The sequence below is a fragment of the Denticeps clupeoides genome, chromosome 17, assembly GCF_900700375.1.
Source record: "Denticeps clupeoides chromosome 17, fDenClu1.1, whole genome shotgun sequence".
NCBI classification, from domain to species: domain Eukaryota; kingdom Metazoa; phylum Chordata; class Actinopteri; order Clupeiformes; family Denticipitidae; genus Denticeps; species Denticeps clupeoides.
In genome coordinates, this window is record NC_041723.1 from 17,713,395 (window position 1) to 17,774,342 (window position 60,948).

General features: G+C 42.8%; 1 protein-coding gene across 2 annotated transcripts; it reads left to right on the plus strand.

Moving 5' to 3' along the window:
* Positions 1-20,745: 20,745 nt before the first annotated feature.
* cspg4 (chondroitin sulfate proteoglycan 4) lies at positions 20,746-60,679 on the plus strand. Of its 2 annotated transcripts, XM_028959396.1 has the most exons (10): positions 20,746-20,877; positions 42,309-42,472; positions 44,906-48,433; positions 49,225-49,695; positions 52,693-52,869; positions 54,234-54,432; positions 54,639-54,770; positions 55,101-55,261; positions 56,843-57,026; positions 57,379-60,679. In XM_028959396.1, the coding sequence occupies exons 1-10, from the start codon at positions 20,808-20,810 to the stop codon at positions 59,106-59,108; spliced, it is 6,816 nt and encodes a 2,271-aa protein (XP_028815229.1). In that variant the 5' UTR covers positions 20,746-20,807; the 3' UTR covers positions 59,109-60,679. The 2 variants fall into 2 exon arrangements, with proteins under 2 accessions (XP_028815229.1, XP_028815230.1); XM_028959397.1 differs by lacking the exons at positions 20,746-20,877; positions 42,309-42,472 and having other exon boundaries at positions 44,908-45,110; positions 45,332-48,433.
* Positions 60,680-60,948: the final 269 nt, after the last annotated feature.

The following is a 60,948-nucleotide window of genomic DNA, read 5'->3' on the forward strand; positions in this document are numbered from 1 at the left end:
CTATGGACATGCTATTGAGCTGAAATCTGCCATTTCAGAGCAGGTAGAGGTTGCTAATATTTGTTAAGTTCTGCCAGGTCTAGAGTTGGCTGTCAACAGTTTCCGACAGGCAGCCTTGCTGGGGGAAAAACATGCTCAGACAAACACTCTGCCCTTAATTAAACGGGTGCACTCCCATCCGTTTCACAACAATCACAAGCCTTTTAATTGGCTCTCCTCCTCTTGTGCTTAATTACAGATGCGCCGCTCCAGCCTCCGCTCATTTTAAACACACACCAAGCGTAGGGCATCATCTGAAAAGCCACCTCATTTAAAATGCATCCCGTGCGTGTGAAGCTGCAGTTAGATATTTTGCACTTGAAATGTCAGCTGCATTTGTCACCATAAGGTTCACACTTCAACACGTTTTCAGCAACCAGCCTCTTCATAGGCACACTTATTGCAACACTTTAAGAAGGGGAAGTGTGTTGTGTAAGTATGACTCCTTGTAGCATTGAGGCTTTTGTTTTAAATGCATGAGCAATGCTGGTAAGGGAGTAGCCAACGGGAATCTTGCAAGTGGAAATTGTTACTTTTCCACGACATGGTGAAACTCAATGCTCCTCAACAGCACTCGTTTTGGTACAGTTTTTGGACATTTGTGTTTCACTGCAGATGTACACCCTCAGTAGCAATTATTGCCACATTAAGCTGCCCTCCAACAGATGATATACACTCACTGGATCTCTTTATACCTCCTTAACCAACCACAGAATTGTTCTGCTGCAATATGGTGCAAATCGGATAAACTGAATACTATATTATAGTATACACTATATTCTAGTTTATACTATATTATGAAGTTATCCTTCATAGATTTCTTAAATCATGTTCAGACTACATTAATATAAGCGAGATTTTGAAGTGGTCGATGGCTGTTAAGGCAAATAGTTTGTTGGTTGGTGACTGGCAATTGAATATGGCTAAAGGATAATGGAAAGGGGCAGGAAGCATGTATGTCATTCCAGTTCTTTTGTAGTTCTCTAAAAAAAATTTTAACCTTCTGTTTTTTTCAAGAGGGTCAATTCTTGCATATTTGTATAGAACATTTTTTGGAGGCGAACCAGTGGGGATGAACGTGAAAAAAAAATTGTGAAATGTGAACTGTACAGTGATCTGACAACTCTTGAAAGTCACGTAGTCTGAACTTTGCCTTGTGAAGGTCTAGAAAATTGCCAAGATGCTGTTGCTGAACACAACCTGTGCATGATGACATGATAGGTGTCTCTAATAAAGAAGCTGTGCGTCTGAGCTCCAGGTCAGTTGTGATTATCAGGGGCGCCAGGTAGCATTCACATTAATCAGAGCTCCCTGTTCCTCTCCTTCCCAGAAAGGCATTAGCTTCGCCATTACAAGGGCATATTTTACTCTGACGCCTGGGCTTAATCATGCCGAGTCGATGTTCTGATAGAGCTCTGTCCAATCGATTGCAGTAAAACCACCTGGCTAATGCTCACACAGATCTTCACATTGTTTAAATACCAGCCAGCATAAAGAGAGAAATCATTTTTAAAAGAAATTAGGTGGCATTTCCATTGACTGCTAAATAGTCCAAGGTAGCTGGCATTAAACCCCACACCAACAGGTGTGTTCCAGAGATGCTCACAGACAAAAAGGTTTTTTTTTTTATGTCTCAAACAGGAACATGCAGCTGAGAAGGCAAAGAACTCAATTATTTATGGCTCTGATCTGAAAATGAGCCATCATGAATGGCTGATTATGTGCTTACACAACGACCATTAATCTGCAGTAAATGACTCAAATGAATCTATTAATGTATAAATAAACGCATGCACATTTATTACCTAAAATGTCAAATAAATTCATGAATCTCTTCACCCCAACCAAAATGTACACAAAGCGATATCCCTGAAATTGCCAACCTTGGAGCCGGGCCTGCTTGGATTGATGTGGAGCCCTCCTGGTCCCTTTTATGTGTGGTTCCCGAAGTGCCATGAAATGGCCATGTTGTGGAATTTAAAAAGGCATGACATACAAGGGCTATATCTGTTTGATAATGTTGTAAATTCCCAAAAAGAAATGACAAAATGAAGGGGAAACAGCGATTATAACACAGCTCCTTGGCGGCCATTTGTGTCATGTGTTAAAATGTATTTACGCCGCTGACTGCCCGCTTAAGCTCAGCATCTCATTAGAGACTTCCAAACACCCGTCACTCAGCTGTCACACGGGGTTGCACCGAAGCTGAGGACCGGGGCACGTAACCCAGCTTCCTTCCCCTCATCTCATTTTCCCTCTTTTCATGTGTCAGAGTGTCATCTGAAAATCTTGTTGGGTCTTTTTGATCATCAGAGATTTAGATCCCTGTTCTTTTGCTATTGACATGCCTTAATATTTAATATTACAATAATGTTGCTGCAGCTGTTGCTAAATTTGGCTAAATTATAGATAATGGCAGTCCTCCTCCAACTAACTCCCCTTCTCCATTTCCCCCAGCTTCAATTTCCTCTCAGACTAGTACCATCTCACGGGTGGTCCCCTGAATTGGTTTATCTCCTGTCATGTCCAAGTGCAAGGGAGCGCTGTCCCTTTTCTGAAAATAATTACATACCGTGAGTCACCAGACACGTACAGTAATTCAGCTTGTTGTCATTTCTTTGCTCCTTTCAATCATTTAGACAAAAATGCAATTAGCTCTGAAGAGTGGCCACTAGATCTCCAAAATAACCCTTCTTATAGGAGATTATTCCAGTGCTCAGGATTTGCAGGGTGTAATTGGACATTTTCAGCCATTTTTCAATGTCACTGCTAAGTCCAACTGGTTCATAGTGTCCTGTTTAAGTTAAGTTAAGCTTTAATTGTAGCATATATGTTAATTCACAACAATGATTAAACCCCTCACATTTTTGTAAATGTTATTATATCTTTTCTTGGGACAACACTAAAGATAAAACACTTTTACATTGTAAATACAATGTAAAGTAGTCTTGTGTAAAGCTTGTGTAAATTTGCTGTTTGTCAGGATTGCCTGCAGCTGGGCTCCACACCTGACTCCAATCCTGACGCCCCATAAATGCCGGAAGTTTCCGCCCCTTCTAGGTCTCCGGCATTTTCGTGAACTCAGACATTTTTCGTGAACTTCAGTTGGTAAGTGTATGTGTTTTGAGTTCTGGCAATCGCCACATGCCTACGGGTTAGTTTGTGTTTTTTATTGTAGTTAAATGGTTTTCGGCCACCGCGCCGCTGTTTATTTGTATTTATTGTTTATTTGTTAATAAAACCCCCTTCCCAGCATGTCAGACCTCTGCGCTTCCTTCCCCCGTAAGTCCGTAGTCGTGACACTGTTCCCTTAAAATAACTAAACACACAGCCAGTTGTGTTTTAAACTGGTCTAAACTGCTGGAAAACAAAAGGAAGTACACCATTACAAAAGGAAGTACACCATTAATAAAATATTTAATAAATTTGAGGGGTGTATTCACTTTTGTGAGATACTGTATACTATTTATTATGTGAAAGCACTATATGTACGCTATTTACTTGATGTCTAATATTAGCTTTCATTATTACCTCAGTCAGCTCCAGATGTGTCAATTCAAAGCAAAAACCACCGAAAGATTATTAGTGACATGCTGGATGCCACAAAATTTCAGAGCTACATTTCCCCTTTCATTTTGAGTGATGCTCTCCTCCTGTGCATGTGTTTCATAATTTACTACTATTAAATATAACAAAATTGATAATGATAATGTACTTCTTTTTAATCAGAGCCCTTTTTTGCTATTTTGTGTCAAATACACTCATGCATTGAAAATCAAAGACATTTTGACTATAAGGGATCTGATATAATTTGAGACATTTGACTGTAAGGATTTATTGTCCCTCCTATATTAGGAATGTTAATGAATCTTGCTTCATAGGCATCGCACCAATGCCCTGGGGTCCTCTCACCACTAGGACTCACCACCTGCAACCCTGGAGCTTTTGTTGGGCTTCATCTCTTCATTTTGATTGCTTTTGTTCATGATTTCTTTCAACCTTGTTTGTGTCCTTTAAATCTTATAAAACCTTTTGTTAATTTGCACTTGTAGTGACAAGAAAGGAATCAACCAGTCATTTGCAGTGACTTTATGAAGTCAGGTGAATCCAAACCATGCCTGATATGCCCATTCTGTATCTATTCTCATATTTTCTCACTTCTCCTTTTATTTAAGATGCAGGATGTAATCAATCAATAGTTTTCTTTCTTCAGTCCAACACACAAGGCTTTTTTCATCTGTGGAAACTAGCTTTGTGCAGGTTCCATCTTTTATCCCTTTTATTCTCTATCTTTGCCTCCACAGGCAACAAGATATGAATGTGTGAGGGTTTTAGGGCTCCTGCTGGAAATTGGTATTAGCTTTCGGGTCGATGAATTCAACTATTTTAAGCAAAGATACACTTGGATACACAGTTTTATGCAGACTTTGTGGCTGGATCTTCAGGTCCGCTATCAAACATGTTAAGTGAACATATTTTCTGTTCATCTCCATTTATTTTTCTGTAGATGTTGTGCTACATTGTCCTGCTTAGATTAAACTACAAACCTAACGACTGATTTTGTCAAGTAATGTTATTTTAATATTGTGTTTTAAGTTTAGCAATTTTTTTGAGTGAAATACCATAACTTACAGATATCGCATTTGCATCCTTGTATTTCAACTGCTTGTGTATCAACTTTGTATCAAATCATATTCCATTTAAATATTGTGCCGTATCAATAACATCCATTATCTGAGATGACAATTTTGACTGAACGGGTGAAAATTGCAGATCTTTCTCAAAAGTCTGCAGATCATATTTTTTCCAGTTTTAACAGTACAATTTATTATTAATGATAATTAATGATGGCATAATGACATTATAATACAAGTCGATGTCAGGATTGACTGCAGCTGGGCTCATCACCTGTGGCCAATCCTGACGGCGCATAAAAGCCGGAGATTTCCGGCCCTTCGGAAGCTCCGGCATTTTTGTGAACTGTGCGTGAACGTGAGTTTTCTGTTTGCGTTTTGAGTTCTGGCAATCGGCACACGCCTGCAGGTTTGTTTAAGTTGTCCCCCTTTTATTTCCCTTTTCGGCCACCACACCATTGTTTATTTGTATTTATTTATTGTTTATTTGTAATAAAACGCTTCCTCTGCGCTTCCTTCCCCTGTCAGTCCGTAGTCGTGACAGTCGATTTTATGTAATCTAAGGCATCTTCTTCTTTTCCATTACAAAGAGTACTTTTGTCACGACTACGGACTTACGGGGGAAGGAAGCGCAGAGGTCTGACATGTTGGGAAGGGGTTTTATTCATAAACAAACAAATACAAATAAACAATGGCGCGGTGGCCAAAAACGGGAAATAAAAGGGAAAAACACAAACTAACCCGTAGGCGTGTGGCGATTGCCAGAACTCAAAACACATAGGAAACAAAACCAGGTCAAGTTCGTGCAGAGTCCACGAAAATGCCAGAGACCCAGAAGGGGCGGAAACTTCCGGCATTTATGGGGCGTCAGGATTTGAGTCAGGTGTGGAGCCCAGCTGCAGGCAATCCTGACAACTTTTGTCTTTCTTTTTGATGTATTCAAGATTAATGTTTTGACATTCAGTCAATGTCCTCCTCAACTTAGTATCATTTTATTTGCATAAACTCCTTTTTGATGTGAACCTCCACCTAATTCAATCTACTTTATCCAATTAATGTATTAATTTCCCTTTCATGTGTTTTGTACTGATGTTAAACCTTTGCATGACTGCTCACCACATCCTCTAGTATTTCACTTCAAGCAGCCTTCTGGGGCAGTGGTGGTAAAGCAGGTTGCTAAGCGGACTCCTAACTGAACCGCCAAGGTGCCACTGAGATCCCCTTGATCAAGGTATCTTCCCCACGGTAGGTGCTCCCCAGGCGTCTGTCATGGCTCTCCACTGCTCACAAAGGGTGATGGTTAAATGCAGAAGACACATTTTGTTGTGTCACCATGTGTTGTGCTGCAGTGTCTCACAATGACAATCACGGCACTTTTACTTTTCTTATACATAATACATAATGGAAAGCAGTTACAGAATTCAAATGAGGACCTTTATGGTTGTCCAGCTCAGCTATTAACATGTACAGTTGTTTTTGTGACCTGCCTTAATTTTAGTCTAGTCTTTGCATCAAGCTGTAATTTTAGTCTGTATTAGTCTTAGTCACGTCCAGACTCACTTTAGTCAAGTTTGAGTTGCCTAAACATCTGAGCATTTTAGTCGAGTTTTATTCAACAAAAAACTGTGACCTTTTAGTCTAGTGAATGAAATTTGTATTTGAATCTCTTTTTTTTAATAATGCAATTTTATTTATCCCAGTAAATTTAGTAGATAAGACCAAAAAAATATAGATTTTTGATGAACCCATTTCATAATTAAACCAAGGTTATCTTGTTAGTATGTTATTGTTATAGACTCAAAATACTCTACATCCATTCCAGTGGCAGTCCCGTGTTTTTTGACCACACACTCTGTTGTAAGTGGAAAAGAAAGCCATAAATCTTTCATTTATTTAATGAACAAGGATTGAGGAAGTGACATCACATATGCAATCAAATGATAAATGCTGTAAATGTAAATGAGAGACACACGAAATAGTAACAATGCATTATAATAACACTATTAAAAGAAGAAATAGCATCTCATTTTCATCAACGAAAATAAAGAGACATTGTGGTATAGTTTTTATTTTATGAACCACATTTAATCTAGATTTTATTCATCAACAAAATTACATGGTATATTTTGTTATTGTCACATGACTAGCATTTATGTTGCCACATTTCAGTGGCTGTGTTGATGAAATTTTGTTGACAAAATTGTTGTGTACTTATGCAAGATACTTTCAGGTGGCTGTTCAGTTATATTGTCCTGTGCTAGCAATATGAAGCAGTGATTGTGTAGAATGTTGAAACATCTTACAGAATTAAAATTTAAGTGAAATGGAAATTTTAGATATTTAATTGAACAAAATCTGTATTTTAGTGTAATGAGTTTCTTTTGTTGTGCCTCATGCCTCATCCCTGGCATGATAAGATCAAATGCCACATAGGAAGGTTTCACCGAAATCCATACATTATTTGAGAGTGAATCTATAGCTAAATTACTGATGATGTATATGTTACTACACCAGATTGCTTAACATTTTATGTTGAAGACCTTTGTTCTATTAGACAGATTTAGTCATATAGTAGGACGAAATTAAGTGTCTTGATAGGGACCCAGGGGTATTAATTGAAAATTGAACCTGTGCCATTATGATCAGCTAATTTCAATGGGTTTGGAGTCTAGGATGATCACTGAAGCCAGCAATTTGCATGACATGAATCTTAAACTAAAGCAATGTTTTCTGTACAGTAAATGCTGCATAATGCATTTAATGCATATGTCCAAATATATTAAGTCATTACTCTTTACATGTTTAACAGTAATTTGTCACTAGAGGAAATGATTAGCATATACATTTTTTATATTGTTGTGTCACAAACTTGATGGCATGACGAAGTAGGTGAACGGAGACGATGAGCCTAGATGAAGAGGAAGAAGGATGCATTTGCATGACATCACGAAACAGGGTTTTAATGGGTGAAGCACAGGACAGGGGAGACATCCGGCAACAGGTGAATGTGTAACACAACAAAGACCTGACGGCGAACAGAAACGAACAGGGCAGCTTTATACATTCGACACGGGTGAAAAAGATTAGGGAGCATTACACAGGACAACAGTGAAACTCCCGTCCGGAGTAACCCCTTTCGGACCAGTTCATGACATGTTGGTTACTGAACCAGAAGATTGTGTTCATTTTTGACAGTAAATATTCCCAGTCGCCAGTCACAGATGTACAGTAATGAAGCTGTGGTTATTTTTGTGCAACAGCATCATAACATTATTGCCCCGACCTTTTCACGAGAGAAAATAATTTAACACCAATCAAACCAGCTCTTTTCATCATGCCCTGCATTATCATGCAAATGATGATAACCCGGTTAAGTGATGGCTGTGTCTGGAGATTAGAACAATTATCACCACTGCGCACATTTCAAAATGAAGCTGGTTGGAGTACCGCTGATGGCAGTGGCAGGGAAGGTAAGAGTGGTGACAGTGGTAAATGCATTGTGCTATCTCCATCAGGTAGGTGCTTAAACCCGCTACAATCTGATTGCAAATGAGGTATGTGCTTTCCATCTGCCGGCCAGTGACTGGCAGGCTCGTTCGAGCTCAGGGACGCCAGCTGATGGAAGCCAGCTCAATTTGATGCCGTCCAGAGTTGAGCAACAGCTCCCCCTCAAGGGCTGCCGTGATGGCAAGACTACACCTCCACAGAGCCCCCCGGAGGCAGGAGGGTAGGGCCGTGGCTGCCACATCCGTCCGGCTTTAGATTCCCCTGTCGAGGACGATTGTTGATTTGAAATTGGAAGCAGTGGGGAGGAGGAGACTGCCAGAGCGGTACCCGGTGTTCTTGGCTGGGCGGCCCCTTCCATTCTGTGGCCCATTTGCCGCTGCTGCCCTGCGTTTGGACTGCTACTAAAATTGGCTGTTGTGCCAGGCTCCCAGCGGAGCCCCACAGCAGGTTGTGGAAATCTAGGCATGAACAAATGAATCAGGAAGAGAAGAAAAATCATTTCCTCACTGATGAGGGCAAATTTGTTTCAGGTTCTCTTTGCCCCTGTGCATGAAAGTGAATTTATATATAGACCGTGGACTGATATAAGGCTGCATCTGGAAACACTATATGTTTGTCTAGTGTTTTTGACACAAAATAGGTGTCAAACAGTCTGAGGCAATTCCAAATGTTAATATTTTATCTGTTGAAATCCACCATGAATTTTCCACATGGGAAAAAATGTTTTTGCAAATTAAATTAATGGCATCCCGTTCTTGTTGGTTTATGTGTTATTTTTTTGTCATATTTGTTCAATATTTTTGACCATGGTATTCTTTAATACACACTTCCTGGACTATACTAGAATATTTTATCTTTTCTTTGTTTCTGAGACCATATCTTTTGTCCTAAGATTTGAATAAAATTGGGCATATCTCTGTATTCCAAGACAGTTGCAACAATTTGGCCTTCAGTCATTGAGTGAAGTGACCCTATATTTTAATTGTCAGGATTGCCTGCAGCTGGGCTCCACACCGGAATCTAATCCTGACGCCCCATAAATGCCGGAAGTTTCCGCCCGTTCGGGGTCGGTGGCATTTTCGTGAACTCTCTGCACGAACTTGACCTGGTTTAGTTTTATGTGTTTTGAGTTCTGGCAATCGCTACACGCCTACGGGTTAGTTTACGTTCTTTGTTTAAGTTAAATAGTTTTCGGCCACCGCGCCCGTCTTTATTTGTGTTTAGTGTTTGTTTATTAATAAAAACCCCTTCCCAGAATGTCAGACCTCTGCGCTTCCTTCCCCGTAAGTCCGTAGTCGTGACAGAATGCCAGCGACCCCCCCAAAAGCGCAGAGGTAAAAAGCAGAGGAGAAGAAACGCCGCGAAGGACGCAGCCCGGCGCGGCGAACGCGGACGCCAGGGGAGAGACGCGCCGCCCGTTCTGGTGGAGCCTTTTCTCCCCGAGAAGCCGTGGTACGCGGCGCCGCGTGATGACGTCACCCCCGGGAAACTCCGCGAAACCCGGAAGCGACAACGTCGGCGGGTGAGTGGGCGGAGCGAGGACGTTGGCGTCGGCAGCAGCGAGGAAGTGACGTGGGCAGCGAGCGCAGAAGATGCGACCCCCACGATCTTCGGCATGTCGAGCCAAGAACTCTGCGCTCTGCTGGCAAGGCTCCCCGTGGACTGGGACGACACGGACGACGACGAGAGCACGGGAGACGAGAGTTGGGCTCCGGCCATCGCGCCAGTCTGCGATCGTCGCAAGGTCCGTGGGGACCCACGTCACTTCCAGGGGGGTGAGAAGCGACAACGGCGGCGTTCCTCCAGCGAGGAGGTGGGCAGCCTCCAGCCCGAATGGCCAGAGTACTGCCCATGGGAGCTTATCGCGCCATGGGTCCAGGATGTCCGCAGGGTGGACGACCCTTGGAGTCACCGGTGGGAGGACACGGATGACGAAAGCGATGATGACGTGGATTTTCGGTGGGCGGTCGTTGCCGGGATGGCTCCGCCCAGCGTGCGCGTCCGAGATCATCGCGGCATCCGTGATGACCCATGTGACTTCCGGGGGTACGAGGTGGACACGGACGACGACCAGGATGACGCCGTTTGGGCAGTCGGTGCCGGGATGGCTCCGCCCATCGCGCCCATCCAGGATCGTCACGAGGTCCGTGGAGACCCACGTCCCTCCCAGCAGTGTGAGGAAAGCTGGTGGAAGAGGGCGACGGGAGGTCGCCAGCCAGCAACTGCGCTGCCGGGACTGCCTCGCAGGGAATCCTCCATTCCTGCTCCAGTCGCCGACCCGCCTTCCCTCTGCCCGGACGTTCCCCAGCGAAATGGCAGCGCAGCACCAGCGCCCACACCTGCTGGAGAAGACGTCCACCCCCCTCCACACCACACACCTACCACCATCTCCAGCGATGTGCCCAGCCCCGTGTGGGACAGCCCAATTGTCCCGGGACCCTTCAGTGGGGCAGCAGACACTGATAAGACCACCACCATCCTCTCGTGTCTACTTGGGTCAGCATGGGGCTGGAGCGCAGCCCTCTGGCAGCAGGGAGAGACAGACAGCAGTTTTCGGGACTTCCAGCAGAGACTGAGGGCGGAGTTTGATCGGCCAGAGCCTGAGCCAGGGATCGAACTCTGCCCCTCCACCACGTCCAGCGCCAGTCAGGATCCGGAGCAAGAACACCAAGCACTGGCGGGCGACGAGAAGGTCGCGCCTCCCGAGATCCTGGCTGTGCCCCCTGAGGAGGTCCCGGAGTGCTCAGAGAGGGAACTAGACAACCCTCTCTTCTGTCTGTCTCTGTCTGTGTGTGTGTGCGTGGCATATGTGTCCGTATGTCGCCCCCACTTCCCCTCTTTGTGTCCACCAGATGGCGACCCAGCCGCGGAGCCGAACCCCAGGGAGGAGGTTCCTGACCCGAATGTGCTGGTCCAAGGCGAGGTGGACAAGCCCCAAGGTACCCCTAAGTCCAGCCGGGGGGGGTGCTCCCCCAAAGAATTTTTTGGGGGGGTGCAGTTCGGGTTGGGGACTCCTCCTGAGGGGAGGGGAGGTGGGGAAGCGATGGAGCTGGGTCCTCCGGTAGCCAGTGAGGAGGGCGGGCCAGGCATGGGCCTGCGTCTGCCTCCAGAGGGGTGGAGCGCCATAGAGCCCCCGGGTAGGCATGAGGACCCAGCTGGGACAGACAGGAAGAGGGCCTGCTTGTCCCAACGGACGCAGAAGGGGCTAGCCGGATGGTCTGGCAATGCCCCCCCCTTGGCACCAGGGCCGTGCAGCGAGAGGGGCTGCATAGTCCCAGAAGGCACCAGCCTGGGGTGCCTGGAACAGTCGCCAGAGGCTCTGGGACAATCTCCCTGCGCGGTGCAGGGGGTGACACAAGACGTGTCAGAGGGGATGTGTGGAGACAGGGCCCACACGTACCCAGATGGATCGGCCCTGATTATTGTGTGCAGGTACGAGAGTCCGGGGCCGCCACGCGGGACCACGCCGGGGAGCCAGGCCGAGGGTCCGGGGCCGCCACGCGGGACCACGCCGGGGAGCCAGGCCGAGGGTCCGGGGCCGCCACGCCTGACCACGCCGGGGAGCCAGGCCGAGGGTCCGGGGCCGCCAAGCGGGACCACGCCGGGGAGCCAGGCCGAGGGTCCGGGGCCGCCAAGCGGGACCACGCCGGGGAGCCAGGCCGAGGGTCCGGGGCCGCCAAGCGGGACCACGCCGGGGAGCCAGGCCGAGGGACCGGGGCCGCCACGCCTGACCACGCCGGGGGGCCAGGCCGAGGGACCGGGGCCGCCACGCCTGACCACGCCGGGGGGCCAGCCCGAGGGACCGGGGCCGCCACGCCTGACCACGCCGGGGGGCCAGCCCGAGGGACCGGGGCCGCCACGCCTGACCACGCCGGGGAGCCAGCCCGAGGGACCGGGGCCGCCACGCCTGACCACGCCGGGGAGCCAGCCCGAGGGACCGGGGCCGCCACGCCTGACCACGCCGGGGGGCCAGCCCGAGGGACCGGGGCCGCCACGCCTGACCACGCCGGGGGGCCAGCCCGAGGGACCGGGGCCGCCACGCCTGACCACGCCGGGGAGCCAGCCCGAGGGACCGGGGCCGCCACGCCTGACCACGCCGGGGAGCCAGCCCGAGGGACCGGGGCCGCCACGCCTGACCACGCCGGGGAGCCAGCCCGAGGGACCGGGGCCGCCACGCCTGACCACGCCGGGGAGCCAGCCCGAGGGACCGGGGCCGCCACGCCTGACCACGCCGGGGAGCCAGCCCGAGGGACCGGGGCCGCCACGCCTGACCACGCCGGGGAGCCGTCCGCCCCGCCGCCTCCACTGATGGTACTGTTGGGGCTCCGAGGACGTAGCCCTTGGAGGGGGGGCTCTGTCAGGATTGCCTGCAGCTGGGCTCCACACCGGAATCTAATCCTGACGCCCCATAAATGCCGGAAGTTTCCGCCCGTTCGGGGTCGGTGGCATTTTCGTGAACTCTCTGCACGAACTTGACCTGGTTTAGTTTTATGTGTTTTGAGTTCTGGCAATCGCTACACGCCTACGGGTTAGTTTACGTTCTTTGTTTAAGTTAAATAGTTTTCGGCCACCGCGCCCGTCTTTATTTGTGTTTAGTGTTTGTTTATTAATAAAAACCCCTTCCCAGAATGTCAGACCTCTGCGCTTCCTTCCCCCGTAAGTCCGTAGTCGTGACATTAATAATCACTCAAAAACACCCATGCTGCCGCCAAGAATGTATATTAGCCACTTAGCCCTCAGCTGGGTGATAGCAGAGTAGGAAAAAAAGACCTTATCTCAGAGCCCATGGTGAGAGTGGATGAGCTGTCAGAGAAGGAGACCACCTCACCTGGGTCCTGTTCATGAAAATAATATATAGAAATGGGAGTTCTACCAACCTGAGACTAGAAAAAGTATCATGTAGTTTGGAACACCTAGTGGTCTATGTTACCATTATGGGTTAATTTACATGGTTTATTGTGGTGGCCTAGTGGTTAAGGAAGCGGCCCCTGTAATCAGAAGCTTGCCGGTTTGAATTCCAGTGGCAAGGTGCCACTGAGGTACCACAGAGCAAAGCACCGTTCCCACAAACTGCTCCCCAGGCACCTGTCATGGCTGCCCACTGTTCACCAAGGGTTATGGGTGAAAAGCAGAAGACACATTTCGTTGTCTGCACTGTATGCTGTGCTGTGTATCACAATGACAATCTCTTCACTTTCACTTTTCAGTAGCATACTTACTGCCTTTTATCAGGAATTGGAAGCCCAGGCCTAATATTTTCTGAAAGCAGATAGTGGATGTCTCCCTGGTTACTTCAGCAGAGTGGTCAAAATGGCTATAATTGACTCAGATGTCCGTTTCTAATCTTGTATTTAGTGATATGATGCTTAATGGTCATTACCTGTGCCTCACCACTATGTATACCTGTTTTAGTCTCATCATCCACACCTATGTATCTGTTGCATTATCAGTTTATCTGCAGTGATCCAGATGTACATGAATGAAAATGTGTCTAATGAAAAAAAAGTGGACAACTGAATAATGACACTATCACATGGCTTCAAAAAGAAGACGGACTGTTGCAATGGATGTTTACTTACTCCTGGGCACCTGGGCATGTATCCTGATTTCAGCCCAGGAGATGTAACAATCTATCTTCCTTCCTCCTTTCAAGTGGTTTCTTTAGAGACTTCCAGAATCCAGGGGGTAATTATTGACTGAAGGCAAGAAGCGAATGAAACATTGAGAGAGTGATTGTGTCTATTTGTCTCTACCTTATTTTCTGAAACTGGGCAGTGACTGCTTTATAGAGTTCCCAAATTTAATGGGAGAAACTGTTCTACATTACAGTACTTTACATTGTAATTAACATTGGTGTCAAACCAGAGACGTGGCACAAGGCACAACTGCACGGCGTAATTCTATTTATTAAAAAAATGCAAAAATGAATGCCGATGAACAAACTCTGATATCGCTTTCTGGTTATGCCTGAACTGAAAGCGGACAGTTCATACAGGGATATGCGTACACGCACATAAGAATGTGCAGACAAGAAGTGACAAAGACTTTGAGGGGTTTAAATAATACTACTCATCTGCCATCTTGCCTTCTTCAGGCTCCAGAATGGCTAAACTCTCCTCCATGGTCTGCCCCTTCATCCATCAGGCCTCGGGACTGGGACCCCTAGCCCAGCATTTCTTAAAGCCTTGCCTCTGCTGCACCAATCAAAAATCAGATCAGGTCACTGTGTGCCCCTACTCCCTTCTTTGAGCTCACTATTTTTTGGGGGGTTATTCATGAAAGGCATGTGTTCTTTATTTTGGGTATTTCTGTTTTTTGTACATAATTGTTCATTTAAATGTTAGATCTAGAGATTAGCACTTTAGTTGCCATGCCCAGTTTCTCTTTGACCTTGCGAAAGTGAGTGAATGCAGCAGGGGAGTTCATTGGGTTATTTGTGACAGAAAAATAAAAAGCCAACAGTCCTGGTGAGCCAAGTTGAAGGGGTTAAACCCACATGGCTGCTGCCAGACCACGATGACATGATGTAACACAGGACGTCGTGCTGAAGAGCAGCACTGCAAGTGAAAGCAGCTTTAGCTTCGTCATCACTGTACAAAACACATTGTTTGATTTTTTTCCCTCTTTTGATCATTGCAGTTCTCATTGTTGCAGATACTCATGGGAGCGTAATACAATGGAGGAAAAAATAAGGGGCAGCATTCTGAAACTGAAATATACTCTATTGTGGCCTTGTGCCTCTCCTCTTTAGTGTGATTTGTATCAATGGATTTTTTATTTTATGTAAATCAATCTATACAAGGGCACCTCTAGTGAGCTGGTGTGAAAAGACTGCTCCCACCACCTTTCATGGCCCTTAGTCTCTCGGCAACCACAAAAAATTGAGCTGATGAAAAATGATCTCTCCCTCTCTCTCTCGCACTCTCTGGATTGTCTGACATGACAGACTGATGATTAGTCTACAGTAGCCAAAGCACTCCAGAATAATATGATCATGCTGCTAATGGCATCTGACTCCCCGTAATGAGAGATCATCAGCGAGGTCCGGCCTTTGATGGTTATGAGACAACACACAGACGCCAGTCTGAAACTGGCAACGGGAAAGCGAGGGACCAGCGCCACACTTCCACTCGTCAACACCGAAAGGGACACACTCCCTCCACAAAAGGAGCCCACAGGCAAGCCTGGCAATTAAAACGAGGTCCCCTGTCTCCCGCCTGTCAGAACAGAGCCTGGGGTGGCGTGACGGTGCCCAGGACTGGCGCCATTACTGAAGGGTCAGTCTTCGGATGGGATGATTGGCGGCCACGCGGGGAGGCACTCGAGGAGTAAGTCATTATGCCGGCTGATTGAGTCATGGGGGGTGGGGAGGATTCCAAAGAAAATACCACTCCATGGCCTTCAGAGCTTTTAAAGCCTAGAGTGTTTCAGAGTGTTTGATTGTTCTACAGCCTGCACATTGTCTGGTCAGAAACATCTAGGCCAAATCCATAATCAATCCATTTATCAATCCATGTATCAGTTCATGTATCATTCAGTCAAAGGCAGGATTTTTTACCAATAAAGACCACATTGTTTCTTAGTGGACGAATCTCAGGATCTTCTCTTAACCCCTCAGCCTACTTTCTCAGAGGGAAGTCCCTGTGTGCTCCTCTTGGGTGCATCCAGCTCTCCTTTTCCCATGAAACCAGGGAGTCACATTGCATTTTCCATAGCACGAGCGAACAGGAAACGTCAGTGGAAAATCTTGTTTTTCAGTTTATTTTTATTATTATTATTATGCATTATCACATAGCCTCATAGCCTCTGCGACATTAAGAATGTGTCTGGCAAGATCTCATCAACACTGCAGTGGATTCAAGGAAGAAGAGTTGCCAGGGAGAAAGTCAAGCTCTCTTTTTCTCTGTAAATACGATGTAAGTAGCCACAGGTATTCTGTAGGGTTCACTGCCCACACTAGAGGGCAGTAATTCATCAATTTACCCTACAGTGATTTATCATTATGCTTCATATTATCCTGATATTTTCAGCAGACAATCATTTTCTATGAGGTTTACTAAATTTTGTAAAAGCATCTAGTAGCATGTGTATCATATACACACAAACACACACACAGACACACACAGTACAGGCCAAAAGTTTGGACACACCTTCTCATTGAATGTGTTTTCTTTATTTTCATGACCATTTACATTGGTAGATTCTTACTGAAGGCAACTATGAATGAACACATGTGGAGTTATGTGTTCATTGTGTTCATATGTGTTCAATGAAATATGTCCTACTGCTTTTAACCTTGGTATAATAACCTTTGGTATAATAATTTTGAACCCACAACCCATTTATATGCTATTATATATAGCATATATGTGGTTGTGGGTCCGAAATCCCGAACCACCAAGGTGCCACTAAGCAAAGCACCGTCCTCACACACTGCTCCCAGGTGACTTTCATGGCTGCCCACTGCTCACCAAGGGTGATAGGTTAAAAGCAGAGGACACATTTCATTGTGTGCAGCGTGTGTTGTGCTGTAGTGTTTCACAATAAGAAAAATGTACTTTTGACTATAAAAACTGTATTGGTCACTTTACTCACCAATTTATTTTCTAATCTTAATTTTCTATTTGTGAGGAAGTTAAGTGATTGTCATTGTGACGCACGACACACAGTGATACAACGAAATGTGTCCTCTGTATGTAACCATGACCCTTATTGAGCAGTGGGCAGCCATGAAATGAGCCTGGGGAGCAGTGTGTGGTGACGATACTATACTCAGTGGCACCTCAGTTTCAAACTCGCAACCTTCCAATTACGGGTCCACTTCCTTACCCACAAGGCCACCACTGCCCCATTGGAAGGACAAGCTGGAGCCATTCTTTGGTGTCAGGTGTCAGTCTATCACAACACACCACCTGATTGACATATCTTTGGCCTGTGGGAGGAACACAGGGCACATCTAGGAAACACGAACATCAACAATGACAACCACTGAGTGCCTTTGTTTTATTTTTATGTATGAATACTGTTTGATTACTGCCAATATGCGGGTTGGCTCATGGTTTTTGGGGTTGATTGTTCCAGCATCTCACCTTGTCTGTCAGGGTTTTTCCAGGTGCTCCAGGGTCCCCCACGTGTCCAAGAAATCAAATTTGCTTAGATCTGTGGTCTGACAGACTGAGGTAAGTGCTTACAGATATTCGGAGAAGACGTTATCGTGTTTTGGCACTAAAGCATTTTAGGAAAGAATATTAGTAGAAAAGATGATTTTTCTTCCTCCTTAACTTTTCTTATTATGTCTGCTGACTGCTGTTTGTCACTGTTATTTTTAAAAATAAAAATCACATCAACACATCTGTTGTTTTAAGCCACAGATATTGTTTTCTCGCTCTTTCTGTCTCCCCACTCGTCGCTATTTCTCATTCTGCCGGTGAAAAATTTCATACCTGAACGAGTGATTGTGATCTTTCCTCAGACAACAACGCCAGCAGCCACGTATTAGAGATGGGGTTTCAGAGCCACAAAGCTGTCAGAGGAGAGATAAACAAAAGTGCGTATAATGAGGATTATAATTTAGTTGGGGCATTCTGCACCATCATGGGAAACAAAAGCGAGGAAATACAGATTAGGGGTCGGCCAAGTTCTTGCTCTGATCGCATTACAGCAGAACTGTAATGGGTTGTTCCGTTGGAGCTGCATGTACATATCCATACCGATTCACACTCTGAGTCTTATCAGAAATATGTCAGGCATTTTGTACCGGCGTGGGTTAAGAGACCTGATTGGTGCAGCATTTATTGTCAGCGTTCACAGGCAATCCAGGCTGCAGTTTGTCTTCGCAGCCCGACACTCCCGGTTGAAGTGTCACCTCTCCCTGACAGGGTGACGAAGCACCGACCCATTTACGTTATGTGGGGAAACAGAGGTGCTATCGGGCTGACCCACACCTCAAACATGCGATTTAGGCCAGCGGCATCTGAAAGACCGGACCAGAGCAGTCAATGGTACTAAGTGTTTTGGCGGGCAGCATTAATAATGCTGATAGATCATAAAACCAAGTGCTTTGTTAACTCTCTAAAATATTACTGAGCTTCTTTTAAATTTGATGATTCCCATTTTGACTCTTTAGACTCCAAAAAATTAAAAAAGTTTTTTTTAAACCCCCGTCCAGCACCCATCTGGGATGACAGCAGCGAACCAGAAAAGAAATTCTCCACCTTAAGCACCTTGAGCAGAAACACTGTAAAAGTTGTTACTATTACTTTTACTTGTAACTATTTTAAAGAGTAAAAAAACTTTTTCCTCAGTTATGTAGTATGGAGTCAGTCACTTGTCCAGATGAGGGTCGTGGAAGCAGCAGGCTGAGTTAGTCAGAGCAGACATCCTCTACACCAGCAGTCCTTGGAAAGATTTAATCTCGCCAATGGGTCCTGGGGCTTTCCCAGATGCAGCGGCAACCTCTCGGGGACATCCTTCTGGCACGCCCAAACCACCTCAGCTGGCTCCTCTCGATGTGGAGCAGCAACTATATAGCATAGAACCTAACTAACTGCTTCTGTTTCTCTTGATGACTCATTTGCCCAATGTTCAAAACCATCAACTGTTGACTGTAATTTCAAATGGGCTACATAAATTAAAAAATTCATATGTTACTTCCTTCTGAAGTCTTTTTAAGTAAAAGTAACTTAACTGTGTGCTGTGTGCACATATTCAGCCCAAAGGCCAACTGCTTGCTTAATAGAGTTTCAGACCAATTGAATTGTTGCACTGATCCAAACACAGTTATAAAAGTGTAAACTCCAAGGAAAAGTGCATTTTAAACTTTATTTTGGTACAATGTCTTTTTAAATAATGTGGTTACAGAGACCAGCCTTTAGTCATGGGGCATGAATGTTGTTTTGTGTTGTGGACTTCTGTCGGTGTTCATGGTTTTTCTTTTAAGGTGGCTTTTTCAGATTTGGTGATGCTCTAAATGTAGTTTTTATGTTCTGGTTGTGCATTTGTGACTCTCTGCTCATTCATTTAGATAGGAGTAAAAATAACTGCCCAGGATGGCTGGCGAGTGGAGAGACATGCCTATAAAGACACTTCATAGACATGAAACCAGAGGCTGATATGAAACCAGAGGTAATATGGAATTGCATTAACAGAATTGAACTCAGGTTTTGTGAAAAAAATTGAATAATATTAGCAATTTTAGCAATAATAATAATAATATAGTAAAGATTTAATGTGCTTTAAATATAGAAAACAATAAATACAATACTGCTTATTAATAAAATATTTTTCTATTTAAAAAACTACCTTTCACAACATTCCATGAAGGACTACTGAAATATTATTGACTTCCATAACAACATTTTGGTCCTGAATGAGATGTAATTTGCACCCTCAGGGAGTGTTCATTTGGTCCTCCACGTAAAAATAATAATAATGTGATATCAGATGCCAGTCTTTCAGCATATAGGGCTCCAAGGCAAGATGACCAGTTATGTTTCAACCAACTCCCAGTAACAATAATGTTATTGTATCAGCTCACAATGATCATCATATAATCAATTAAAAGTCAGCAAAACCCCATCTAGCATTATTACTATTAATATTAGTAGTAGTAGTAAGGAATGTCTACTCTATCCTTACGTAGTAGCACGTTTTTTAGACACTTTGGAAAGTTCTTGAAAATGTTCTCATTTCAATAAAATTACATGCAAGGTGTTATGTATAAAGAAAAAATGTTGTATTGGTGCCCTTAATCTGATTTGTCAGAAGTCTGTAGCAATTGAAAAGTATAAAGCATATATCACAGCTTTTTTTTATATTTTTCTTTTAATTTCAAGATAGCAGGAAAGCTGCAAAGGAAGCATTTTTGCTTTGTTTCAAGAATGCTGCCATTCAGCATGGAATATTCCATGCAGTATAAACAGAGCAATGATAATAGTGCCTTTGTAATCACCAGTCACTCGATTTTTTTCCCCAGTCACAGGAAAATAGATCAAAACTTTGACACATGCTCTGCAGCTAATCAGAGCTCTTTAACTGTTCCTGTGAAAGCCACAGTGTGGTGAGACATGAGGCGACAGCGCAAAAAGAAACCATTTCAGCTAACTTTGGGGTTGAAAACTGAGCCGAACGTTTGAACTGGAATTCTTAGTTTTTTGCTTCCTTTAGTCCTTAAAAAGACATTTCTGACTGGAGAAAACACGTTAGCTCAGAAAGAAACATAAAGAAACTCATTTAAAGTAGATTTCCACAGTACAGCAGTATTAACTTATCTGTATTGTATTGTATTGTATTGATACTAACCAAGTGGCCTTTTCCTGTGGTTCATCTAGATGGACCATTGAAATTGTAACTTTACAGAAAAAGGTTGGAGGGGCTGGGGGAGCAGGAAAGAAGGAGAGAAGTTTCAGGGCTGTTCCTTCTCCTGCTGTGGCGTCATGTTGCTTGGAGCGCAGAAGGGGCGGGACGTGAAGGGGATCGCTCCCCACGATTTGGGGGGTTGTAGGGCGTCACTCCGGTGCCTCCCAACGTCCAGCCCCTTTCCAAGAGAATGAGTTGCAGGGCTGCTGAAGTCCCAAACTGGAAAGCAGTGCTTCGTATGGACAGTGAGCGCCGGTCTGCTCCGCTGACATGAGAATGCTGCACTTGGTCGCGTGCGCCCTGCTGGCCCTGCTCTGTCTGCCCGACTTCAGCCGTGGAGGTAAGGACTCTAAATCAGGCCCTCCACCTAATAATACTTTTTCACTGCCTGGTGCTCCCCATCCAAGACTTAATTCAGTCAGACACTTTGGCCAGTGAATTGTATTAGTAATGCTGTGTTAGAAGCGTTATGTTTGTGGGGGCTGAGAACGGGTATGAATGGCGGCGTGTTGGGTGGACTGGGATGTGTGTGTGTGTGTGTGTGAAGGCGGCCTGGCAGTTAGGTGAGGGAAGGTGAAGAGTCGCCCCCCTGTTGCACACAGTGAAAGAGCCATTCAGAGAGAGTGAGTGGGAGAAAGAGAGAGGGAAAGCGGGTGAGCGGAGCTTTTGATGCAGTCAGCAGAGTGGCTCGATTGTGTACATAGAGGCTGCATGTGCAGAAGCAACTCAGGGGTTTTAATGCATTTCCTTCCTTTTACATACTAAGGTGGTTGGGGAGCAGAGGGGACCTGGAGCGGGAGGAGGGGGTGGCACAGGATGGGTTTGGGGTGGGTGGGAGTCAGACATCTGGTGCTCCTGAGAGGGAAGTCAGCTCGGGCCAAACAGCTTTGCCCTAAATGATACGCAGGGGAATGAAGAGAAGCCTTTCAGCGTTCATTGGATGGCGCACAAAACTGTACACATGGCAACTTGGCAGCAGTGGGCATTGCATTTTTGCAGATGTGTTTGGGCGTCTTTCATCTGCCTTTCTCTCTCGTTCTTTGGTGAACCTCAGATCTTTAAAAATGATGTAGGATGCTGCTCCCTTAATTAAAATTCGCAGGCACTGATGAGCGCACTCTCAGTTGGCACATTAGAGAGAGGAAGTCATTCTGTGCCGTTACGGGTCCCTCAGATCTTTTTCAGTGGCACCGGATCAAAGCGGTGAGATTCACATTTCCGCGCAGGGACCAGGCCAGGCTTCACTTCACTGTCAACACGCCGCATTTTCATTCATTCATAAACAGATTCCACCGTTATCTTTTTACTGCATGTAATGGTTACTGGTTCCAAACTGGTCATGATAGCAGATGGTTTTCCAAGCTGGCCCCTTAGTTTCCAAAATGAACTGTTATTAAAATGAAGGTTGTATGGAAACATGTGCTTCTGTGACTATTAAACACGCTGAGTGGCAACTGCCTTTTGCATTTGCTGCTGACCCCTTGACCTGCAGCTTTTTCCCTCTGATGGGAACCACATGCGACCCTCAGACTGGCCGCAGACTGGCCCCCCAGCCCGGAGCTGCCGGTGGTGTCCAGCACTACTCAATTAACCGCCTGGGTTGTTTGAAAGACAGATCTCACTTCCTGCACGGTGTTTACATCTCCCACATCTTCCACAGGAAGCCACATGACCACCATCTGCGGCCCAGCCTCTAAATCACCCGTCACTGCGGGTCCCCGTCACTATCAGAACTATGATCAAATGGCCAACAAAGGCTTAATGAGATGGCCACACCTTTGTCCTGCGGGGAGCATGCAGCACATGGTGTTTATAGGCTGAGGTGGGGGAGTGTGCGCAAAAACAAGTCATAATATTGAGATCACCATCAGAGGATGGACCGTACCAACTGAACAAATGGCCCAAGCTCATGTTTTGTCACCCATGTATTAGCTTCTCCACTAAACACTAATTCCTGCTAAGACATTCCCACTGTATATCCACAGCCCCCACAAGGATTTGCATCTTAAGATTGAGCTCCTATCTCCCTACGTGTATTATGTTGCCATGGTAGCATTCTAAATAAATAGGGAGTTCTGCCAGTCTGCTTTCTGATGCTGTACAAGGAAATTGGTGTGTTGTGTGGCAGTTGGCTGCATGCAAGATTATCAAACACAATATTTGCATTAGGAAATTGACAGGATTACCCTCTTAGGAACAGAGTTAATGTCTCAGAGTTCATTGTAATGTGTTGACTAAAGGCATTTTACACTTTACACTGGAAAAAAAGAAGTCTTGATTTGAACATAACGTTTTTTTTGCCCTTAATGGTCAAAAGGATTCAGGTGGCAATTGTGTCACTCCATCACAATGGGAACATGTCTAGCCACAGTTGTTCAGCTCTGGTGTAAAGGTGTATCATCACCTTTAGGGGGACGTTTGTTAACCCAGACTTTATTTAGGGGAACCTACTGGAACACATGCACACTCTTTAAAGGACAAGTATGTGTATTCAGATGTGCCCACACTCTTTTCATCTACCCGGCTACACCCACTTAATCATTGTACCGCATTTAGCTGAGTGCAGCCTTACATAATTGAAGAGCAGGCCGAGCCATGAGTCAGGCTGAGGTAGTTTGACCATGGTTGGCCCTCTACTGGTTTGCCACGGTACTGAAGCTGTTAGTCAGTCCTTCCTATTGGATTAGGATATTTTTTTTTCTCCCTGAAACAATGTGGAGGTTGTTTCTTCATTTAAAAAATGCAGATTTTAGCTTTAATGAACTGCAAGATCCCTCTGCATTTCATCTTTCAGGGTTTTAGCTTTAGCAAGTTCCAGCTGTGGCCAAAGTTTTGTTATATCACTGGCACATCAGGCCCAGGGCACACACACCATCATAAGGACACAGATCTTACATTTTGGGCAGGCCAGATTTACTTGGGAACAGACTGTGGGGTGATTTGGAAGGAGACTTGGCCCCTGTGCTCATTCTGGCACCCAAGGAGGAATCCTATTTACAGCTGTGATCTTCTGGCCACACACAGTCCAACGCCTTGCGAGAGATACACATGCACATGCAGAGAAACATATGTAAACATAAACAAAAAGAAGCCACACACACTCTCTCTCTCTGTCCTGCCTTGGAGTCATCTGTCTTGAAGAATTGGCCAAAACCACCCCAGAGCAGCATGGAAAGCTGTTGCATATGTGAGCCAAAAGACATTTTCCCCCCAGCAAAATGTGCCTCTAACAATTATGAATAAGCATGTGGTGAAATTTGCAAATACACATATGAAAGATGTCACCTTCAAACAGCTGTGTGAGATGAGCAGTGAAATGTCCCCTGGTACAATTTGCCTTGATTTTTTTGGTTCAGACTTCATTAGATGATGACATTTCTGTTTGCAGTGAGCCACTGTGCACCGCAGCATGACTCCATGGCTGCAGAGCCACTGATGGAGTGCTGAAAGAATGCTACGGCTTTGATTCAAGCATGTGGCGTCTGGCCTGGCACTGGCAGCCGAGTTATAATCAAAAGGACCCTGTGCTGCATTTCCTTATATAGACAAAGAGGGTTTTTTTTTTGTTGACATTGAGAAAATATTTAGATGTTATCTCCACAGCTATTGAGATTTGTTATTTGAAGTATGGCCAGTGTGATTCAGATATAGAAACCCTCAACGGAAAAAGGTCTACAACTTTTCTGAATGAAGAGCTGCCAGTGCAGGCTCAGTTGAACCTAAATCGTGGAAGAACTATTGGTCTGGCCAGTGATACAAATGTGTAACATAATTAAACAATACGTTTGAAAATTTTATTTTGTGCGGATGTTTGACCGTAAATTCTGAGGCAACTTCATCAGACGTTCTGGTGCGACCATGGGGTGTAATTAGTTTATATAAAGAGTCGTTTTGTGGTGCCTCACATGCCTTGGTGACCAGCGCTGGCTAATTTGGAGGTGCCACTGATCAGCTGCCCTTGCGCTATGAGAAAAAAGCCTCTGGAGGAGAAGTGAGTCATATGATCATGAGACAGAAGTGGAGAAAAATGGAACATTTGAGGAAATAGAGTAGCTACAACCACCAAACCCAGAAGACCTTGTCTTTTCTAAAAAGGTGTATAGAGGCTTTCGGTACCTAGAAGGTTTTATCCATGAACCTTTGGGGGATCGTTGTGAACTATAATGCTTAATTTCAACGTCTGCTGTTTTATGCAATGACATAGCAAAAACTGTTGCCAATAACTAATCTATGCACACTGGGCATTTTTTAATATGGTATTAGAAGTCAGGCCATATCAAACGAGTGTGTCCCAGCGGAATATAAACAGCAGGTATATGAGGAATGTTGGTTGTTCTTGTGAGGTAGATGTGTGCCTGTAGTCATAATCGGTTGGTGGTGCCGCAGTTTAAGCCCAGAACTGTGCATGCTTCACTGCTGGCGCACACCAGTTTCATTTTTATAGCACCCACATTTAGCCACAATAAATTATTGAGTCATGTTACATGGGGAAACAAAACCTCTATTGTTTTGTCCTGGTTTAGTTGAGCATTAAACATCGCTTCTTAAGTCGCTTGGGGAGTGACGTGAGTCAACTGGTAAATCTGCGGGTGAGTGGTTAACATGGCCACCAGTTGATCAGTAACACTGGCCTCTTCATCACCAGAGACAAGGAAATGAGTACTACTGACAGCTATAATTAGTGCATCTCATGCGGGATGATGGTTATTGATCAAATTTGGAACCATATAGATTTCATGGGCCTGAATTTGCATAAATGTTGTGACTGCAATGTCACAACGTGCTGGAGGAACTGGGCACCAAAAATCTTAGGCTAGCCTGGCTCTCATTTGGTCTGTGCTTGTAGAGCGTCTCAGTACAATTGCTGTCCCCTGCAGACACAAGATGAAGACATGAGGTTGAATCTACAGCTCATTTAAACGGACATGTTTCCTGCGTGCGCGGCTGTGGAGATCCCACCACAGTCCCATGACTCAGATGAATGCTGGTTTGGCAGTGTTTTTTTCTCCAGGCGGTAGGGGAATTTGGGAAATCTTTTCTCAAGTGGGAGCGAGCCTGTCGAGGGCGCTTTGCCAGTTTTAACTTCTGTCCCATGGAAATCTCCAAACTAGCCTGCAGTGTTGTGTTTAATTTGCGACCGGCTCCATTTCAACGCCGGCTCCCTAGAGGCAGAACCAAGGGCTGGGAAAGGCTCGACTTCTGGCAGCTGACAAACTTATAAAAGAGAATACTGGATATATATAGGCACGGGTGACAGAGGAAGCGTTGCTAGATGCATATTTTGTTGAAAAGGACAGGGCTTGTGTAGAAGCCTGGGATCACTGTGAATCGCGGGGGAGGGGTCCGGCCAGACACCAGCGTCTGTGGGCCAAGGCTGTATCGTCATCCCACAGTCTCAGAGGCTGGAAATAGCCTGAGGATGAGCATCATCCTGATGGGGTGTAACAGGCTCCCCTCGCAGCTGCACAAAGTGAAATCCGTCTGGCTTCTGCCGAGGTCAAGAGCGTATGACACCAATCTTGGGCGGTGACAGGCGTACGGTCTGACAGCCATCCAAACACGCTGTACTCAATTCATTCCCCATATTAGGCCCAAACCCCATTGTCAATTGCTGTTATTCTTAATCAATTACCTGCCTAGAGAAGATGCATCAAGCCTTGTGTCAGTGAAATTGGGGAATATTTAGGCGCTAGATTATCCACCAAACGGTCCCGCTGCTGCTTGAGTCTTGATGATTCAATGAATATTCATTTTTCATTGTAAAGTGTAAATTTTTTGTCCAGTTTTTACCTTGACTGCTAACCTAAAAAAGCAACAATGTTGCCAAACATTGTTAATCTGAGTTTAGTTTAAGTAATTAAATTATTAGATTACACAATTAGAACTATATTACAATGTTCAGTAAATAAACCGGTCCAGTTAATTAAGCCGGCAAACTTGCACCTTTATCATCAATCTACATAAAAATCTCATATAAAAATGTGATTTGCTCTGCCCTCCCAGTAAACAGTTAAGGAGATCTCAGGAGGGCACTAATATTCTATATGTGAACACTTCGCCGCCCATAAAGGGAAACATTAAGAAGGCAATTAGCTGTGTGCCAGCCTAAGGAAACGAATGTTTATGGGTCCCTGACACCATGCATATGAATTTAGCAAGATAATAGAGTAGAAGCGTTCACACGTCTAAATGCAGTATTTTAGTGTTAAAACAGGCATACTAATTTGAGTTAGGAACAGAAGGGTGGAAAATACAGCATGACTGAAACAAATGCATTCATTATATTCATTTTTCTGATGTCGTCATTGTTGTTATGCGGCAAAAAATTTCCATGCAGTCTTGGACAAGCTATAATTTGAATCCATGGACAAGTAACATAGTGGTCAGTATGCAATCTTTGGAATAAGCCTTCAAATTCCAGCAGGGCTAGGAAGAAATTCCATGAATCCATCTGAAATGTTCAGTCAGCCCAAATATTCTATCAATCCACATATGTTCCTTTATAGGGCAGCATGATGTAGCCTCAGACTTGGAAAGCACTTGCGGGAATGGAACATAATTCATCCTCTGGTTTCACACTGTTGGGATGGAAAGTTCAGGCCTTACCTGACATCTGCCTTTGTGTAAACTGGTGCACATTCCAAGCACATTCTGTGGTTAACAGCAAGATGAGTTTGTGACACTGTGAGTTTTCCCATGCAAAATGGGACTTTGTTTAGCTCCCTGGGACCCAACCATCAATACATTACAATACGGTTAAACCTCAGACAACAAATTTCATAGACAGCACCATAAGCAGTACTTTTATGTCTCATGCACTGTGCTATAAAGACTCAGAAAGGACCTGAAAAGGCTGAAAAAAACACATATTAGGATGTTATTCATGTATTACACAACCATGTCTTTTTACTTTTATATTTTTTACCTTATAATTTTATGTGTTTTATAGGTGATTATCTGTAAAAAAAAAAAAAAACTATGTAAATGACAGGTAAATGTTTTGCTTTGGCACAAACAAATATGTCTTACAATTTAGAGTTCATCTTAAAATCATTAAATTTATGGGAATAATAGGTTTTAAAAACAAGTCTGTATCCCCAGCACGCTAGGTTTTTGGCACAATTGTTTACTGGGTCTGGGGAAAATGAAGATGTGAATCATTTCTTACATTTAAAACATATGGTGAAAGCTGTTTACTGGTATGGGATGCAGAGTCCCTCTCTGCTGTGTCCGCTGGAGGAATGTACATTAGAGTTAATCTAGATACAGTAAAGAGCCCCCTTTGTATATGGGCCTGGTGTAGGATCTTACAAACACTGGAAATTCCCATATCGAAGGTGAACATGACCGATAAATAAAACTATTTTTCCCTCTTTCACTCAGTAGGGATATTAAAGGTGGAATAGCTCATGATTATTCAACAACTCAAGATAAATAATTCGGCTTAACTTAATACATTTCTTGGTATGCCAAAGCTGTCTTCTGACTTTATGTATATGACTTTTTGAAACAAATTATTGAGGATGACAACTGCTAATTGCTTTGTCATTTTATGTGCCACGGGCAGATTGAAAAGGGGGAATATTGAACATCTCATGGAGCTGTGCTTAGACAGCTCCATGGGGTAAAAGTAAAACTAGTACCCTTGACTTAGAAGCAAAATCCACTGAAGAAACTTAACTACTGCAATCTGTTTCCCAAATGTACCCTAATTTTCTTTTTTTGGCAATCATTTTCTGTTGTGGCAATCAGTGAAGAGCCGTGTTCCACCGAATAAGGGCATTTCTGCTTCTGTGAAGCACAAAAGGGCCTTTTTCATACAGTAGCCATGTGGAGAGAAACGTTAGAGCCGTTTGTTTGCTTTTGCGGAACAGTTTCACCCCTCACACCCAGACTGTCTAGCCTCTCCCGTCTGGGGTGCATTTCACCCTCTCCCTCCCTAAAAATGAAAAAAAGGACCCTCCCCTTCCAATCGCTGCGCAACCACCTCCAAGTTTGGCATGTAGTCTGGAGGGAAGCATTGCACCTAAAACCCAAGCATGACGGTTACAGGGAACAGTGAGTGCCTCCTGAGTCACACAAGCTGTACCCTGGTAATGACTTAATAGACTCCAACACTCACTTAATCACTCCAGATGAGCATTCACATGGGCTCTGGTGCTTTCAGCACCACAGATCGACCCTGGAGGGAAAGAATGGCGGCGAGGCATGATGACTGCATGCAAGAGCGGCGTAGTTTACTGCTTTATTTTGACTGGGTGGAGTCATGGGACACACACACAGATCTAAGAATTTGATGTTTGGAGTGGACAGTTACCCTGTTGCCTTATAAGCATTGCTGGTGTCTTCCTCATGTAAGTCGCTTTGGATAAAAGTGTCTGTTAAGTAAAGCAAAGTAAAGTAAAGCATATGTATGCTAAACAGTTACATTAAAACAGATAGTATGAAAAGAGTTACAGTACAGTAATTTTTGAGGTACTGAATAAATGAAGGCATATATTTTTGCATTTTTCAGACAATTCAATCAACAACCAGGTCAGTTTTTCCATGGAACGTTTGCCTTTTTTTTTTTTTTTGCAGATGTGGATGTAGGGAGCTCTGGCACACTCACGTCTCCATCTGCAAATGAGCGTGTGGTCGGGCTGAGAGTGTGGCTGTGGCTTGTTCATCTGATACTGTCAGCAGAGCAGAATTCCCAGATTAGGACAGGGCGGTGCTGCACGTTCCGCGGTCACAGACACCCACTCCAACTCCCCTTGTCATTAATGCTGATTGATGGCTCTCAAAAAATACTCTGGCCTGGATGACTCTTCCAGAGGAATTTTCAGTAGCGTTGATATATTGGCACACGCAGGCGCTGTATTTTTACATCAGACTCGAAAGATAAATGGCAAGACACAAAGGGTATTTGTCTAAAATAGCAGTCTAGACTTTGGTTCACAGTATTTATGAATCTGTTTAGTATCAGGTATGCCCTGTCACACCCCCCAAAAGTCCAGAAAAATGGACCACAATGACCACAAACCCGACTTACTACCTTTGCCTGAATTGCTCCATTTGTTCAATTGAATGTAATATTGATTGTATTGGATAAGCGTGTGCAGCAAGGTTTTATAAGAACTATTTTGAAATATTGTTTCAACCAGTTCAAGCTCTTTTAAATTGACATCTTAGTGCACAGGCTTATTTGCATAGAAGATGCCCAGTTGCAACTTTGCACAAAGCATATTATTCTTGCATTGTAATTAGAGGCATTTAATAGTTATTGCAATGGAAATGGAACCTAATGGCTTAGATATTGTCTCCAAATTTTCAATGGGACATTAAACATTGTTATTAAAATGGGTTTTTAGGTGCCTATACATAAAACAGCAGTTCTATTGGGGGAAGTCATTATACTGTTGGGAATTTGATGGCGTTTTAGACTTTTTGAGCCATGCTCATTGTTCTGGATCTTTTCACATTGTTTAATAGATTCAGAGCTTACACTGAGGCTATTGCAGTTTAAACAGTTTCATTACAAAGAAATTACCTGGAGATGGGACACTGCATGTACTGACATGATTGAATTTTGTGTAATGTGATGCTGGTTAAATGAAAACCTAGACAGACAGTGTAAAACTGTGACACATCTGCTATGAATACAGATCACAGATTCCAGACTATAAAAGTGAATGCATATATAGATCTTTTTAAAATTGTAATAGAACACTTATATTAACAGGCAACATTTAACATTTTTGAATATTCATAAATGCAAAGTGCTGGGCTTTAATAACTGAGGAAATATGAATAATGTCACAAATGAAGTGTATTTTTTATTTGTTTGTTGTTAATGAAAAAGCATTGCATCGTTTTTGGTCCGCATCATGTTTAGCAGTCTACTTTTAGCTGTTCTGCCTTCTGGATGTAATTATGTGTGAGGGTATCCAGCAGCTCTTGCACATGTGTGACTCTCCTTCCTGCTCGGCGATCAATATAACATATAAAACTGTAATCCTGCATGTGCAGGATTCCACTGCCATGGCCAAGAAGTCAGGGATGCAGTTCATCCTGAGCATCCCTAAACAGAATTTCCCTTTCCCACAAGCTGCTTTGAAATGGCTCCACAAAGAGTTGAAGGCTCCAACACTGCGACTCCTTTCTTGAAACTCTAGTAAACCATTTTGAATGAGCAGTTTTGCAGAGTGATAAATAATAGCCTTTCCCTAGAGTTTCTTCCTTTCCAAAGAGTTTCTTTTTGCAGGTTCAGTAAACTAGAAAAACCCACAATTAATTAAAATATTATTCTTCAAAGATATGGGTATTAATAATAAAACATTTTACCATTATGAAATTGCAATTAAGCTGACTCGTGAATAATTCAGCCTCCATGACTAAACAGCACCAGCACAACTGATGCTGAGCACATTCATCCAATTAGGGCCAATGAATGTTAATGGGATTCAAAGAATCCATGCAACATGCAGCCTTCTAAAAGAGCCCTGAAATGAGACACACTGGACAATGAAGGTGTCTGTAGGTAACTTGTAAATTGGTTCCTTATGTTGTTTGCTGGGGTAATATGTTATTCTCACTTGAGGCAATTTGGTCTGCTTGCGCTCTTATCTCAACCCTGCACCCTCGATTTCAGACGGATCAGGTCATGCGTGTGGTGCACCAGTAGCGGGTGTCCACCAACACTATATTTGTCCTTGCAGACAGTTGGGAGGATGTAATCAGTAAAAAAATAACACAAAGACACATCCTCAAACCCTAGTTTCAACTAGCTGTGATCCACTGACTGGTACGAGGAAACTTCTTTGACACCATATTGAATACAGCTGCAAATGTGATACAACATCTGCATCAAACGACCCTTTGTTGGCAACATTCTTGTTCGTCATTAGATTCTTTGGAGTTGAATCCAACATTGATGTCAGCTCCAGTACCAACCCGGATCAATGAGGATTAAAATCTTCTCTCATGCAGTATAAATCAAATGCAACAAGATCATTTGCATACACATTAATCAAACACAACCAGGTTCCAGTGCTCCAGGGGTGTTGAGCCAGCACTGAATATCAGCTTTCGTGCAAAGAAAACATTTCTCAAGGTGCGACAAGGTTCCCTTCCACCACCCCCTTCATAACAAACCAGAAAACAGAACATTGAATGTTCATGAATAAATCACATTGCCATTGGCATTTGATCAGTGCACCAAGACCAAATAACCCAAAGAATCTGCACCAGCCACATCTGCAGATAGTTTTCTTTGGCACATAGCATTCTGCTTTTGGCCGGAGCTCACGTTCCCCCGTTTGTTTTTAAGGACACACTATAATACCCTCATACTAATGAGGAGAGTAACAGCAGAGGAGGGTTTCAACTCTCTTCCCCTTGGTACTCTCTAATAAATAGCAACATGTCAGAGAATTTCATTTTTGCAAAAGGATAAACAATTCAAAAAGGTCAAGCATCTCGCAAACATGGTGGCAAAGCAAACACTAGACAATTTTCATGTAAATCGCACCCGCTCTCAGTAACACAGCAGTGGCTATTTGCATAGCTTATGTCCCAGTGGTCTCTCAGCCAGAGCTGAAGGACCCTTTCGACATCGGATCACCAACCCAACAGGATCATTTTAGGGCAGAGCCGTGGGAGATGGAACAATGATTGAAGTGTGACTCACCTTCGCTATTATATGTAGCCCACGATTTGTTCAAGGTAATCGGACTTAATTCGTACCATGTGACCACACTACACCATGCTGAATGCCTGGAAGGAATAGTGCATGCCTGATAAGCGGGAAATGTTATAGATTACCCTACACTATGATGAAAAAGAGGTACGCAGAAAATCAATACCTGCTGAAGGGAACATATCTGTCACTTCAGCGTCCCTGTGACTTGCTATTACTTAGAAAGTGAAAACAAATGATGCTAAGGAGAACAAGTAATGGCGGGCGGGAGTAGTCATTCATCCAAGCCATTCAAGTGTTGAGGGTTCGCAGTTGTTTTGTTCACTGAAGTGTCTTAAAGCTAGGATGAGACGCTGATAACGAACAAGAGGAAAATTGGGCTTAATTAATTACTACAGAAAACTGATAAATACCTGAAATGCTGAAAAATATACAACACCTGGTTGACTGGATTGTCAATACTGTTTGTCTGAAGAGGGAAACCCTAAAATACAGGATCCTACAAGAAGCCAAAGTGTGATAGATGTGGGTATACATCTAAATAATGGTAAAAATATGGAATATGCAAAAAAAACTGCATTGTTCTTGCTTCATGCTTGATGTGTGTATGTGCAATCAGTGTGTTTTCATCTGTTCAGTAATTCACACAGACCCACACATTCTGTCAACATTATTTCACTCTGACATGATCCAAATTTTATTCCACCGTGTGATTGATAACTTGTCAAAAAGTTTTTTTTTCATTTCTCTGCATTTTATCCCTTCTCTGACATGATGTGATTGATTGTGGTACAGCGGTATTTAATATTTTAATATTGTGACTGTACATCCTAGACAGGCCCGATCCATAATTCAGAAATGTAGGCTTGGTAGGAGGCTGGTGTACATGCTTCGCTGCAATGTTGTTCTAATTTACCCCCAGAGATGGAGGCATAAGCAATACAATGGGGTATTATTGGAGAGTAATTGATTTAAATGCAGTGAAACAATTAACACAAGCTCAGGGAAAAAATGAAGCTCATTTGCCTTTAATTACATCTGTTTAACATTGTTAGAATTACAGTGAATAGAAAATGCTGAGAGATAGTTAATATAATTTTTATATAATATTTTGTCCTTGTAATGGTTGCTTTTATTTTATTATTATAATTTTTAAGAGGGACACGGGAAGACAGCAGCTTGCTACGATCATAGAGGCAACACAGATGTGGGATGGAACTGGTGTGAGTAACGTTGCTGACTCGCCCAGAGTGACTGATGGCAGATAGGCTAAATGCCTTTCCCTGGGGTGGCTCTCAGCTGGAGCCACACATGTTTTAGTCATTAGCCTGAGAGGTCCTGTTGTAACTTGATCCTCAGTCTTGCCTATCGTCCCACACATGGTCAGGTCAGCAATTTCAGATTCATCACATATCGTTGTAGCCATCGTTTGGTTTGAGGAGTGCTGTACTCGATCAGATCATTGCGGATGTTAGAATTAATTGACTTGAACAATAGAACCAGACACGTTTCAGCACTGGATTCACTATGTTCTAAATTCAGGCATCATGGGAACACATTTTCCAACTCTGCCAGAGTTTGAAGCGCTCAGCCCAGTAAAAAGTGGATGTGGAACGTTTGGGGTGGAGTTTAGTCCAGGGTTTTTCTTTCTGGAACATGTTTATTTTGGGAAGAGCGTGGCAAGGGAAGGCTGAATAGTAGCTTTGAGCAAACACGACAACTCCCAAGAAAGAGCAGGGCGGGGCTGCAGAAAGAACAGTAGCGCCACGAACCAAAGAAGTAAAAATTGGCGGGAACACGGGGTGGGGGAAAAGATGTTGGGTGGCAGCCATGATTGAAGGATTGGGGGAGAGTTCGTCTTGGAAAGAGGGACAGAGGTCTGCTGGAAAAGCAATCATCAAAAGCCCAAATGGTAGAAGGTTTCCATTCACCAGCGTCTGCTTTCAGCTGCTAAGCATTATGGTCCCTGTGTCATGACAGAACCGAGACACTGGCCTTGGCATTTCCGCTGCTCCGTTCCAGCCCAGCCAGCACCACTGGTCTTCGCTCCCGACACGCGACTGGAAATGCATGCCTTGCTGTGAATTGAGTCCCATAGTAGTGTACAAAGAGCCACCCAGTACGAATATGTAGGGTAGGTGTATCTATGTTCACATTCATGGGAACGTTCTACCACTCACTGAAGTGTCTTCCACTCCAGCGAGTCAAGATGTAGCTAATGATGGCAGCACAGAAACCCACAAAGATACTCTCCCCCGCCACAACAAAGAGTTTTTGCTGGTTTTCAAACACACACAACACAGAAATGAATCTTATTTACAGTATACACTGTCTCCACATTGGAATCTCAGCAGGCACTTGTCTATGACTTCACATATTTCTGCATGGAAAGAAATAAATCTGTGCTCAGTTGTGTAAGAAATAGATCACATCTGGACACACTTTGTTTAGACTAAGTGTTTCTTAAAATTGCAGAAACCAGGAAAGTAGGGGTAATGGGAGGGTAGGGGTTGCTCCTCTGATGTCAATGGAAGGCGTGGTATTTAAGCACAACCACCTCACTGGGGCCTTGGAGGTTGACAGCTTCCGTAGCTGGACGTGGTGGACAGAACCGTCCTTTGTACTGCCTCACCATAAACCAGGTCCGCCTCCCGCCCTGTACAATGCTGCTGTTGAGGGTTCTGTTTTGGTAAAATGTGCAGTTGGGGGTACTGAGATCTTGTAAACAGCACATTTACAGCGAGGGCTGTTAATCTTGCTCTTAGATGTGATGAACCTGAACCAAAATGCACATTTGTCATTTTGTGTGCTATCGTGGAACAAGCTATGTTCTCTTAACGTCACAGTGTTCCTCAGTCGTCATCCTTCAAACAAAGGACAGAGTGTTATAGCAGTGCCTGGAGTTGTTTCTGCATCATAACTCATAACAACATAAAAAGGGTCCCTTATACAATAACAATTTGTAAAAATGGTCTCTCTAGATGTGTATCAGGAGACTCAGTACTGTAGTTATTATAGCTAATATTGTCAGTGCCATACAGTAAATACCATCACTTGCTCTGTATTTGACTGCAGTATTGAAAGTGGATGATGGGCAATAATTAATAATGTTCTCATAAAATTGTGTAAACTTGTCAAAAAGATTGCAATGATTTTTTGTAATGGCAGTACTTGTAGATGGCAGATCTTATACTGTGTTAAATAGCACTATAACACACTTTGATGATTAAGTAATAGTGATTTAACTCATATTTAAAGATTAATGAATCTTAAAATGCTGCCAGTTTTATCATTAGAGAAAACCTCTGTTAAAAAAAAACTTATGTTTCTGTTTCCTTTAGCAGGAAAGGGTAAAATAAATTGACACAGGGTTTGTCTATGTTTCTAATGTGAAATGCAGTTATTGTTCTTCCATGTTCCTGGGCCTGTTCCACGGATTGAACTTCAGTCCTGCTCGCTCACGTCCCCAGGATTCCTTGTTTCCTGCTAAAGGCCAAAGGCTTGAATTCAGTTTTCTAATGGAAAACACAAGAGCCGCAGTCAAGGCAGTTCTAGCTGCTGGAATGTGTTGCGAATGCCTTCTGTCTCTCATACGGCTGTAAACAGGAGCTCGCTTCCAATGGTCAATGTTCGCCCAGAATGTCAGTGAGAATCTTACAAGACGAAGTGAGTCCTGACATTTTCACTCTCACTTTCACAGCTGCACAAATGCACACAAGTATTGTCCCAAAGATGAAAAGCACAGTGTGCCAAGATATTCCTTAACACTGTGCAACAGGAGATTTTATATGAAGGACATGAAACAATTTAATTACTAGCAGACCTCAGCTGACTTGCTGTTTTTATCAAATTTATGTATTATTCCTCTTTATGGGAACTGGTCTCAGAGGGAAAGGGCCCGTGTGACTTTCAAAGGAAGGCAGAACAATGTTTTGTTTGCAGTCCAGTATGAGGAAAAGCTCCAGGATCGCAATAAATGTGAGACCCTAGTGAGTTCACAAGAGGCCGGGGCTCCATAAAATACCAGTGCCATGGTACGCTGAGTTTTACCATGTCCTCGCGAAGGTGAAAGACACTAAATATTGGGGTTGCAGCCATCACTGGCTTATGTACTTCAGCTGCTGTGAATATGCTCTGTCATCGCTTTCTTTATGTGCCTGCCACTGTGTGTGCTACTATCATAATTGGTGCAATAAGTCACGGAGTCAGCATCCTTCTCCTCTAAGTTCCGCGTGGCCCTAATGAGTCACATTATTGCCAGTTCTTTCAATGTGGTAATACCTAACACTACTGGACAAAGACAGTGATAAGAACTATACATACATTTACATGTGTGGCATTTAGCAGAGACCTTCCCCCAGGAGACACTCACGTTAAAGTGTCTTGCTCAAGGCTTCTGGTTCAAAGGTGAGTGTGTTACACACTAGGCTACTATTACCCCCCCCTGTACTGCACATACAACTTAGTTTATGGTTAATGATAAAATCGGGATATAGTGTTCTTTTGCCTTATTACAAGATGTTTGGATTTATTTGCAACCTTCATTTGCCATCTTTGCGCTGTGTGCTGTTTATGACGGCTGGTAGTGGTCTAGTGGGTTAGACACTCACCTATGACCCAGAAAAGCACAAAGTCCCCACTCATGTCCAACAAACGTCCCTCTGCCATGCGGTAGCACATAATTATATCCTGTCATCGTGTTACACTGGTACTAGCAAAGTCCCTCAAAGGAAAACAAATGACCAGCATATTAACTGTATATATAGAACAGAGTTTTATGGTGAGACCGTCACTGCAGTTGTCATGGAAACAAAGAAGAAACAAACAATCCATCACTGTTGATAAGGAAGTGGAAAACTGTGTTGTGTTTGTTTTAGAGATTCATCATAACTGGCTGCAGAAGTTGATAATAATTTAAGTCAATGGCTGCTTGTAATTAATAAGTTTCACCACATAAATAAATAAATAAATACAGTACCAGTCAAACGTTTGGACACCTACAGTCATGGCCAAATGTTTTGAGAATTACATAAATACTGGTTTCACAAATTTTGCTGCTTGAGAGTTTTTAGATCTTGTTGTTTCTGTTGTGTATTGAAACATAATTACAAGCATTTTATAAGCTTCAAAGCTTTTTATTGACAATTACATCAAGTTTATGCAAAGAGTCGGTATGTGCAGTGTTGCCCTTTTTTTTCAAGACCTCTGCAAATCGCCCTGGCATGCTGTCAATCATCTTCTGAGCCAAAGTCAGACTGATGGAAACCTATTCCTTTAGTTCTTCAAGTTTATCAGAAATTGTGGGTTTTTGTTTGTCCACCTGCCTCTTGAGGATTGACCACAAATTCTCAATTGGATTATGGTGCGTTTGGTGAGTATGGGTATGGTGAGTTTTCTGGCCATGGACCCAAAATGTCAATGTTTTGTTCACTTTGGCCTTTTGACACGGTGCTCTATCATGCTGGAAAAGGCATCTTTCTTCACCAAGCTGTTCTTGGATGGATGGGAGAAGTTGTTGTCAGAAGATGTTTTGGTACCATTCTTTATTCATGGCTGTGTTCTTAGGCAAAATTGTGAGTGAGCCCACTCCCTTGAATGGGAAGCAGCCCCACACATGAATGGTCTCAGAATGCTTTACTGTTATCACAAGACAGTACTGCTCGCCTTATCTTCTTTCCAGATGCCCCAAACAATTGGAAAGGGGCTTCATCAATAAAAATGACTCTACCCCAGACCTCAGCAGTCCAAACCCTCTGCCCTTGATGTTTTTATTGGAGAGAAGTGGCTTCATTGCTGCCCTTCTTGAAACCAGGCCATCCTCCAAAATGTCTTGCTCTCACTGTTCATGCAGATGCACTCACACCTGCCTGCTGCCATTCCTGAGCAAGCTCTGCACTGGTGGAACCCAGATCCCGCAGCTGAATCATCTTTAGGAGATGGTCCTGGTGTTTGCTGGACTTTCAAGGGCATCCTGAAGCCTTCTTCACAACAATTGAACCTCTCTCCTTGAGATTTTTGTTGATCCAATAAATTATTGATTTAGGTGCAACCTTAATAGCAGCAATATCCTTGAGGATATCCAAGAGGATCAATGAAATGATCTCAGCAGGTCCTTTTGTGGCAGGACTACAAAATCATAACATTCATAATTGCCATAATATAAATGGAAGCAGCAAACTTTGTGAAAACCAGTATTTGTGTCATTCTCAAAACTTTTGGCCACAACTCTACTCATGTATGGGTCTTTCATTTTTTATATTTTGGAACAAAATTATGAAATATCAGTGAGGTTATGTAATATACCAAAAAAAAAAAAAAGCTAACGAGGCAAAAATTGAACGTTTGTGTCTCTCCAAATCAGGGATTTTTTTGCTATGATTGTAGCATTTAACACTCTTGTCTTCTCTCCAGCACCTTTAGTTAGACCAATGGGACAGTTTCCAACAGTCCTGAAGGTTTATGACCTGAACACTTTTTATCATTCACTCATGTTATAGAGCATTTGATTCTTCAAATGGCCTCAAGCTTAGAATCCATAACCACCAGTAGAGGCATCCAAACTTTTGACTGGTAGTGTACATACATAAGCAATGTATATACAAATACAGAAATTTGTTAGATCATGCTTTGACAGCATTTTTTTCACCATAGAGCCTTTGTTAACTTTTCCTGACACTAAATTTTACATTTATTAAACATATACTAAGATCTGTCATCGAGTAAAAAAGCCTTGCTCAAGGTCTGTCTGAGTTTTAAAATCTACGCTGGAAAATCTCCAGTGGAAACTGGATGCATTTTGAGCTGATGAACAAGGACGAACCAGCATGGCCACTATGTCTTGGCTGCTTCATGAGTTTTATGGATGTGTCAAGCAACTGAAAGTTAAGAGCTCTGGTGTAGAAGAGGAAGAGTGGAGGGGGGGGGAGAAAAGGTGAAGAAACAAGGAGGAGATTCATTCAAAGCTCTGCACCACCCCTCCTTTTTTTCTGCCAAGTGCTATAAATACAACATGGGCCAGTCATAAAATTACAGCCATCTGCACTGGAGAGATCCCAGGACGTCTGATTCACAATAAGTTAGTGTTTCCCCCGATAAGGAGTGTCTGAGCTGTCCAGCCCAGCCACGCCACTCACACCAGCATCACACCTCCGTGAGAAGAAGCCATTTGCTCACTCCTCACACGGCCGTCTGGGAAGGAACTTGAGAAATGACGCTTAAGTAATGGTCCTTCATGGTTTATTTTACTCTTGGGCATTTCTTTTCCTAGACTCGTTTCCCATACTGAACTACCCACATATGCTTTGCACATCACAAATATGTTTAATAGATACACTACCTTTCAACGTTTAGGGTTATGTAGTAATGTTCTTGTTTTTGATGCCAAAAAATCTTTGTCATTAAAATAATTTGTTAATGACTACAGTAGCTGCAAATAGCTGTTAATGACTGGGATATTTGCATTAATGACGAGAGACCCATTAGTCTTTCTGTGTCCTGATAATGCAAGTTTAACACTTTAAAGGCTTCATTGATTATTAGAAAACCCTTCGGCAAAAATCTTGGTACAGTGGAAAACTGCTGCACTTATATCTAAATGACTCTAAATAATTTATTAGTTGTGAAGCTTGACATAATATGGTACATTTTACTTTAATATACAGCCCTAGTGGTATGGTGCAATAATGGGGCAGTGGTGGCCTAGCGGTTAAGGAAGTGGCCCCGTAATCAGAATTTTGCCGGTTCAAATCTCGACCCGCCAAGGTGCTGCTGAGGTGCCACTGAGCAAAGCACCATCCCCCACACACTGCTCCCTGGGCACTTGATAAATGCCATAATGTAAAATGTAAATGTAAATGACAGTGTTTCAACTTCAATGTGAAACTGATAATCATTATCATTATCAAATTTATACAGTATAATCCAATGATGTTGGTTTTAAGACAAAGGATAGTAACACTGTAACTCCAAGTAATGACTACATTTACATTTTCCTTCTGCTCACTTTGCATTTTGTGAATAGTTAAATATATTATTATTTAGTATATTTAACATGGGGCAGTTTACAGCATTATTTACCACCTGCCTAAAATGTTTACACAGTACTTGCGTATGCGTATTGACATAAATATAGAAATTAATATAGTTATTACACACACTAAAGAAAAAAAGAGAGAAGGGGACCAGATCCTTGGTGGCATGATTTGCCTTTAAAGCCCCACTGTGCAGATAATGAATTCCAGGTCCAGGCACCTACTCCACTGAGAGTAACCATTGTACTCCATCTGAGCCCTTCTCCTCTCTTCTGCGGCTGCAGCTCGCTCTGCAGGAACCTCACAATCTGGAGGCTCTCCAGAATCTCATATTTCTTTCTTTTTCTTTTCCCCCACAAGAGAAGCTAAGCTGATTGGGATTTTCTTTGCTAATTCAATTGACATTCTCTCCCTCACTTACAGTGTTGGTGGCTCCCTTGTATTTGGATGGCCTGTTTTATGTCTGTTCAGGAATCAGGAAAGTTTGTGTAAATTTTTCTTTCACTATAGCCGTATCCATAGAAGCATAGAAGAGGTCCAAATAAAAAGCATCTGCCACAGCTTCACCACCACGTCTGATGAAATTAAATCTAATTACATGCAATATGATTGCCCAGCAAATTATAAGTGATAGTATGAAATTACGGAATCCTCCAATATGTTATTGAATTTTCATCTTTACGCTCTGTAAAATGTAAAAGGTTTCATGAAACTTTTGTTCATGAAAGAGATGGCTAGAGTTGTCTTTCGAGATGCGCTGTCTAGATGCTTATTTGGTGCATGATGCGCATGTTTGTGGGCTGATTACACTTCTTCCCAGCTAAAAGGTTGAACACTTTGCCTGTTTGGATAGTCTGTGTAGAGACAAAACATGCGGCTGTCCAGACGGTGATGTAAATAACCCACCCTCGTATTCAGATTCAGATTATTGTGTGTGTTCTCTGTAAACTGTTTTCACAATCTTCCATAAGAAAGAAATATGGGTTTGGCAGGTTTGTGCTCTGCCCACTGAAAGAAAGCACGGGAATTGGAAATAACAACACGTGAAGGGTTATCTTAAGGTTATGGCTTTTTGAAACCTCAGAGTTAAACTTCTCTCTTCTTCCAGGGTGTTTGGCTGCGGTGCCACACTGCCAGGTTGTTTTGGTGATCTATGGATGCACAGGGGATGATTAGGGCTCTTGTGACCTCTGCGGAATGTCTTGGGTGTGATATAGAGTGGCCGGGACTGTTTATTCCCTGAAGCCACAAAGAAGCCTCAGCATTGTCTGCCGTTTAGATGTGTGTCTGTATGCCACTGTGTAAACCCTCTGCTGAGTCGTTCTGCCTTGACCTTTGACCTGCAGCAATAGAGAGGATGTTGGTGGAGAACCCTTCTGCACCATATATCTTTGTGCCCACCCCCTGGAAACCCTTGCCTGGATACCCTATCCCTGGATATGAGCCAAGTTAATTTGGGAGGAAAAAGCGAATTGAATATTTAACTTCTTGAGTGTTCTAGACGGAGGGCCTCTGTGGAGAGCCTTCCAAAGCAGGTGGCTGCGTTTGCATAATTTCCGACGGGATGCAGGAAGTATGGGAAATTCTTGCAGCAACACTACAGCCCAGAGAGAGTCTCGGGGGGAAATGGTTAATGTCTTGCAGAACGAATCCCCGTGGAGTATTAAGAGGATCCCCTTTAGCACCATTTCTTTTTGTATGCACCAGCTGGTCAAGCCCAAGGCTTGTAAGGTACATAAAAACTCAGAGTTTTCTCACATAGCAGCCTGACAGCATTTGGAATACTGCATAATACCTTTGCAGGGAGTGTGGCACTTGTCATAGTGTCCTGTTATCACACCTCCCCACCCAGTAGATATTTCTGTCACATCTTGACACATCAATTAGCCTTGTTCATGCTCAGAATTTTTTTATGATTTGGAAATAGAGGATTTATTTACGATTGGTCTCTATAGCTAGTTTAATTTATACAATTTCAGAATACCTAATATCAAGGTAAACCACGTTAAGGTCTTTTGCAATGGATTAACTAGTCCTTGTTCTCTTTGCTTATGTTTCCAGAATCCTATTTTGGGGACAGTGTTTGTCAAATAAATGCCATTCAGGATCTCACCAACTTCCAAGTTTCCCTGCAGTTCAAGACTGGAAAACGCAGTGGACGACTTCTCCTGGCTGCAGGTGCTGAAGACTACTTGTCTATCGAGCTGTACAATGGGCAGTTACAGGTAATAATACTGCTCACCTGTTTATGTTATTCAAATATTTAAAAATACAACTCCACCGAATTGGTTCATGCAGCCAATTACAACCTTTATTTCTTACATAGCCCAAAATCACATACAGTATGTCTCAATGGGCTTTGACAAGCCCTACAGTTGACACCCCCACACTTGACCCTTCTGCACACAAGGAAAACTCCACACAAAAAAAGAGAGAGAAAAAAAGAAACCTTGGGAAGGAGTGATACAGAGGCCTTCAGTTGTAGAGGTGGAGAAGTCCAAAATGTAGTCCAGTGTCATGCTGTACATTACATGTCCATTATTATGCTACTGGTCCATTTGATACGGTGGTGGTGGCTGTGGTGACTGTGCTAAGTTGCCAGGAACCAGGATTTATCTGCTGGTCTCTTCACTGGAGTCTGCCAGTAGTCTGTGTGTTTGATTCAATGTCTCAGAGAGAACAAACAGAAGAGACAGCCGACGGTGGCATCATATGACTGATACTGAAATATTTGGTTATAGAGGTATATTTGTGCAGCAGTGGCCCGGTAACTTAACTAGGCCAGAGAAAACAGATTACTCTGTGCTTCTGTAAATTCATTATGAATTAATGAATTAATTCAGATTTTCATTTGTTGCTGATTTTGTCAGTTTAAGCATTATAACCTTTGGAAAACCCACACAATAAAATGATATACAGTTGAATTGTTTTGTTAAATGAACAGTTTCTCCTTTACATGTAGTGCATTTACACACATATTCATGCAGACGTCTCCAACAACTCCACCGAATGATTCTGGCAAAGGTACAAAGACCTGACTTGGGACTTTATGAACTGCAGCAGAACTACCTCCAGATCAACATTGGAAAATCTAAGGAGCTGGCGGTAGACCTCTACAGGCACAAACATCTTCCACTGCAACTACTGAACATCCAGGGCTAGGACATTGAGGCTGTGGAGGGCTACAGATACTTTCATCTGAGCAATAAACTGGGCTAGACTCACAACAAAAATGCCCTCTACAAAAAGGCCGGAGCAGGCTATACCTGCTGCTGAGGTTCATGTCTTTTGGGGTGCAGGGGCTGCTCCTCTGGACCTTCTATGTCTCAGTGGTGGCATCAGCCAGCTTTTATAGTGTGGTCTCCTTGGGCAACAGCCACTTCTGTTCTAGGATGCCGTCTGGCCCCAGTGGAGGTGGTGAATGACAGGATGGTGGCTAAGCTGTCATTTCTGCTGGAGAACATCTTCCACCCCATGCAGAAGACTCTGACGGCACTGAGCAGCTCCTTTCAGAGGCAGTTTCCTGCATCCACAATGTGGGAAGGAGAGATTCAGATGGTCCTTCCTTCCAAACTCTGTCAGACGCTTTAACAAAGTTCATGCAGATGACCACACATACATAGACCAACAAGCACACATATCCAATAGGGGCAGTGGTGGCCCAGTGGTGGAAACAGAAATAAACATAAAGCAACACATAGGTGTGTGATTTGGTCGTCAGGAGCTCAACACTGAAAAAATGGGTCCACATTAATGCTTTTGATAAACATTATGGATTTTTAAAAAACTGAACAAGAGCTCATGGGGTCATGGCACAGTAAAAATACTAACTGTTTGACTGTCATTTATTTAAATGCACCACACAGTGTAACGGTCGGCTCAGGTCTAGCTTTGGGTTGGATTCTAACGGGCTCGCCAGGTCGATCCTGACGTTTTAGTGCCTTTTAGATCTCTATTATAGACTCTATATAGCCTGCAGTGTAAAACAAGAAGAATAAGAACAAAAACCTACAACTGCTGTTTGTTTTTTGCAAATAAGTTTGTAATTAATCATTTTATTCTTTATGTGTGTGCAGAAAGGAATTGGGGTTGGGGGTCCTGGCTTGTTTTGGACAGTGAGGCTTCAGGGAAAAAGATTGGGAACCACTCCCATAAACATAAATCCACTCTGTACACACCTATGTAGATATATTTATTTTCTGTGTACATTCATGCATTATTATATTATTATCTTAAAAGTGTGTTTTCAGATGCAGGTCTGGAAGTAATAATTAAACCAAGCATGAAAAAACTAAATTTACTCAATTTAGTAGTAAACTAAACAGTTACTGGGAGTTAAAATATTTAACTGATTTCACATTTGGAAAATGTTTGCATATGGGCTGGTATTACTTGTAGGACATACATATTCTGTTATATATTCTGTATTTATACAGAATATATTCTGTATAAATATATTCTGTTTTTGAATTCCTCAGTGAGATGTTCATATATATAATGTTGTATTTTCTAAAGCATTATTCATTAAAAATGCTAAAAACAATGACAGGATTATCATGAAAATATATTAAAATTGAATTCTTGACATCTTAATTTAATAATAAGATGCTTGCAAGAAATAACATTAATTGTGCTGTTTTGTTTTGTTTTTTGGACAGGCAAAAATGAACATGGGGGCAGGTGAGATAGTGCTGCCATCAACAAAAGGGCTACAGCTAAATAACCTCCTGGATCACCATGTGTCTGTGAGTTTAGACAACGGAAAAATGACCATGAAAATTGATGACCTTGACCCAACTTCTGTTGAGGCGTCTGAAGGAGAGGACCTCAACATTGACATTGGAGTTTTCCTTGGGGGTACAGGTAGTTTGGAGACATCGTATCTCAACCATGCAATTCCTCCATTCCGGGGCTGCATAAGCAACGTCGAGTTTATGTCCCATCAGTTTGACATTCTTGGTGTGATGAATAAAGACTGTCGGGACACCAAAGAACCCTGTAGCATTGAGTTTGAGGCCAGTGATGGGGAAGCCATCAGTTTTATAAGCCCTGACTCTTTTGTGTCTTTCCCCGCCTGGATCAAGACCACAGGTGATGCCCGTACTCTGGAAATGTTGATGAAGACTACAATCGAAGATGCACTCCTGACATTTCACCCAGGACAGGGCTCTGATTTCATAGCTCTGGGAGTTGTAGGAGGCAATCTGAAAGGTGTTGTGGACCTTGGAGGGGGCATAGTAGTACTGGAAAACCAAGAAATCCGTCTGGATGATGACCAGTGGCACAGAATTCGAGTTCAGGTTGACCCCAGCAAGTTCGAAATGCAGGTGGACAGCCAGCCTGTTTCTGTGCCTCTGAATGGACTAGAAAGTTTGGATTTAGTTGGCAATCTCTATCTCGGGGGAATTCAGGCAAAGATGAAGGATGTATTTCGAGAAGCTGGGTACTTGTCACGAATGGAGGACGAAATAACTTCAGAATCCTTCATCGGCTGCTTGGGGGAAATCAAGGTAAATAAAAAGGACAAGAATCTCCAAGATGCATTAGTCACAAAGGACATACATGTGAAATGTGAAGGAGAGGATGATGATTACTCTACATATTATGATGAAATAATCACAACCACTGCTCCTGTTCGAATTCGCTTTGCTGGCCAGAACCCAGAAGAAAGGCACTGTTTACCAACTAAAGACATGCCTGAAATCTTTCAAAATGTTACAAAACTCCTAGATATTACAAATCTGCTTGTTCCTGAAGGAGGAGAGTCCTTCCTCAGCCTTAAAAACCTCAAACCAACATTTGACATCAGTGCTGCAGGCATCCGACAGTCTCAGATCATCTTCACTCTGCAGAATGACCCTTGGTATGGATTAGTTGACATGAACATCAATACAAAACGATCAAAGAAGTTTACTCTTCTGGACATTGTCAATAGGAAAATTAAATACCTTCATGACGGCAATGAGCAGTACGGTGATCAGATCGAGCTCGAGGTGATGGTTCACAGCAACAGTTATATTCCAGATTGCTTGAAAGTTTCTCGCCCGTATGTACTTCCTGTCGAGATCCTACCTGTCAATGACATCCCACAGCTGAGTGGAGGAGACATCTCCATCACTGAGAATGGACGTACCCGTCTGAGCCCCAGTTTGATTAAGCTGGTTGATTCAGATACTCGCTGCGATGACTTGATTGTCACAGTGAGGTCGGAGGCCAGGCCTGCTCAAGGTTATTTAGAAAATTCCCATCAGCCAGGAGAAAGTATTAGGGAGTTCACTTGCCGGCAACTCAAGGATGGGCTGATTTTTTACGTCCACAAAAGTGGATCTGTGGGAGGACTGTCATTCCAGGTGTCAGATGGACATTCAGTCAGTCCTCAGACTACTTTTAACCTATCAGTTACACAACCTCAAATGAGCCTTGTGACAAATACTGGTCTGCTACTATCACAGGGTGACAATGCAACTATTGGGATCCTGAATCTGGCTGCATCTGCCATACCCAAAAGTGGTGATATCACATACAAACTCAAACAACCTTTGAGATTCGGTCAACTGCATCTAATCTCAAATGAAAATATGGCAAAGCAGGTTACTGCGTTCCACCAGTCAGATTTGGAGCGAGGCATTTTGAAATATTTCAGCACTGACTCAAGCGACCAAGAAGACATAGTGACTGAATACATTCGCTTTGATGCCCAACTCGGACACTTTACCCTGGCAAACAATACATTTTTGATCAAGATCACACCAGCTCAGGTGAAAGTAGGAAACATAAATCCACTGGAGGTTGTGAATGGAGAGCAAAAGACCATCACAGGACTTGAGGTGGCATTAAGGGGGGATTTGGATGCAAACTCCATAAAATACATCGTGCTGATGTCTCCATCATTCGGAACGTTACAGTTTGGTGGTAAAGAACTGCGAGTGGGAGATACATTTTCTCAACAAGATGTCCAGAATGGCCACCTAAGCTACAGAGTGACAGAGCACAGATCGGTGGACTCGAGTGATCAATTTCAGTTCAGGGTGTTTGCAGAGAACCAGTATTCTCCAGTGTACACCTACCCGATAAAAATCCAGGCCGATAGTAATGCTCCTGTCCTGACAAACAAAAGGCTTGTTGTTGTTGAAGGTGGAGAGAATATCTTGAATAAGGAATATCTCTGGATTCAGACTCCTGTCTCTACGGACTTTGTTTACAAAGTCTTACAAAACCCTCAACACGGCCATCTCATCAGAGAGACCCCTGGACTCCCAAGGTTTGAAGGTGCGGTGGCATTTTTCAGCAATGAAGACCTGCTCTTGAACAGACTCATTTACAAGCATGATGGAACAGGAACAAGCAGTGATCAGTTCACCTTTCAGACATTTGACCAGGGCCACATTGCAGAAGTAGCAGCACATGGTACCTTCAAAATATCCATTACGCCCAGGAATGATTACGTTCCACAACGAGTGGTTGATAAAACTTTCGACGTGGTGCGAAATGGACAGAGGTTGTTGACCACAGACTACATCCTTTTTTCGGACGACGACTCCAGTTTCAACGATACACAGCTGGTCTATGTGCGTGTGGGCATCCGGTCAGGTAGCATAGTTTCCTCAGCAGATCCTTCTGTGCCTCTTTTTCGTTTTACTCAAGCAGACCTGAGGGATGGAAATGTTCTCTTTGTTCACCATGGAGCTGACCGGGAAAGATTTCAGCTTCAGGTCTCTGATGGTGTGCACAAGACCACAGCCTTACTCGACATACAAGCTGGTGACCCCTACCTCCACGTGGTTAGCAACAACATGGTTTTCATGAATCACGCTACCACCAAGACTCTCAACACTACAATGCTTAGAACAGAGAGCAACATGGATATCAGAGATGATGGTGAAATTACATACACTGTGACATCACCCCCAACTGATGGAAGGATAATTGTCAGTGGCATTGAGGCATCTCGCTTTACCCAGAAGGACCTGGCGAAGGGTGTGGTGTCTTATGAGCACAACGATCAGGGTGCAAAGTCACAAGACTCTTTCCACTTCATCGTTAAGGCCAAAGGGTTGTCTGAAGATGGCTTATTCAACATCAAAATATCTGGGCAAGAGCAGCCGTTAGAACCTGAGGTGATCAATAACAAGGTCATCATCTCATTTGAAGGAGAGCATGCGGTCATAGATCAAGATCATCTTAAGGTAAATCCCTCTGACACTTACATCAGTTTTTTTCACATATAAGTTTTGAATTTAATATTGAGAAATATACTAATGCAGAGTTGCTTCCATAGTAATGTTTTTTTTTATACATCTCAAGTTGGCAGAGCTGATGATAAAGGTTTCTGTTGACAAAATGTTCAGTCAGTTCATAGTTAAATTCATGCAGCACCAAACACGCGTTCCAAACCACATGATGGCTGCTTCTAAATCCCAAAAGTTATGAGGCTGTAAAACTGTCAGTACATAGTATCATGGTGCATCAAAACACAAAATCATGTTTTCACTTGCAAAGTTCAGAGTTCAGATCAGTTACCAGGTCAGTGTGTGACTTGATCATGTGGGGATGCACATATCTCTGATGGATCGAGTAAACAATAACTATTTGCCTTACATCAAAGCAATGGGTACAATTGTTAGGATGTATCTACTCTGTGGCTGCTATAAGGCCATTTTGAAGAATCCAAGAAACAGACTGTTGCCTCTTTTTACTTCCATGGCTGCTTTGTTCACTATTGCACAAATATTCCAAATGTTTGACAGCTACTGTAGTTCACTGTCTGTGGGATTCTGACCAACCTACTACACAATAAAATATTTCTAAGCATAATTGTTCAGTTAATTACAAATTATATCAAGTCATGTCTGTAGCATAGTATAATCAGGACACCAAGCAGATCGAGGACTGCTTGAAAACAATAGGTTGTATGCAAATACATGTGGTAAAACTTGAGTAACTTAAGTCATTAATCAGAGATTACTGTTCTTCACAGGTAGATCAGGCTGACGTACTTCCATCTGAGATTGTTTTCACCATAAAGGACCCCCCTCGCCTTGGTCATGTGGTTATGTTGATGAATAACTCAGACAGCACTGCATCACCAACACTGGAGTACATCCAGTCATTCACGCAGGAAGACATCAACAATGGCAACATCTTGTATGTGTCCAGCTCAGCCTTGGGCAGTGACACATTTACCATCGATGTCAGCAATGGCTTTGCCACTTTGGAAACCATAGAAGTGCCAATCAACATTGTGCCCCGGCTCATCCCTGTCCAGGCTATGAACTTCACGGTGAGGGAGGGTGGGGCTATGACCCTCTCCCAAGATCTGCTGAACATCTCACATGTCTTCTACATGGTGGCCAACATTGACTTCCTGGTGGAAACAGCTCCAAAGCATGGAGACATCCGCTACCTGAATGGGGAGGATTACGAGTTGTCCTCTTTCACATGGGATGAGGTGGGTTCTCTTTCTCTGTAGTATATTAGTATAAAAAAATTAATTGTGCCAAGAAAAAAAACCATAATGACTTTTCAAGAATGTTGGTCTGTTTTATATCTTTGGGACCACGCCCACTACAAAAACCAAATATGCAGATTGAATGCATGTATTATGAATTCCGATTGACATTCCTAAACACATATGAAGTAGGTATGTTTTAAAATGTGTTTTAATCACAAAACACATTTTATAATATACATAATGTTACACTACACTCATATATTAAATTCCTTCAGTCAGCTTGACTCCTTTTTTAACAGTTAACTACAGATAAATAAAAAATGTCCCTTTCAGTTTAAAGTACTATGTGTAGCAGTGGCCACCTATTCATTTAAGCAAAAAATGAGCAGAATAACAGAAGAACATATGGCAATAGCGGAGTGAGTTCACACAGAATGGGATGGGATGCTGTTCTGATTAAGCAAACAATTAGCAAAAGAATCTCAGCAAATAACACTAACCTCTTATCCAATGGCATGCCACTAATCTACTACGACAATCATTTTGTGAGTTTATGCGACAGCTGTAGGTGTTGTAACAGATGGACTCTGCACTCTGCATAGTCTAGGACTGTGACATCTTCCCACTCTGTAGCAACATCTACATCCCACATAATATCTGCTCTGCTGTTTGCTATATTTTAAAAGAAACAACATTGTATTGTAATATAAGGAACTGTATCTTGCCAGAGCGACCTAAAGATCACTGAACAAGAAGAATGTAATAACACTCCACAAAAAGTACATCACAACTGCTCTCTCACGTGTGTACAGTACAGGGAAAAGGATCCTTTCCCTTCTTCACCTTTTAAGGCTCTATGAGGGGCCACATACTGGATTTATGTGTACCTTCAATTACACATGCATAATATTGCATACAATTTTATTTGTGTGTTACGGACAGTAAACACAAGAGACTTTTAAAATGTATTTAGGAAAAAAATGAACTAATCTGGTAATGTAACTTTGACGTGATATGATATAAATAATAAACATCTGAGTAAAGTCTTAAATAATGCCAATTAGCATGACTATGCAATCCTCCCCATAATACTTATTTTGGTTATATATTTCTGATTTAAAAAGTCTATTTCATATGATCATGTTTCATATGAAATATGAATATGATTTTTTTTTTTTTTTTTTTTTGCTGCTGCTGCTGCGGCTAGTAAAGGACTTGGAAAGAATGAAAGGGGACACAAGTGGCTACTGGAAAACCTCATGTGTGTCAAGGATAGCCTGGTGGAGGCAGTTAGTCAGAGCGCTGGAAAATCTGACAACGACCCTCGTCCACCAGCAGCCAAGACAAACTGGCCCATATATTTCCTTTAATAACGCGCTTGCTCAATGACTCTACTGTGTGTTCCTAATGGAGGCCACATGCTATAGCTGTGATTCAGCTAAAAGTGGTTTAACCCTAAGAAAGTGGTAAAAAAAAAAACCCTGCATCATCATCAGAGGCTGAGAAAATGTGTAATAGGACAGAGTAGGAAGCACGCTCCTCACTGAAGTAGTGAAGACGTCTTTCTCCAAAGGTGCACACAGTCTTTAGTCTCTTTTATGTTACGCAATAGGCAAAACAAAGCAATTTCCTAAATGAGTCCCACATTGAGAAACTGTGTCTGATTGAAAGCAGAGTGTAATTGTTCTTCAATGAAAGACGGGTGTATGGTGCTCATTATTAGACACCATTAGGCATTTCTCATGCTCACGCATGTGGCAGCAGCGGTCCATTTTATTTGGGACATACACTCACATCCCAGCAGGCTCAAGACAGGCTGATGGTGGACATGAACACAAAACAGCATTACATTGTGGCGATGTAGAGCTGGAGCTCAAGAACGAGCTGGAGATTTGGCTTCTCACAAACCTCAAGTACTTCCTCGTTTCTTTTTTTTTTTTTTTTGTGTAATTCATCAAAAAGAACAGAATAAGTTAACCATGCAGAAAGAGGAGGCGCATGCTGCAGCCTCTCCATTTATTTCCCCTCTGTAATTAGTCACGGTTAAGCGGCTAATTAGAAAATACTCTGTTGTTTCTGCTGTTTTTGAGAGAGGCTGTGCCGTTCTCTCAAAACCAGCCTATTAAAAACGCCCAAGCACATGGCTCACACTGCTCATGAGAAATTGCTTTATTATGTGAATACAATATGTGCAGGGACAAAAGCGGCAGTATCCACCGGGCACACATCTGCTCATTCGCTGCAAGCATCAATATTTATTAACCCCTTGTTTACTCCTGTCAGGAACTTTTTGTTGCTCGACCCGATAACGGCAGCAACTCGATATATTGAGATGTAGTATGGTAGCCAATTGTGTTTTATGTTTCCAGGTTTTCCGTTCAAACTGAGCAATTAGCAATATCAGGGTGCAGCTCCCCTAGTCAGGTCGCCGCATCTGGAAAACATTCAATCCTGAGCGTGGGTGACCTGAGGCAATTCCAATCTAGCCTTTTAAATGACATATGAGAAATGACCCAGACATGCCCTTATTTCCTATTGTTCCATTATCACGTGACTGCACATGGAGCTTTAGTTACTTCACATCAGGTCTTTTTAATGGGTATGCATGTGTTGGTCATCAAAATCAGAATTTAACCTTATGGCCATACATACATACATACATACATACATATATATATATATATACACACACACACATATACACACACACACACACACACATATGTGTGTGTGTGTGTGTGTATATAGTAAAACAATAATAATGAGATTTAACAGAAGACAAAAGTGAAAAGTAAGGAGCAGACAGGGTACTTATACAATTAACCAAATTAACCTTACAATTAACCTTTCATTAACCAAACAACTACCAAACAACACACACACAGACATTCCCTATCATACTCACACACACACACATATGCGTCATATCTTATAGCTTAGAATATCTAAATTTAGTTGACCACAGTTTGTTGTCTATTTCTGCATCTCTTTTAGGTGAAGCAAAACGTTATCCACTACCTGCATGACGGCTCCGAGACAACAGAGGACAGCTTTGTCCTGACTGCGTCAGACTTTGAGAACACCAGGCGAAGTTACCCCATTACATTCGGCATCACAGTAATACCTGTCAACGATGAACCACCAGAGCTTGAACGTAACAGTGGACTTGAGGTACCTTCATGTTTTACTTTTTAAAATTCATGACAAGAAGTGTATTAATGGTTCATTCAAACACAATTCAAGGTGATGCCAGAGAGAAGACTGGTCTGGAAAATATCAGTCAGAATCTTACAACTGGAAACCAAGTGTGTCATTCAGCTTCTTTGATTTTGTCTGTGGTTTTGGTGTCTCCTTGGTAACCCATATTTTTGGAAAACCACGACAGTGGCTCAAATTCAGCTTCTGGCTACAGCCAGATGATCCTACCAGTGCACTCTCCCCTTCTGTCCCCAGCAAAATGGTGTATAATGATACTTTTTTTTAAATCCACAAATAGGCAACATTTATGCATCTCTGTCTCCCACTCGCTTGCTTTTTCTTTTTCCACCATGTGCTGCAGCAGTTCCTGCTCTGCTCCTGATTTAGGGCAGGATATGTGAGCACACTGACCTACAGCGAATGATCAGACATGATGAATAACAGTCTCGACACATCCTGATGGCCATAGATCCTGCCTGGATAGGCTTGCACACATATGGTGCCCATTAAGCCTTCTGCTCTATATGCTGATTTGAGAAATAAATAAATAACAGCATAAAATTTACTTAATATAAAACGTGATGTTCAGGCCTACAATGCTTCTTCTGATCATTTTTTTCCCTGCACAATTTTGTGACTGATGCATTTTCTATGATTCTCCCTGTGCCAAAAAGGAACAGTGGACTAATGTTGCCACCTAGTGGCAAGAACCTTCACTGCACTGGGCTGATGACGTCATCGCATGGCGGCATGGACACGTGGAGTCACCAGGGAGCTGCAAAAATACAGAGGCTACATTTGGCAGTACACGTTACCCTCAAAATCTTAGCAAATCCGACACCAGTGTTCAATTCCGATGACATTTGACTTAGATACCAGGGAAATGTCATAAGCAGGTTTTCCAGAGTTGGATTCACCCAAAGGAAACGGCCTATCTAGGACTTTTTTTTTACTCTGCCTGTTCCATATTGCTTCACACTGTCTGGTGAGTGTTGATGGAAGAGAGCAAGGCAGCAACAAATCAATATGTGCCTTTCACAACTTGTCCCTGCTGACTCCGCCCATCCCTCCATCTTTCAAGAGATCTGGCCCATTTCTTTCAATTAATGTTCCTTTCAGCAACAGAGCCATTAGAAGTCCATTAAACTGCTGGCCTGGGAAACTAATTCCCCCATGTGATGTGTTTCATCTTCAGATAACAGGCCAAGCTGTTTTACTGGAAAAGGAAAACATTATACTTTTTCTGGTCTCCTTTCTCCCTCTTTTTGGTGCTTGTTTTGTTTTGTTCTTTTTATGGATTTTATTTATTTATTTATTTTTTAAATTTTTTTGCCCAGGTTCTTGTTGGTGAAGAATCTGAAATCACCTCCAGAGTTTTGAATACAAAGGATTCGGACACTCAGCCCGAGGAGCTGGTTTACACCATTGAGGAGCTCTCCAATGGGATTGTGGCTCTGAAAGTGGCACCGCATGAAGGCATTGACAACTTCACCCAGGCTCAAATCGACAACGGCGAAGTCATTTTCATCCATCAAGGTAGGCCCTGTAGACACCTCGGGGAGATGAAGCGCCCCAGTGTCATTCTTTCAATAGCAGCCACCTCATGGCGCATCAGCGTCTGGAGATATCGGTTGCAGAGCTCTCTGCCGACCCTTATTTTGTTGGTGTGTGGTGATGCAATCCGCATTCTTCGCTTGTCCTGTTGTCTTTCGATAAAGAATTACGTATTTTCTCTCTCTCAGGCTCAGAGTCAGGAGGCTTCAGCTTTACTGTGACGGATGGGGAGCACACGTCGCCACTCTATCGGTTTGTTGTCACTGCCAGACAGCTAACCATTACCATGGAAACGGAGGGGGAGCTCATGGTCTTCCCAGGTGAGAGGGCAATATACTAATAAAAGAGAAAAAAAAATAGACTAAACTGTAGGTTTAATTACATGGTTATTTTCTTTATCCATGTTGATTTTGAATTTTAGATTTCATATTTGCTTAGATTTGTGTTATTTAATAACATACAAAAGATTGTCCCTTTTATCGGGATCCATCCAAGATGTAATCCAAGATCCGGTTTTGTATCCTAATATATATCCTGCATTTGTATCCTAATATATATCCTGCATACTTCCCCAATGTACATGTAATTTACACATTTTACTTCAGTTCGTATTAAGTAGTAAAACATCTGAACCAAATGTATATTCGTAGGATCAAGACAGGTGATCAGCAGCAGGATCTTGAAGGCAGTGACTAGTGAGGACGGAGATGAAATCAGCTTCTCTATTGCGAGACCTCCTCGTCTAGGACGTCTTATCAGACCTAAAGGAAGGAACCAATTTGAAGAAATAACTAGATTCACTCAGACAGAGGTAAGGACCTGTGTAATTAATTTCTGAATGAGTGAACACTAAATGAATTAAGTAAATTCAGACAATGCTATAGACTTTTTTTTGCAGAGGGATGAGATATTATTGTTGATGCTCGCATGAGAAAAAAAACAAGAATTAAAAATAACACCAGTAATTTAAAATTGAGACAAAAGTATCAGACTGCAGATTTACAAATGATGGTTTACAGCAAACAGTAAAGGAGTCAATTAAAAATACATGCTGATTCTATCATCAGTCCTGGAGACAGAGCTTCAAGTGTAAGGAGTCAACTAAAACTCTGTTTTTGATTACAGAAAGATACACACACACACACACACACACACATACACACACACACTGTATGAAACAGTTTCTTTTTATATTAGTTGATATAAGTGATATATCAGGGGTCACATCTAGATGTATGTCATAACTGAAAAGTTATCTTCAGCATGTTGCATTACTGCCCAGCTGGTCACTATTTAAATACACTGACTGGCAGTGTTAACTACAAAAAAAATAGCAATTATAAATACTATTGTTAAAGTTACTGGAAGAAAATGTGTAATTAAATTACAGTTGCTTATTGAAATATTTATGATTACAATTTTAGTCACACCTTAATATTGCATACAATGTTAAAATGATATAATGACTTGGAACCTGTTTGTTCAAATGTTGGAGCTGGACTGTGTCATGTTTCAAAATAAAAACATCACTAAAGGTTTAAAGTCAGCATCTGCCATAATAAAATAAAGGGACAGGTGACAGTATTTATATTGCTAGTCAGCACCAGCCATTATAAAGTAAGGATAAATCATTAGAAAAAAGGCTCTGAAACCAAGATGGATAGGATTTTGACTACAGCAGTCAATATAAGATGATTTTAGAGAATTAATTCAACTGTATTATCTTACCGCAACACCGCATGGAAGGTGGTGCTGCTTGGTGCTGGTTTACCGGAACAATTATTCAATGCTCTTGAAATATTTGATTTAGCAGTGGTGATTTAGTGATGTATGATCTTACTGTAAAATGAGGCCTGAAGTGGTGGTTGTTATTATATTATCTTTATTAAACTGATAAATTATAATGATGTTAATTCATATATTGAACACATGCTGAGCACATTATATTGAACACATTACACACACTCTGAGAATGTCCTTCCAAGAGAACTGAAAAATGTACTTAATTTCATCTAACATGTTGTTCTAATCCCCCTATGTTATTGTGAATTTGATCTGTTAATCCTCCAGTGTAGAAAATGATTGGATTAATACTCTTTCTATATCAAGTGACTGTGGATGCCTGGTTAGGAAGCTGAGTGATCTGTTCATAAGTTCAGCTCAGGAAATGATCTCAGAGTGCAGAGTGACATTTGTGAGGTCCAACATATACTGATGTTGTGTCAAAAATGCAAATTAAATCTGTAACTTTTACTTGTACCAATGTGTCATGTGATTGCACGTCAGATGAGCAGTTGAAAGTTCTGCTCTGGCTTAAACATGACACCATGATGTTACCACAACTACTGATGTTATCCATGTTGAACATCAATATCTTTCCTCTCTTGCTTAGCTGGAGTCTGGAAATATCTACTATGAACACCAGATGCCAGAGCAGCCATTTTGGGTGGTACGTGACTCCATAGAGTTGTTGCTGTCATCTCCTCCAGCTCCAGAGCTCAAACATGTCCTCCCTGTCACCATATCCTACTACGCCACTGATAGCAATGTGTTCTCCCAGCTCTGGAAAAACAAAGGTACACTTAGTTTCATAGCACATTCTATTCCAGTGTTCATATGCATTCGTCAAATGTAATATTGTAAACTGTAATATATGGTACATGGTACATATAAATAATGCATTGTGTATGGATTAATGCTGTGTTCATTATGTCTAACATGGGGCTATCCCCATTAGCTAAATGTATTGCTCAATAACCAACATAATTAGCTTACAACCTGCTGATAAATTTCTAAAAAAATATTTAAACTAGTGCTAGCTAGTACTAAATGCAGGGTGTGTTAGCTAGTGTAAGTGCAAAAACATTCTCTGTACATTCATCTGACATTCATGTGACATTTGATGTTGGTCTTATGTACAATCCTCAGGCCTGGATGTTGTACAGGGGCAGAGGAAAGTTGTGGACAGTTCCAGGCTGGATGCATCTAACCTGCTTGCCAGCCTTCCTGTGTCAGAGAGCAGTGATCAAGATGTGGTGTTCGAGGTGAAGCAGTTCCCCACCCACGGCAGGCTCTTTGTAGGAGGCGTGGACCTTGCTCGAGATACTCCTTATTTCCTTCAGGAAAATGTGGACAAGGAAGAGCTGGAGTACCTTCATGACGATTCAGAGGCTTCCACTGACAGCTTTTCCTTCCATGTCCGGCTAAACCCTCGTGGTCGTGACTTGTCTGCCCCATCACAGTCTACTGTGGTCCTCGATGAAATCTTCCATATGACTGTCAGACGACGTGACTCCAGGCCTCCAGAGCTAGTCAGCCCAGAGCTGTTGCTGGAAGTCCTTCAGGGTTCCTCAGCTGCACTTTCAAAGAAGTACCTCAACACAACGGATGAGGACAGCACGCCCGACGAGGTGCTCTTTACCATCACCAAAAGTCCCAGCAATGGCCGGGTTATCAATGCCATCACAAAAGAACCCATCAAACAGTTCACCCAGGAAGATGTCGATGCTGAGCGAGTGATGTTTGTCAGCGATGGCAGCCTCTTAGGTGGCTTCATGGAGTTCACAGTCTCTGATGGCAAACACCGGACAGATCCGTACACACTCCACATTGGCATCCTGGCCCGGAACCTGGTGCTGACTATACCCCAAGAGATCTACGTGCGGCAGGGAGATGACGAGACGTTGATCACGGGATCCATGCTCAAGGCCAGCACTGGTGGACCCGTTGAGGAGGAAGTGCTCTACAAGATCACCACCCAGCCAAAATATGCCTCGGTGATGGTGGACAGACAAGCTACTTCTGCTTTCACCCAAAAGCAGGTCAATGAAGGGAGAGTGAGTGTCCGCTTTGTGAAGTCCACGTCGTCACGGGACAGCGTGTCATTAGTAGCGCGGAGTCGAGCCGCCAACGTTTCCTCTGTGCTCAACATCACAGTGAAGCCACTGGTGAACCTGCCCAAGGATCCTTTGTTGCCCAGGGGCAGCACTGTCCTTGTAGACAAGAAGCTGCTGGATTCCACTCCACTTGCCAACAAAACAAAGAACCTCCCAATGTTCAGTGTCATCCAGCAGCCACAGTCAGGTCGGTTTGTGTGGGCGAAGGGGACGAATGTGGGACAGACTGCAGATTCCTTCACCCAGAAGGACTTGGAAGAGGGACACATTGTGCTGGAGATCCAAAACAGCTCAGCAAGACAGGGAGTGTCTGAGGACCGCGATGAAGCCCGCTTTCTGCTCAAAGCCCATGGGGTTCCTCCTGCAGAGTGCATCTTGCCCTTCAAAACGGCCCCTTACAGCCCCTCTGGCGTCTATGGGGCAACTCTTCTAAAATTTCCTCCTGTAGAGAGGCAGGTGGTGTCCAGGCGAAACAGCATATGGGCCATTCTGATTCCAATTCTGGTCATCCTGCTACTGGTGATTCTGGCAGCGGTCTTGGCCTACTACCTGGTGCGCAGGAACAAAACGGGAAAGCACAACGTCCAGACCGTCGCCACAAAGCCGAAAAATGGAGACGTCTCTCAGGAGACCTTTCGGAAAACCGATGCCACCAGCAACATTGCCATGTCTAACATGGGCTCCAAAGAGACAGATCCAGAGATAATACAGCAGTGCCGGAGCACTAATCCAGCGCTAAAAAAGAACCAGTACTGGGTATGACGGACTCACTGGTGAGCAGAGCTGCATTCAATCATTCCTTTTAAGATGTTCTAAAGACCTCCTGCCATATTAGTGTAAAAAAAACAGAACAATATGCATACTTTGGTACTTAAAAACAAGTCAATTTGCATGTGTGCCCATTCTCAGGTTACAGCACCTCAGATATCCTTTGTTTGCAAGGATAGAAAATAATCTAAAAAAAAAAAAAGTTGTTTTTTTTTAATTTATTGTAGGACCTCTTGGACATGAACACAATACGTGTTTGAAATATTTAGATTTGTTCCCAAATATGCTATTTTAGTTATGTACAGTTTAAAGCTGGAAAGAGCTGTTTTTACAATGTTCTACACAGCCAAAAATAATAATGCAAAAATAATACACTTAGAAGCTGAGGTAATCATGCCCTGTATGAATAAGATTTTTTATTTTCTGTACGAGTATGTTATGTATGCTTTTTCAATCTGCCAGTATTATTATAAATCTAGCTGTTCCAAATTTGCATCATTAATATGATTTAACTTCTGGCTTACATTCACTGGACTGATAAATGGCACTGAAGAAATATCTGCAGCGTACGCATTTCTCCACCCATATGAACGCTCATTTTTTGTGCGTGGTGCTCTTGAGAAGATCTGATTGAATTAAGGTTTTGTGTTAACCTGTGGACTCATGAAGGAGCAACATAAGTATGAGCACATCAGCACATGGACCATATAACTGCACAAACACAACACAAACTAAAATACAAAGCGACATCTGGAAAGCTGTAAAACTTTTCTTTGGTGTGAAGGCCATTTCTGTGTTATAAAATGTCTTGCTTGAAGTAATTTAAGTGCATTTATTTCTTTGTGTTATATGTTTTAATGGATTTTGCACACCTGCTGGATTTATATGTTTTAAAATAATATTTTTTTCAGCTGGATTGACCTCCTTTTAGTTCACATTCCAGTCTCATGAATAATTAAAAAGATGTTGTCTGCATCTAATTGATTACATTATTATGCTGCCAAATATATTTTGGATTGGTGAATAATTGCAAATGATTTGCAAATGAAGGATGAAAACTACGGGCCACTCAGTGAGAGTGTATAGAGTTTTATTTTTTTACAGTCCAGTTTGGATTTATTATGCCAAACATACAACAATATTCTAAAGCGTGTCTCATACTCAGGATATTTCCAGAGCTCTTTTGTGTTGGCTTTTCAGGACTCTGAAATTGCAGTGTCGCTTTGTCTCTGTTACTTCGTCTCTTATGTTTACCTTAATCTGAAACCACAGTATTATAAGATCTCCACCCACTAATAATGTTACTGAAGCATATCCATCATACCTGACGAGCAACATTTCTTGGTTTTTTTTTATTCTGTTTTCTAATTGTTTTTAGTTTTGTCTCCAATTTGACATCACCAACAATTTTTACATTGCTTTTCAATTGTTATTTGTAACTCATCAGCTGAAACAGGACAATAAAATGGTTATAATTTAGAAATTTGACATTTTTGGATGATTTAAAATGTTGCTGAATTATATTTGCTTTTAAATGGACAAAATTAATTAAAATGACAAATTGCTGTCAGTGTTTGTTTTGTGTGAGTACAGTGCAATTCACGTCCCCCAACAGCAGGTGGCACAACAGATCAGGCCTTTTACAGCATCCAGTCATTGGTCAGCATTTCACAAGCCCCTCATCAGCAGTCTCTCCTTCCTCAGAGAAGCCCTTTATTGCACATTTCATCTGTTTTTTTGTTAGATATGTGTGGCAAAACACTATGCTTTGCATGAAGATGTGAAATAAACATCAAAACAAATCAAATCTTAAAGAGCAAGAGCAGTGCACTGT

Excerpts from the sequence above, each read along its gene's own strand:
- cspg4 (XM_028959396.1), top strand. The coding sequence starts at position 20,808 with ATGAGAATGCTGCACTTGGTCGCGTGCGCCCTGCTGGCCCTGCTCTGT. Across the intron at positions 20,878-42,308 it reads GCCCGACTTCAGCCGTGGAG|AATCCTATTTTGGGGACAGT; the intron begins GTAAGGACTCTA and ends TTATGTTTCCAG. Across the intron at positions 49,696-52,692 it reads CCTCTTTCACATGGGATGAG|GTGAAGCAAAACGTTATCCA; the intron begins GTGGGTTCTCTT and ends CATCTCTTTTAG.